General features: G+C 50.5%; 5 protein-coding genes across 8 annotated transcripts; all 5 read right to left on the bottom strand.

Moving 5' to 3' along the window:
• Window positions 1-1,273: 1,273 nt before the first annotated feature.
• On the bottom strand, window positions 1,274-2,613 carry HOXD1 (homeobox D1). The gene is made up of 2 exons (XM_037848646.1): window positions 1,953-2,613; window positions 1,274-1,608 (listed from the first exon to the last, which is right to left on the bottom strand). Exons 1-2 carry the CDS (start codon window positions 2,611-2,613, stop codon window positions 1,274-1,276), a joined length of 996 nt encoding a protein of 331 aa, XP_037704574.1.
• A 13,554-nt stretch (window positions 2,614-16,167) lies between these two features.
• On the bottom strand, window positions 16,168-20,735 carry HOXD3 (homeobox D3). Its single transcript, XM_037849443.1, has 2 exons — window positions 20,126-20,735; window positions 16,168-18,259 (listed from the first exon to the last, which is right to left on the bottom strand). The coding sequence occupies exons 1-2, from the start codon at window positions 20,664-20,666 to the stop codon at window positions 17,502-17,504; spliced, it is 1,299 nt and encodes a 432-aa protein (XP_037705371.1). The 5' UTR covers window positions 20,667-20,735; the 3' UTR covers window positions 16,168-17,501.
• Window positions 20,729-38,361, bottom strand: HOXD4 (homeobox D4). Of its 3 annotated transcripts, XR_005218787.1 has the most exons (4): window positions 36,818-38,361; window positions 35,826-36,268; window positions 21,353-21,472; window positions 20,729-20,752 (listed from the first exon to the last, which is right to left on the bottom strand). XR_005218787.1 is itself a non-coding variant. In XM_037849450.1 (2 exons), exons 1-2 carry the CDS (start codon window positions 37,251-37,253, stop codon window positions 35,919-35,921), a joined length of 786 nt encoding a protein of 261 aa, XP_037705378.1. In that variant the 5' UTR covers window positions 37,254-38,361; the 3' UTR covers window positions 32,808-35,918. The 3 variants fall into 3 exon arrangements, 1 of the variants encoding a protein (XP_037705378.1); XR_005218788.1 differs by lacking the exons at window positions 20,729-20,752; window positions 21,353-21,472 and adding an exon at window positions 24,896-24,981; XM_037849450.1 differs by lacking the exons at window positions 20,729-20,752; window positions 21,353-21,472 and having other exon boundaries at window positions 32,808-36,268.
• Window positions 38,362-55,640: 17,279 nt separating this feature from the next.
• HOXD8 (homeobox D8) lies at window positions 55,641-58,440 on the bottom strand. 2 transcript variants are annotated; one of them, XM_037849448.1, is made up of 2 exons: window positions 57,432-58,440; window positions 55,641-57,073 (listed from the first exon to the last, which is right to left on the bottom strand). In XM_037849448.1, exons 1-2 carry the CDS (start codon window positions 57,997-57,999, stop codon window positions 56,778-56,780), a joined length of 864 nt encoding a protein of 287 aa, XP_037705376.1. In that variant the 5' UTR covers window positions 58,000-58,440; the 3' UTR covers window positions 55,641-56,777. The 2 variants fall into 2 exon arrangements, with proteins under 2 accessions (XP_037705376.1, XP_037705377.1); XM_037849449.1 differs by having other exon boundaries at window positions 55,641-57,070.
• A 5,046-nt stretch (window positions 58,441-63,486) lies between these two features.
• Window positions 63,487-65,634, bottom strand: HOXD9 (homeobox D9). Its single transcript, XM_037849446.1, has 2 exons — window positions 64,801-65,634; window positions 63,487-64,451 (listed from the first exon to the last, which is right to left on the bottom strand). Exons 1-2 carry the CDS (start codon window positions 65,531-65,533, stop codon window positions 64,210-64,212), a joined length of 975 nt encoding a protein of 324 aa, XP_037705374.1. The 5' UTR covers window positions 65,534-65,634; the 3' UTR covers window positions 63,487-64,209.
• Between the last annotated feature and the right edge of the window lie 3,211 nt (window positions 65,635-68,845).

Below are 68,845 nucleotides of genomic sequence, written 5' to 3'. Positions count from 1 at the left end.
GCCTCCTTGGTAATTCTTGACTTTGGAGATGGGAATTTAGCAATCGAGAATGTTTTGATGTACTGTTGCCTTTCTCAGAGAAAGAGCACTAACCAAGTAACAAAGTCTTCAAGTCACCTTTCTCCTTTTTTTGTGTGAAGACAAGAGACAGGAAAACAAAGAGGCCTCCTGTAGTGTCTCCTTGGCTCTACAACATTCCCATGGTGGGTACCAGCATACACCCACTATAAAACTAGGGCACTTAAGGTAGGAAAAATTACTTGGATATTTAGCAGAGTGGTTTTTCCCCCCTCCTTAAAGTGCTCAGATAACTGTCCATAATTTGATGTTTATACAGCAAGCTGTAAAAGATTTTTAAGTTATTTTAAAGGTTATCAGCATAAACAAATTCCCAGAGTAGAATGAAAAATTCCAAATAGGGGAAACTGAATCAGCTTTAAGGAAGAGAATCAAGATGAAAGGAATGTAATGAAAAGCAGAAAGTAACAGGTTCTGTAATTTTTATTACAAAACAAAAGCTCAAACCCTTTACATGCAATGACATTACATGTCATATATAAGTTCATTGCAAGCAAATCTTTTTAAAAATATACATACTGTATATATTTACATTCAAGTTTGGATAACTGATGTCAAGGTATAGTTCGGGTTCTAATCTTTACCCAACCTGTGGATTTGTTCAAATACTAATTAAATAATGATTGTATCTTCTTCACTCAGGCACATGGAGAGGTAGAAATTGCTTTTTTTAAAAAAAAAAAAGCAACAAAACTGGAGTGCAAATGTGAAGATCATCACGAAGCAGCTTAGCTACATCAAGAAGGCCCTAATTAGCTTTGGTCATCTCAAGAAGCTGAATACATGTAGCCTTGTCCTTTAAATTAAAAACAGAAGAACTCTGGACAGGTGCTTTTCTGAGCACATCAGGGTGTTGGCAGAGTTCAGAAATTAATGCTGTGCCACTCTGCACCCAAAGAATTGCATATAACTAAGGCAAGGTAGCAGCAAGGCTAGCCTGGCAGCTGGGCACCTTTTCCCTGATAAGATACGAATACAGAAACAAGCGGCTTAAAAAGCATCCAATAATATTTTTAGGCAACACAGCCCGGAACTCAGAAGCCAAACTAAGATACTTCATTCCCAAGGGAAGCCCCCTATTCATCTCTGCCTAAGCCCAACCCCATCCCAAACTGTGCTTGTAAATCTAGAGACTAGATAGGGAGGGGTGGCCTGTGACTTCTGCAGACTGATGTCCATTAGCCTCAAGACAACCTCATAAAGGTTCTTGGGCCTGGGAAGGACTCTCTGGGTTCTTGCCAGACTTGGGAGGGCTCCTTCCTGAGAGGGGAAGTTGGAGAGAGAGCACAGGGGTGGTCATGGCCAGAAGACCTTCTCGTTCCCTTTTCTTCTGTTTCATCCTGCGGTTCTGAAACCAGATTTTGACTTGGGTGTCATTGAGCTGCAAGGAATTGGCTATTTCGACGCGTCGGGCTCGAGTTAAGTACTTATTGAAATGAAACTCTTTCTCCAGTTCTGTCAGTTGCTTGGTGCTGAAATTCGTGCGGATCGCGCTGGAGGGGCTAGCGGCTCCATACTCGGCGGGTTTCCCTGCAACGTAAAGATAGGGTGAGAGGACGAGGAAATAGAACGAGGACAGGAATGAGGTTACACTAGGAATCAGAGTCACAGCACAGCCCTCCTGGTCCCTATGAACTAACAGTGGGCCAGAAGAAACTCCAGCGAGAGCTCCTTCCTGCAATTTTCTCAGTGCCTGACACCTTTTCAGTCTTTACTCGGGCACGCTCAAAAGAACCATAAATCCTTGGAACGCATTTCCTCCATAAAACCCAAAGCATTGCCAAGAGGGGCAGGTGCAACGCGCTTCCAGCGCAATTCCTCGCGGGAGGCTTGTCCCCAACCCAGATGCTTCCGTCTAAGGCACAAGTACTTACTTTTCTTAGGGGCGCTCCTCTTCACTTTCATCCACTCGAATGTGCTGAAGGCGGCGGAGAGGCCGAAAGCCGGAGAGGCAGGCTTGGGGCAGGCGCCGGGGGCCGGAGACGTGGTCTGGAAGGCCCCGGGGTGGCCATCGGCTGGCTCCCTGAGACACGCTGGGAATGGTCGGGACTCGCCGAAGGCCCCGTAATCCACCTGGCCGCTGAGGAAGAAAGAGCCGCCGCCTGAGAAGACCGCCGAGGCGGCGTAGTGGACGTGCACCTCACCTTCGTCTGCCGGCCGCCGGAGCGCGCGCGGGAAGTCATACGCGGGCCCGGGCCCCAAGAAATGGTAGTCCGAGTCCCCAGCCGCCGCAGCAGCAGCAGGTGCGACGCTCTGCTCATAGGCGCTCTCCAGGGTGCACGGCGCGTACCGGGGTGCAGCCAGGGGCGGCGCAGGAGGCTGGGCGGGCGCCGCCAGGGATGAAGACGCAGGTCGTGACCCGGCGGCGGCCAGGGGCAGGCAACTGACAAAGGTGCCCTCGCCACCGCCCAGGGGGAAGGAGGGTTGCAGGGCCACGGGCCGGGCGTCGGCACGGCAGAACTTGGGCGCGAAGCTGAGCACGTCGCCGCCACCCCCGCTGCCGCCGGAGGAGACATGCTCTAGGTAGGAGCTCATGGTTCCAGCGCACCCTCGGGGGAGGAGGACGCAGGCAAAGGCCGGGGATGCGGGGCTGGGCTGGAACCGCTGCCGTCTGTGCCGCACCGCCTTGCTCCCTAACCGAGCTGCCCTCGCCGAGCCATGGCTAGCGAGCGGGAGGTAAATAGTGGCTTAATATAGAGGCGGGGATGGCCACGTGGCGCTGAGCGGCCAATAGGTACCTTCGCCGCACGGCCCGGGCCCGCACTAGAGCGCGGCTTCTCGCGCCTTCACCACCGCCAACTTTGCCAAGCCAGCCGAGGGCCGCCGCCCAGCGCCCCCCAGTCCGGGGCGAGAGCTCAGGACGCCTGCTCCGGGACAGGTATTTGAAGAGGTGGGGGGGTGGGGGGCGGGGGGAGACAGGACTGGCCGCTCCGGTGAGGGCGAGGGGTGAAGGGGGCAGGGCTTGGCTCATCCGGATCATGGGTGGCCAGGCCCGCTGGTGCAGATTGTGGGCGCTGCAGTGTGAAAGGGGTTAAAAGACAGCGGGGAGCTCGGCCTGTGGGAAACGCTCAAGTCCTTCCTTCTCCAGGGAATTCTCCAGGGAAGTTAAAGTTATTCTTCTTCCCTAAGCGCTTTCGGTTTCCTTGGCACTGGTGTCATCCCTCTCCTAAACCAAAAGCAGATGTTTGATTTTGATTTTCAATGCCACCCCCCCCCCCCCGCCATGGGACTAAATTTGATGCTGTGTACCTGGAGCGGCGCGAAACCTTGGCACGTTTCTAAGTTTTCACTTTGCCTCACAGCATTCGCTTCAGCTTCTTCCACCCCTTCCAATTGTGGCAGCTTGATGAGGGCTAGTGTTGGAGTGCCAGGTTTTTATTTGGACAAAAGATAAAGTTTCTGTCTTGTGGGGGAGTTTAGCACATTTCCCCCCTTGGACTAGGTTATCAAAATAAAGAATCCGCCCGTGGGGTGGAAAGCTCGTTGTGCCCCCTATGCCCTCCTATCTGGGAGGCTGGCACAGGCATTGGCGCTGCACACGCTTTATTTTCTCCGAGGCGCTTGGCTCGAGGGCGCAAAGGCTTCTCAGGGACCGGTCAGATCTCAGAGGTTTGGACCGGCTTGTACCTCAAAGCAATTAAAGCTTCTGTTCCATCAGATAAGTGCTGCGTCGTCTCTTGCGAGTGAAATCTAAGGGCTCACGATGTTAATGGGCTCACGTCTTTCCCTTGATAATATGGTTTTGTTTACTGAGTGTAGAGAGACGGGAAGTAAAGGTGCAATTGGCACAGGAAATGAAGAGTAGAAGGGCTACAAAGACAGGCTTACATTGACAAACTTTTCAACTTCCTTGAATATTTCCTTTAATGTTTCCTTCTTTGAGGCTGTAAGAAAATAACAGAATAAAGAAATAAAGCAAGTAAAATTAATGTAAAAGGGTGTTTTCCTAAAACCCTGTGAATAAAGAGCTAGAGTCTACTCTTAGCTTATTCCAGTATCCTTGAAAACTTAACACGTTACAGCCTTTGATTAGGGTGATTAGGTTTTATTATTGTTTTTCTGATCCACTTGTTACAGAAGAGCTTTTGGAGCTTTTAGGGGCTTTGGAGCCATTTCCTAAAATTCCATTCTGAGGAAGTCTGGAAAACACAATCTATCACAGTCCAGGGAGCCAATTTCTTGTACGGATTTGGACTTGTGAATAACCAAACCACACCAAAATTGTAGGGTGCTGAGAGATGGAACTTGAGTCAAGATGGGGAAGGTGAATGTGCCAAGATGGGGGCTGCAGGGGAACACTGGGGAATGAGTACACAACTAAAGGGGTTCAGGGTTCCTGTGATGCTAGCTGTTAGATTGGATTGAGCAATGGAATCCAATACTGAAAATAGCTTTTCAACCCTGATTTTGCTACTTCAGTTTTGTTTTGTAGCCAATCTGATGATAAACGTCCTAAAGTAGTGTTTCAAAGAAAGAAAAATAAGTGTTCTTCTTTAGCACCTAGGTCAGAAAATGATAGAGAAGAGTCTCTTCAGAGCTAGCTCAGGCTTAAAATGTAAATAATTTTCATCACCGTCTTCACTTCTGTGCCTTTAATGCAAAAGTATCAGCAAATCAGATGCAGCTGGGTTCCCAATGCCTCCTCACCCATCCCTGCTGATTTTTACAGGCGGGATGTCCTAGCTCTCATTATCCTATCCCAATACTATAAGAGCCCTCTCACAACTCCTTGGCCCAGAGGTTCCAAGGGATCAAGAAGGAAGGTTGGCCTTGTAAACCTCTCCTTTTGGGGAAGATGTACAGCCAGCTGTAAACCAGAGTTTAGGACAGAAACCCAGACTGATTGTCTGACAATTCAAACCAAAACTCATCAGACTAAAGGCCTTTTCTCTAAGATTTCAGGAAAATCAGGCAGCCTAGGTGCCTTGGGAATCTTGGTAGCAACAACGACCAGGTTTTTGCTGCTAAGCAGCAGGGTCAAAGACTGGATCCCTCTTTCACAATTAAGCCTCAACTTTGATTATCCATTAGCTCTCCACACTATTTCCTCAAAGCAAAAATTTGGAGATTTAGCCTTTGCTGAGGGAAAAACTGTCCAAAGAAAAAATGAGATAGGAGTTAAAAAAAAAGTCTTTGTTTTGTTTGTGTAACTGTGGTTGGGAGTTTGGGGGAAGGGGAGTTTCAGTCTTTCTTTAGACCTAGAAACAGTTTCCTGATAGCTGCACACAGAGCTACTTTCCATTCATTCTTCTGTCTACTGCCTTTAATTTCCAAGTCCTTGGCATGTCCCACACCTGGAAGCTCAGGGTTACCTTCCCCACTCCTGAGCCAGTTTCTCTTTCTTTCTTCCTTCCTTCCTTCCTTCCTTTCCTTTCCTGTTTTGTACAGTTCAATGAGATTTTTGCTAATGTGTTTTAACAACAAAAATAAAACATAAAATTTCCCATTTTAACAACTTTCAAGTAATTGTTGAACCAGTTCTTGACTTGCTCAGGTTTGAAGTCAGATCTCTGATCATCTCAGATTCGGATTCAGCAAACCTTGGTCAAGGACCTACTTGTATAAGGATACTTTGTTGGGGTGGGGTGGGGGGGCTAGACTGAGGAAAAAGAAATTCTTTAAACCAAAGGAACAAGGGGGTCAATTCTGACACAGATCTCAGCTCCATTATATATCTACTCTAGAAGGATCTGAATCTGTAATTCCCTAAGGAGAGATTGGAAGATTTATTAGGGGAAATGTGTGTAGAAAGATGTGAATATGAGATATTCCAAGTAACTCTAAAGTTGGTCTCTTAGATTTTCATGGGGTCTGGGAGACACTTCTTACTAATTTTTTCTCTTGTTCAAGCCATGAATTCCCGAGGGTCCACTTGCCCTGCTGGGTCCTGATGCCAGTGAGCTCTCTCTCAGTAGGAGGTGACAGCAGAAGGGCCTAATTGCCAGGTTGTGTTTGATGTCGGAATGCTTTGAAGTCTCTCCGATCCTGCTCTCACCACAGCAGCCACCCCCCTTCTCACTCCCCACACCTCATGACTATCTTCCTCTCCCATTCTAATAGCAAGCTTCTTTTCTGCAGGGAGAAGTGATGGAGCATGGCAGTCTGGTCTCCTACATGTTTAAAGGTGTTTCTAAGAAGTCTTTTGTGCCGCCCTTCCACAAGCCCCACCTGCTACTCCTTGGACGCTCTTGAGCACAAGCAAACTCTTGGCTCCAAGCTCCCAAAGAATAGAAAGTCTTACTTATGGAAACAAAAAGTGGGGAGTCTTTCTACTGCAGTCAGATGTGTACATTTCTGCAGCATCCTCACCACCCTTGATGAAAGTAGGGATGAAAGGGATCCTCATGATAGGAATTCTAAATCTGTATGATGACATCAACCTGCCTGAGAAAAAATAGTTTGAGTGCTGTGCCTTTCCCTGACTGCTTTGTGAAGGAAAGGATCATGGGTTAAGCCCATGCCTTGCACAGCAGGCATTCAATAAATGTGTGTCGCATGGAATTAAAGAATGGTCAGAGTGGAGTGTCTTCACCATGTCATATTGGCTAAAGGATTTTTATCCTTAGATATCACTTAGATAATCACTTAGATATACTTAGACAATCATTATAGTAGCTTGTTTTAAAATGCAGGTTCTCTAGCCTACTCCCAGAGATTTAATCCAATGGGTCGCACAGAGGAATCTTTCTTTTTGGGTGATTCTTGGGTGATTCTAAAGTAAGGTTCTTTGGAACCACACTTTGAGAATTTTTGCTTTAGGAGCTCCAGCAGAGGCAGTGTGGGAAGAGAAGGATGGCCATGACGTGGTGGGAGGGGCCCTTGAACCAGCACAATGAGAGATCATGGCTAGCTGGAGTATGAGTGTACCTGAAAAGTGTCCATAAACCTACTGGGTGGTGGGGCCATAGAGGTCAATATCAAGATCAAACCTAAGTCCAGTTGGCATGAAATTCCAGAAACTCAGTAGGAGTTTCAATGTTTTGTTGACAAGATAGTGCTTTGCACAGTGCACTCACTTCTATTCCTTTCCACTTTCCTAGCTTGGCTTTGGATGATGCCTGCCGGGTAGGAAGTGAAAGGGACTTATCTCTTAAGACTCAAAGCATACATAGAGTGATTCTGAGGCAATAGAAAGAACAGAGGGGTGGGAATGGGAATCTCAAGAAGGAGGAGTCAATTCTCTTCCTTCTCTCTCTCCCAGCTCATCTGAAATGGGCATTTAAGCCCCAGGGATCCAGAGAGGAGGTAATGGCCCCTTGGTATAAGCTGGAACACTCTTCCTTAGGCTAAAGGGTGATCTTTCACAGCATAAGATGTCAAAGCAAGAAGACGCCTTAGATAGAGATAAGCTACATCAAACCCCTCGAGATTTTGGAGAGAAAGTTACTTTACTCAGAGGTTAAAAGGCAAAGCCATCCTGCAAAACAGCTAGGGAGTCAGTATTACAGCTGACTGAATCTCCTGACTCTCCATCTACTGCTTTTCCATGGTTTGCAAAGAGGAAGGAGCAAGGCAGCCACTCTTCATTGTGATGGGCCCCAACCCTGAACAAGCAGAGCAGTATTCCAGGAGGCCCCTTCATTTCTAGGAGACTGATAATGCAGTCATTGTGGCCCCTTTGATAATCTTTGGCATTTGTTTGCTAACCTGTGCCCCAGGCTTTTGTAGCCCCACCTTGAGCTACTCCTGCATAAGAGGATAGAGCTGAACCTGGGTTCCCACCCCATACCCCACCAAACCAGGGTAAAGGATCCCCTCATTTCTTGTTGGCTGCATTTGAAATTAGAAATAGAATCTCTGGAGGTCTACCCACAAAACAAGAGGTGCCCTTGCATTAATTTAACTGGATAGAGCAAGTGCAAATAAGGGCATGACTGAACACACACACAGCACACTCAAGCATACCCAGGCCAGTTACACTTGTACCAACTATATTTTTTTTTTTGCTTATTTGTCTTTTTAACTTTTTAATTGTAATAACAATATATATATATATATATATATATATATATCATCAAATTTTCCATTATTAACATGTGCTCCTTTATTTTTTGAATAGGTAGCAAATTTAACCTTACATGAGTCAAGATTTAAAAAGTACAGAATGGTGTGCAGTGAAAAGTCTTTCTCTCCTTTCCACCCAATACCCAGCCATCCAGTTCTCCTTTATAGGCAATCACTTTTATTAGGTTCCTGTATGTCTTTCCCCAAATACTTTATACCAGTAGCATACATATGTATATATATATATGTATGTATATATGTATGTATATATATATATCCCCACAGTTTTTATACAAATGATAGCATACCAGACAGAGTTTTGCAACATGCTTTTTCCCCTATTGTACCTTGAAGATGATTTTATATAAATTCTTTAAAAATACATGTGCAAGTTTTTACCTATTAGAAAATTCCTAGAAGTAAAATTACTGAGTCAAAGGACATGTGCCCTGGTAATCTTGATACTTGTTTCCAAATTGCTCTCCAAAGAATTGAATCATTTTACACTTCCAGCAGCAATATATGAGCGAGCCTGTTTCCTCACTCTTTGCCAGCTCTTTTGATTTTTGCCAATCTGATAAGCGAAAAATAATACCTTTTAATTAATCTTATAGCATCATGAGGAATGTCAGATTCTTCCATATCTTACTTGATCCTTTCATAATTCTATTTTACAAATGATAATTCTGACACAGAAAAGCTAAACAACTTGTAGTCACACCCAATGTAAGTGGCCAAGGTCAAATGTTCAACACTCATTACTACACTGTGCCCCATGGGAGCTTAAGGAGGTTCAAAGAGAAAGGGTGGCCCCGCACAAGCATTCCCTAAAAGGTATATGATATAAAAAAGAGTACAGATGCTTTTTGACATCTGCTAAGAGGCCCCCTCTTTAGTGGTCTGATACCAAGACCACATTTCTGCATGAATGCCATAGAGAGTACCCCTGGGGGAGCACAGGGGCTCTTATTAGCAATCTGATCTGACCTAGTCCTAAGCATTAGCTTGGATTCACTATCTAGGAAGAAGTAGGATGTTTCTGTGGTGTTTTTAATTCCCTGAGACTTATTTCTTGCTGGCCACCCAGCATCTAAGTAGCAGCAAGGGAGCAGGGGGTTTGGGGGTGGGGGTCCCCAGGTTTTAGCTTTATATTGGACACTCATTTGGACCTGGTAAAAATAACAGTACCAAACACACACACACACACACACACACACACACACACACACACTTCTCTAATAATATCTAGATATCTAATTAACGATTTCACCAATGAAGAAACCAAGGCTCAGAAAAAGTAAGTGAACTGCTTAAGATCATGTAATTTTTCAATAACAGAGCAGAAACTAAAAGCTGGACCTAAAACTGAACTCATTAGTGATTCCTCTGCGTAGTTTTCTCTTCCCCCTCTTATATTCATTTTGGTGAATGGCCTTACCACCCACTCAGGCCCACAAAATTGAAACCTTCTAATTAACATCCACAATTCCGCTTTCATTTACCCAGTTGGTCACCAAGTCCTATGACTTCCACCTCCTAAATGTCTCTCCTCTTTGACCTTATCACTTTAGTTCCTCTCTATGCTGGATCACTACAGCAGCCTCCTTTGTTGCTCTTGTCTCCTTTTCTCCTTTCTCTATCAGACACAGTACCCCCAAGAGTTTGCTTTCAAAATAGATAACTGCATGCCCACAGAAAGTCCAAACTCTTCAGTGTGGGTCTTGTATCACCATTCTTTTCAGCCACAGATTCACAAATGACTCTCTTTATTCCAAGGTGAGACCTTGCTCTGGCTTCCCTTCCTGATTTTGCATGTGCAGCTCCCTGGTAGGCCCTCCCTCATCGTCCTGAAAAACTCCTATAGTTCAGGGACCCAAATTCACCTCCACTGGGAAGCCTTTTTTGATACTGCAGTACTGTCAGTGGCTCCTTCTCTTTGTCCCAAGAATATGTTGGCCACACCTCTAACATGTCACATTTTTGGGGATTATTTTCTCCCCCACTAGACTAAAGGACACAAACCACTAGTGACTCATCTTTATATCCCAGGGCCCGGCACGGTGCTCACAGGTGGTGTTCAGTAAGTGCTGAAGTGGTGGAAGGAAACGAGGGAGGAACAGACTCTGAATCAAGGACAGCAGGACAAGTATTTTAATTGCTCAGTGAGTTCAGAGCAGAGAGGCTTAATGCTTCAGCTTACATGTATCTGAAGCAAAATGACAGTAGGACATTTCTCCAAAGCAACTTAATTTCCACCCAAGAGGATGAGGAGAGAAGAGGGCAAGGACAAGGGGAGAACAAAGCTGACACTTTGTCCTTTAGGACCTCCTTCCTGAGGCAACGCATTTAACTTCAGAAACCTCTCAGCTGGTGTTGTCCAGCAAAAAAAGGTAAAAGGACGAACTAGGCTGGAGCTTTCTTAGAATTTACAAAGAGGACAGCATGTACCACTCAAGAGGGGATATTAGAATGCTTTGCCACCCACTCCACCCACCTAAACCCTCTTGTTGGAGCTCTAATGCTAATGACTGCCACCTGAAACTTGCAGTATATCCCATTATGGTGTGTCTAAATTGAAAAAACAAAACACAAACAAACAACACACACAAAAATATATATAAAAAAAAACTGAAGTAAAAATATTCAAGAGTCTTGCCCCACACCAGAAGAGAGAGGAGAGGCACATCCTTGTGGCTGGAGTTTTAAGTGTATTTTTCTTGTTATTTTAAATAGCATTCAAGTTTACTTCCAAGTTCAACAGAGGTCTTTTCCTGCTTCCTCCCACACAAATAAGGGAACTAAACAGCTTTACACTTTCCCCTGAATTCTTAGCCCCATGAGACATCTATTAAAAACTTAAAATAAAACAATCTCTGCAAGAACCTTCTGACCTATCGAGATTTTTCTTGCTCTCCCTTCGGAGATGAATTCGTCCCTCTCTGGGGGTGGCGCAGCGTTTATGGTGTCACTTGCGCAGCCAGGAGGTCTGTAGTGGGCGGAAGAGGGGTGATGAACGGTCGCCGGGGGGCCAGGGGCGGGCGTGAGTGCAGGCGGGTTGGGAGGGCCCCGGAAACCCGGAGTAGTCCGAGGAAGGCGCTGGGGCGGCCGTGTTGGCCGCGGGTGCGAAGAGGTGACCCGCTGGCCCTTCTCTCTGGCCTCGCGCCGCAGGGTGCTGGCCTGGCTGTTCTGCTCCGGGCGGGGCGCGGGGCGACGCGGCGCTCACCCCGCGCGCCTGCGTCTCCTCTTGCGGTTTCTGGTCGGATCCCAGCTGGCCCAGACTTGCTCCGAGGTAGGAGGAACCACTGTCAAGCGAAAAGTGCACACGGGGTGATTGATGAACTCTTAATAGGACCAACCTCTCCCGTCCCCCCACCCTAGACACACACACAGAGAAATCCTCCACCCCAGCCCCCCTCCCCAGTCCTCCGTGCAGGCGAGAAGGGACGCGGCCGCCAGCCGGTAGGGTGATTAACTCACCGTTTGTCTTTCAGAAAGTGTTTCAGGTCGATTCAGGAACACCCACTCACCCGCCACCCGCAGCCTCGCGGCTCCTGCGGTCTACAGACTGCGCCCTGTCGCGGGCTTGGAGGGAGCGGAGCGAGCGCCCGTGTCATATGGTGGCCTTTGTGTGGCGCGCCCGCCCGCCCGTGGGAAGCAGCCCCTATTGTTTCCCGCGGAGGTGGGGGGGGCCCTCAGACTCAAGGTCCACGCCAGTCCCCTCCCCAGAGCGTCCCAAGGTCCTTAGACGGGTGAGGGGCGCTTCCTTTGTGTGTTCTCTGTTGGCGGCAGGCATCTTCGCTGCCGGGGGTGGGGTGGGCGTGGGAGGCTGGCCCAGCTCCGCTGCAGCATGGAGCTCAGTCACCCGACCCAGTTTCCCGCTAGGCCCTTCCAGAAGAGGTGGGGGGAGGGGGTATTTGTAAGGCAGTGCTTTAAACAATAGAGCCATCAAAAGACCTTTTCCCTGTCTCCCCACAAGTCAGAGGCACCATACCTCCTTCCCAAAGTCCCTGGCCCAACAGGTCCTCCAGGCCTGGTTTTAGCCCTGCTTACATGGGTAAAACCACTTTTACCCATGATTTAAATTGGGATCCCCCTTTCTTGGGCCCTTACTAATACTAAAATCCCACTTCTTTTGTGATTTTCCAGATATTATTGTCCCATTAAAATGACCCAGGCTAGCTGTAGGAACCACTCAAGATATTGTGCCACAGGATTGAGAACAAGGAGACTCAGTAACTCCTACCTTGCAGATCTCCTGGGGACCCTTTATCTGCCTCTGCTACTGCAAATGATTGGACATCTACCTTGGCTCTTCCTTCATGTATCTACTGTGCTTCAGTCTGAACCTGGCCTGCAAGTGGGCCTTTGGTTTGTCTTCGTACTCTTCCAAATTGCCAAGGTGAGTGTCAGACCTGAAGGACGTGTTTATGAATGGGCTTCAGGCCAGGTATATAAATCCATTTGACACACAATGTGGGGTCCCAAAGATAAGAACATTTGTAGCTGGAACAGAAGACAAGGGAACAATGACAACTAAGATTTCATCCTCTGTGATGATCGTCTCAGGTCACCTTCCACCACCACCACCAATGCAGTTACTGCAAAGGGTTCATCTGCCCAATTTTTCTTCTATCTAGACCTTCTGCAAAAAAAAGATGTGCATGAGCTAGTGTAGGAATAGGGTATGCTCACCCAGGCCCTAGCCAGAGTCTCTTCTGGGAAGTTGCAGTGTGCTGAAGTGATCCGGCTATAGGCCTGTGGGGCCCGGAACCTTCTGCATCTTTTGAATCTTATATTCAATAGATTCACAAACTTCTGTTCTTCCTATTCTGTTCTTACAGTTTCTGAAAGAAGGACCAAAGTAATGCCAAGAATTCCCAGATGAAGAGGACCCTCCTAGACCTGTAACTGGGATTAACCAATTCTTGACTTCAGAAGAAAGTTTTAATGAATTCTCAAGATGAAAGTCAAAACAGTTCCGTGAGTGTCCATTGAATACTGAAGGTGCAGACAAGCTTCTGGTTAACCCAGGTCAAACAGAGGAACACTTTTTATTAGAACGCAGGGTTACTTCTTTATCATTCGCACATACACCCACACACATCCTCTTCGGCCTCCCTAATGAAAAACCTCAGATAACCTAGGCTGTGAAGCCTGCTGGCTGAGAAGATACACTTCATTCAGGGGTCATTTGGCTGGTACAGACCACAGGAGGGAAAAGGGACAAGTAGCTGGTATAGGTAATCACTATCTTTTAACACTCCTTACTGATAGAAATTGGAAAAATCTTGTTCAGCAAGGTTAACAGCCTCTGGGGCCTCAGAAACCAAATCAGCTAATGTGTCTCTGATAGGGACTAGGCTTGGGGCTGCGCCCAGGGGAAAGTCCTGACTCTATATTCTCTCCCTCTCTCATTTGAAAGCCTGTGCAAAGAAATGGTACAAATGGATGGTTAACTTAATGATTCCATCAGAGGCAGATTTTTGTCTGTCACATCTCTGAATGAGGGTGAGTCCTGAAAGCCAAGAGACAGAATCTGTACTTAACCATCCTTTCTTACCTCCTTCCAGTGACCAGGACTGCTCTTCAGGCTTCTCCTCTGTAACATCCCCTGACCTCTCTGGCTAGCCCAACTGGGTGCTCCACTGGAGGCTGGGTCCTGGCTTTCTCCAGGTTGCAAAGTCAAGTTCTCTCTGCCTAAGTCTCCTTCCCCATTCCCACTTCCCATTTTGCTGCCAAATGGTGAATAAGCCATTCCCACTGCATCACCACTACCCTGCCTTAATTCACATTTAATTGCCTGGACAGAACAACTAGGGATACCCAAATTGCCACTGCCATCCCTATTCATGGGTTCCTCGAGACCCTAACCCCTTTTCCAGGCCTCAGGAGGCTCCACAACCTCTCTGACCCCTACCCTCCCCCAAAGCGGTCTCTCTGGGGAAAAAGCAGAGCAGGACATGACCTGAGCCAGAGAGCCCTTTCCTCTGCTTGGGCAAATGAGATAGACCTCCCAGAGACTAATGCCTGGGGTTGGGCCCGGCCCTTCCTCACCCTCTGGCAAGGCCCATAGCTGCCTTTGTCTGGCCTCCTGGCGAGCAGAGCTGCCAGGGAAGCTTCGCACACAATGGCCTGGCCTCTCCCGGAAGGACCCGCTGCAGTGGCGCCCTCAGTTTAGAGCCTGGCGGGAAGGGCCAGCAGGCTCGATGGCTTGGTGCGTTCCCCCTCAACCCCCGCCTCCTGGCCCGGGGCAGAGACGCGGGCTAGGATGGAGGTTTCTTTCCGCTGCTGCCCCCTCCTCTCCCTTCCTGCTACGGGTCCTCTCGGAGAAGAGAGACCTAGGCCCAGGGCGCCATTGCGGGGCTGGGCTCCCCTCCCCCACTCTCTTCTTTCTCTGCTGCTCCAAGACCCCAGCGGGAGGAGGCGGGCGCCTCCGCTGATAGAGCAGCTATTGTGACCTTCCCTCGCCAAGCTGGAACCCAGCCGAGTATCGCCGGCGGTGGCGGGGGAGGAGGCGGCTGTGTGTGCAAACCTCGGGGTGCGGAGGGGGTGGCACTGGGAAATAAATAAAGGTTTGCCACCTCGGGCAGTTGGGCCCTTCGAAGGGCGTTTGGTTGTGCTTAGACTCTGGTGCTTCCTAACACTAATTGCAGGCTCAAAAGGAACGGAATTTACGGCGAAGGCCAAGGCGGCTTGTTTATAATTTATGAAGTTTTAAATGGTTGTGCTGCGAGACTCCGCTTTCGCCCGCGCTCGCTGCCTTTGTGCGGCCGCTTCCGCCCTCCTGGGCGGGCGGACGCGCGAAAACGCACCCTTCTTGGACTCGCCGCCGCCCCCAACCGTGACGGGAGCGACCGACTGTGCACATCACATGACCCTCATGCAAACGGCAAGAACGGATCTGAGATATTTTCTCAAGCCTCGGGGAAACTCTGGACTTGGGAGAAGGCCCCAGATGTGGCCCGGGCGAACCCCATCCATACACCCCACTCGAGAAGGGTGCCTCGGAGCGGCTGCCTGGAGCTTGAGTGTGATAGGGAGCTAATGTCAGCCGGGCTACACACCGTTTGAAGTCTAGTCCTTGAAACCCCAAGCCGCAGAAGACACTTGGGGCTTTACAAACACCCGCAGACTCAGCAGATACGCCTGCGGTAACACATCGCACTGGAAAACGCCTGGAGCCATGATGCGTTATGTATTTTTATTATTATTTATGGTAGGAAAGGAGATGAGGGAAAACCGGGCTGAATCTAAACAACCTGACATTTCATCTATTTAATATTTAGCCAGTTAAGAAAGGTGGTAATCCCTGCAAGGGAGAGAGCTCTTCTTTGACTTCCCTAGTAGCTTAAAAAATAATTTCTTACAAGACAATTAGAAATTCTGCCTATGGATGCAAATTTCATAGAAAACAATTTTAAGCCTTGAAAGTAGGTAAAATATGCATATTCATGAATATGAAATCATTTATTCTTGATACACTTCTACAACATGTATACTTTAAACCTGCTCAGATAATGAAATTTAGCAAAAGGATATTCCCCTCCCGCCCCCAATCTAACATGCCATTTTTAAAACAGCACAAAGGAACAAGGAAACTAAATATTATTTTGAGCCACCAATTATTTAGCCATACACAAGCATCCAAATAGAAACGATTGTTGATCCACCAAAAGATTAGGAGTTAAATTATTTCCACACAATAAGAATTTCACCTCGTGTCACCGGCAGATGTAGTAGGAGTTACATTATTTGTCAAACCAAATAGAGATGCGTGGGCCAATTTTGCTGAAATACAAAAGAACTGAACTTAATCTGAAGGCATTTTCCAAGTGCCCCCTCCCAGAGAAGTGGGTGTAAGTTGTCCACCCCTAGCTAAAGCCACACTAATATTTACAAAATGGTTATAAATCCTTGAAGACATTTTTGCCAGTTTTGTACAAAGAAACAGTAGTAAACAAGGTGTTTATACTTGGTATGTTCCATTAATGAAACTTTTATTACTTTACATAGCGGGGAACGTTTGTTTTTTTTTAGAAATGAGCCACCGACCACTACAAAGGAAAAAGTCATGACAGCACTTCCTACGGAAAAAGCCTAGGTGCCCTCTCCAGATATCTTTTCTTTTTTTGCACCTCAGCTTTTTCATAGCTGGATCCTTCTTACGACTTCTCTGGTGTCTTTTCTTTGATTGTCAATTTTCTTCCAAAGTTTTATTATTATTATTATTAACGCAGAAAAGTGCCCTCTGTCCTCCCCAATGTAAATGGATACTTAAAAAGTCAGTTTATGATTAGAAAGAGGGTGGTAGAAACAGCAAAAGCAGGCGCTGCGCAAAGCTCTACCAAAATCACCCCGCCCAGAACGATTTCTAGTTTTGCATCAGATTTCCCCCCCTAATGTCAATAGTTGGAATGTAATCAAGTGTTCCCAGAAAAGAATTGTGCACTAGATTTCAAATTAAAAAAAAAAAAATTGTTTAAGGGTCAGCCTCTTTCAGGTCCTTGTCTACTGCGATTGTGCAAAAGATAAAGGTAGACTAATCTGTTTGCAGGTGTGCGTGATCATCACAAATACACTTCCGACTGCGAAATTTTTTTATTCTAAATATTTGTTCAAATAGTATCAGACAATTTGGAATCAATAAACTATGTCGAGTGGCGAGGGCTGCGGCTGTTGAGAAATGAGTAACGGTTGTCGTGCCTCGCCGCTGAGCTGCCTGACTCTACCCATGAAGGACAATTTGCGGTCTTAATCCTTTACATCAAATACAAACACCAGCCACGGTTACAACTGTTCAAAACTACTCTCTCAACTAGTTCAGACCAAGGGGACTAAAGAGGTGAAATGTGGCCCCCGCGGCCTGGGAGCGCGTTCCTAAGGTCAGCTGGAGGAATTCTACAAATATACACATAAATACATTAAGAGGAGGATAAATAATCAGGGAAACGAAATGACTCGCTTCAAATAATAAATACAGATCGTTGAGTCCGCGGCAATCCTTACCGGACCGGAAGGAGCATATAAATTAAGGTCTTGGAAACTAAACTAGACGCGGATCAGGCCTGGGGCTCTCCGGGCTCTGGCCACTCTGCAGGGAGCACCGCCGATGGGTCTTAGACTTACCTTCGGGACACCATTATCAGATTGGAGTCCCTCGGTCCGCAGTATATGGCACTGTCGGGCTTACAGAGGAGGATCCTTGCGGCTGATTTATGGCGAGTTACCCAAAGGAGGGCGTGCCTGGAGGGGAGGCCTGGTCGCCCGCGCCTCGGCCGCTGGAGGCCCAAGAGCCGGGAGGCGGCGGCCAGGCCAGAACCGGGGACCGGCTCACGAGCCTCCCTGCGGGCCCCGCCCGCCACCCCCACCACCAAAGCAAGAGAGGTAATTGCGCCGCTAGTTCGGACCGCCGGCGACTGCTACAGATGTGTCAGTTTGGGGGCCTCGGGCAGGCGTCCCTGAGACGAGTGGTGAGCGGAGAGATCTGTGTAGGTGGGATGAGGGTCGCATGGTCCGTGGTGGTGGTTGCCGGGGATCTGCGCGGCACAACTGTAGTCCACGCTGGCTGAGGACGGGTGCGAGAGATGGCCCAGGTTGAAGACCGGCCCTGACGCGGGCGCCATGGAGTCGACGAAGTTGCCACCCACGTACACCGGGCTGCCCTGCAGGTTGGCGCTGGCGAAACCGCCGCCGTTGCTCGCCATGGGGTGGGGCTCGAACTCGGGCGCCGCGTAACGCTTCTGTTGCGGAAGGCAGCTGCTGAGCGGCGCCGTGTAGGCGGCCAGGCCGTACATGTTGGGCTGCGATTTGGCGAAGGCTGGCGGCGAGGGCGCGTCGTAAGCCAGGCCCGGCACGGGAGGCAGCTGGCCAGAGTAGGCCACGTGGCCGGCGGCGCCGCCGAGCGGCGGGCTTCGCTCTGGGGACTGGCCGGCCGGCGAGTGCAGGATGCCCTTGGCCTTCTGGTCCTTCTTGTACTTCATGCGCCGGTTCTGGAACCAGATCTTGATTTGGCGCTCAGTGAGGTTCAGCAGGTTGGCCATCTCCACGCGACGCGGGCGGCACAAGTAGCGGTTGAAGTGGAATTCTTTCTCCAATTCCACCAGCTGCGCGCTGGTATATGCGGTTCGCACCCGCTTGGACGCCGGACCCGGTGGGCTCTTGTCCTCGCAGCTCTCTCCTGGGCAGGGAGGGAGAAAAAGGGGGCGCTGAGCGGGAGGGCTGGGGACACCCAGAGCAGGAGAGGGGGTCTTCCCTGGCTCTCTCCTCCTCCACTCCTCCCTCGCCTCCAATCCTGGCCGAGGTGGGGGAGGGGCGTCTGAGGTGCGATTACAAGGGGGAACTCGCGACCGCCCCCACCGCACCTCCACCCCACCACCACCACCCCGCGCCCTAGGCCTACCTATTAGTCGCACCTGAAAGCCCCATCTGGCTCTGCGGCCCGATTCACTCTACGCACCCCTTCCTCTCCAGCCTAGCCCACCATCCCGACCCAAAGGCCGTGAGGACGTTAATGAGAGACCAGGAGCAGCTGGTAAGGCTTTCCCCGTGTCTGATCTGGGCCAGACTTCACTGAACACCCATCCTAGCCTCTGTTGCTGCCAGAGAGGCAGCCCCAGCCTGCCTTGCTCAGGGGCTGGCTCCTGGGCAAAGCACCCCAGAGAACAAGGAACCGGGATAGGGATCCTGGCACCCCACTCCAGTCCACTTGCACCCAAGGTCTTTGCTCCAAAGGCAGAAGTGATAAACCATGAAAATACTGCCCTGGAATTTTAGGGGGCTCAGGGTTAGGCTGGGAGCATTTTGAGTCTTGCAGTGCTAGAAGCAGCAGCCTCAGCACTGTCTTCCACCACCCCTGCCACCTCTTGGTGGCTTGTCCACTCCCTCCCTGGGAAGACAAATGGATTTTGCCTGGGAGAGCAGGCTTGGGCCTGCAGCTGAGGAAGGAAGGGCAGAAGTTTGCTGGCTGGAAAACACTTTTCCCCTAGGAGCAGCAACTCCAGAGAGCATCAGGCAAATTAAAAAGCTGATAACAAGCCACATCTGAAACCTCAAACTATCTCTGGACCTGGAAGCAGATTCATCTACCTGAAGATAAACTACATCAGAGAACCCAAGGACTCCAGAAAAGTCCAGGAACCAATCAGGCTGAGCAGAGAGAATGAGCAAGCCTCAGAGCTCCTGGCCCTACCCATTCTCTTCCATATATCCTGAGTGGGCCTAGAAAAGAGCTTCTCAACTCTAGGGTCTCCCCCTTCAGGGAGAGAGACCTAAGGCTGCTCCTGTTTCAGAGCACATTCTTTTCCCTCTGGACATGCCCCCTCCCCATTCTGGATTTGCTGAGGTGGAGAAGATAGGACTGGGGTATGCTAAAAAAGAGTTCCACAGTCATGCCTTGGAGGCCCTGGAGCCTGCTTGGATTCAAATCCAACACTTTATAGTTTTGTGATCTTGGGTAAGTCACTTATCTTCTCAAATACTAAGTTTTCTAATCTGTAAAATGGGGTTATTACCATATATCCACTTCAAAGGGTTGTTTGGAAAATTAAACGAGATAATGCTTATAAAACAGTATGGTTGCTAATATAGTCAACTCTCAATAGACATTGGGTCTTATTCATTTAAGAGGGTGGAATTCATGTGATATGGGCTATACAGCTACCTGGGATTTGGGGTCATAATACCTGTCTTCAAATTTTGAAGGGCTGTTGGGTGGAAAAGGGAGCTGAATTTTGACCAGCAGTGCAGGAAAACAGGTATTAGGTCAATATAAGGAAGAACTCTCTATCAATAACTATGAGGCTTGTCTAGCAATGGCACCAGTTGCTTGGAATTGCAGTGAGCATCCTGTCACTGCAGGGTTATGACTCCCATCAGGGACCCAAAGAAGGACACTTCTGCGTGAGTGACAGCTTAGATAATATCACCTCCAAGGTTGCACTTCCAGCCCTGAATCTCTTGGTTTCTAGGTAAACTGGACTTCCTTAGGGTCAGACTGGAAGGAATTTGGCTAGTGTCCCAGGGATGAACCCCCTAAGAGAGCTACCTGCAGTGGCACAGCTGTTCTTCTGCTTGGAGTTCTGTCGGGACTCTTTCATCCAAGGGAAGATCTGCTTGCTGATGGTGGCCGAGGAGCCAGAAGCATTGGGCCCACCCTTGGTCTTCTTGGCAGGCACCCCACCTCCAGGATTGGTGGGCGAGGATGGGGGCAGGGTCGGTGGTGGAGGTGGGGGTTGTGGTGGCTGCTGCTCTGAGTTCAGATTAGGAGGCTGGCTGCCACCCCCACTACCCTGGATGTTCCCTGGGCCAGGCCGCATGCAGCTACCACTGAGTTCAGCTCCCTTGTGGGCTGGGGCTCGCAGAGGTGCAGAGCTTTGGATGGAGCAGGCAGAACCCGGGTAATCGGTGTCCAGGGAGCTGGCAGCAGCAGGGGGTGGGTAGGGCTGATGAGGGGCACTGTAGCCATAAGTGTCAGTGGCTTTGCTGTAGCCATAGCCTCCAAAGAGTCCTGGGTTTTCATAGTAAGCAGCCTTCTGCATCTTGCACTCAGGAAGCTCTGGGGCCTGTTGACCCTGCTCAAATAACATTGACTGTCACTGTCTCCTTCACCACCACCTCCAATGTCTACTGAATCCTGGGAGAGAAGCTGGGCCAGCCCCAGGCCCCAGGTGACCTGCCAAGAAGAAAAGTGAGAGGCCCCAGAGGGACTGTCATTGGCAAGATCAGTCAATTTAGAAGGATAAGCCCCAGGCTCTCTGCTACCCACCTGTTTCATGGTGGGGCAAGGGGAAAAGTGCTGGATCTGGAATTTTGTGAAGTTCAACTTAATTGAAACTTTGGAAAAGTCAGAAAGAATTTCTCCTTAACAGAAGAAAAAACCCTTCCTTCTCTTTAGCTCAACTCCAGCTTAGGGAATTGGCTTTTTCTTTTTCCAGACAGGATTTTCTTTCTCCAAGATTACCAATTTAGCCCTGGGACCTGTGTGGAAAAGCACTCATGGCCTCATAAGTTTTAATGGCTGATACCCCCACTAGACTGTGAGCTCCTTGCAGACAGGGATTGTGTCTTATTTATCTATATATTCCTAACATCCAGCCCAGTGCCTGGCATGTCATAAGTGTGCAATAAATTTTTGTAGAATGGGTGAATAAATGGATGGATCAATCAGCCAATTGCTGGGTCATCTCAGGGTACTGAGGGGCAAAATAAAGCTCTATAACACATTCAGAATAGCCAGAGCTCTTAAAAAAAAAAAAAAAAGTTATCTCCCCACCTGGTTTCAAAATCACAGCATCTTTCATGGAGACCCAGATACTCCACTTTTCGGTGACAAGGTGAGAAGCAGCCCAATTAGCTCTGTGGGTCAGCACTGTGGGATCTACAGTGTCGAAAACTAGAAGATAAAAACCGAGAAGAGGATTTAAGAATGCCCAGACTTATTTTGAGGATAGAAAGTGTAATTTCTCTTTCATCTATATTTTTCTGGATCCTTAACTTTGTCCTCCCAGTACTTTTAATTGTTTACAATTTGAAATGCATGGTTTAAATAAGCATGGTTGAAGGGGGGATTCTTTATATTATAATTGTATTCCTTTACCCGCCATCTATTGTATAAATAGATACTATTATTGACCTCTGCTCTGGACTGTCCATTCTACCCCACCTCCCACCCAACCCACAACCAATGAGAGAACCTCTCATGACATGATGAATGGATCCAGAATTAGAAAGAAAGAAAACTAAGGAAATTTCTACCCCTTTTGTATCCCCTGACTCTTGATGGGGGTTTCTCTTCTCATCACCACCACCCCCTCCTCCTAAAAGGCTCCAAGAAGTTAAAGTATAACTAATACCATTCAACCACCTCTGTCTATTTGATAAAGAAAACTCATAGGTCAGCTCCTTGGTCTTAATTCTTCATCTCATCTTTCAGGCAACTTTCCTTCCCAGACATTCTCCTTGGCTTCCATCATAGTCCTCACCATGGACCACATTATGTAGACAGCTTATGTGACCTAATGAATTTGACCACTGGTACCAAAACTACTCCATTCACTCATTTTCCTTCCAGTTTCACCAAAAAGCCTAACCCAATAACATTTTTCTTCAGATTAGCCTTTGGTAAAATTGTTGCCGATTTTGTTTTAGAATATAAGTGAATATGCCATTTATCTTAATGAGAAACACATCCTCCCCAATGGAATACAGGACATTAGTTATGTTTTAGGAATTGTTTGTATAAAGTTTGGATATCTACCTAACAAAGCTGAACTTAATCTTTCTTTCAATTCATTTTCTTTATCATTCTCTGAATATTAAAGTTACTGAATATCAAACGGACAGCTGAATCCTCATCCTGTCACTAATATTTATTTGTGTTTGCTCCAGGCCAAAAGACTAGGCAGGCATTTTGGGTTTAGTTATGTTCGTGGGCTTTTTTAGGATCCTGCTTCCAATCTTAAACCTTGGGCCCTCCCGATGTCACATGTGACACTCAGACCACCAGAACTCAAGCTGCTCCTTCTGTCATTCCATTCACAACTGTGGAAGCAAAACATCCTTCCTATACCCCCTCCCCCATTTGACCAAGTTTATTTAGGTGGACAAGTCACATTAAGATTGCTTCTTTAGGAAGTGATCACGTCTTTGGGACAGATGCCTTTACATTTATATTTATTTTTATGGCATATTCCTAGAAAAAGCTCATGTACAGACCTCAAAAGTGCAAATACTGGGCATCTTCCTGAGTAACCATAGAATCTCTTCTCCCACCTCTTGTTTTCATTGTCTTGAAGAATTTCGAGGCCCACTCAATGATAGCCCACCACCCCAAAGTCCCTTTCCCCAGAAACATGGGCAGCAATGCTCTCCTCACTGGGTAGGGCTTTGCAGCCCCGGGAAAAAATACAGTGCACCAAAAAAAGCTACCTCTCCTAAAACAAAACCCAAGAATACTGTTGCAAAACTGGTTTAAAAAAAAAAAAAAAAAAGCCTTATTTCTTTCCAGAAATCTCTACTCCTTGTGAACTCTGCTTGAACCTAAAAAGCAGGAACGGTCATAAATCACTTGGACAATGGTCAACTGTTCAGTGGCTCATCTTTTCGATCACCACCACCACCACCACCCCCCCCCTTTTTTTAAAAGCTTTCTTTTTTCGCCCTTTGGTACCTTAGCTCATTTGGGCTCCGGGCCCAAATGCCTTGGGGTGAAGACATGGGGGTGGGGGGCGGTCGAGCGGGGCCATTTCGAAGTCCTCGGTTACCCTTTCCTCTCCCTCCTCCTCCCATCCATCCCCCAGCCCCGGGAACCGGCCGGTGCTGCCTCCCCAAAACCACGCCGGCGCCGTCTCCGGGCCCCTCCTGGGAAAGGGGAACCCAATGGGTCTGGTTCGTCCTATCTCCTGGTCCGGGGAAGTTACCCAACTCAGCTCCGAGGCCCAACCGCAGGCTGGGAATTCAGGGCCAAAAGGTTCCCAGCCGGAAGGAAGGAAGGCGGCCTCGAAGCGACCACCGCCCGCTCCCTCCGCGGCGCTGGCCCGCCGCGCCCGCTGGGCCTCCGGAGCAGCCGAGCCCTGAAACTTTCTCACTGCACTTAATTCTGCCCAGGATCAATACCTAATATGATACCGAATAAATAAAAGGCGCTCACAGCGGCCAGGGGACGGGGTTATTAAGCAGCTGGAGCTCTCACGGTGCATATCAATGCACCTGTCATTGTGGTTTGTAAGAAAATTTATGACTGCGAGCGCGGCGGCAGTAAATGCTTCAGTAAGGAATGAAAAGAAAAACACTTCCTAAGGCCCGGCACTTTTCAGAAGTGGAAAACAGGTTCCGCGTAGGAGGAAGCGCAGCAAAAGAATTCCCTACTCCGCACTTTTCCCAGCCCCGCGCCGGGCGAGTAAGGGGATTATATAAAGTGGCCGGCGCAGGCCTCTGCTGGCAGCTTTGCACCGAGGCGGGACCGGACGCACGCAGCCTGGCCGGAGACCGAAGACCTGCTGCCCGCCGCGGCCTCGGAACGCCGAGAGGCTTGTGGGACACACGGAGGCCGGCTGTCGCTCGCTCACTCGCTTGCGGTGGCCGTGGAAAGAGCCGGGGGCTTGGGGAGGGCGGGGGGAGACAATTGTCTTGCTATGTCTAGAGCCGCAACCCTAGTAAATCACCGACCGGTCAGTCTGCGGCAGTTGAGAGAGAAGAGGGAGGCGATGGAGTGTGCTGATTGCTTTGGTTTCTCTACAGATTTTCCAAGGTTCTAGCCGATTTCCGCTCTTCTCCCTGTTTTGACTAAACCAGGGCCTCGGAAGCCCACAAGTATCTTTCTGGTGGACTCGACTCTTGCCTGGGCGTCTCTTTCAATTCACTGCCACGGAGTGTTTCTCTCTTCCGTTTTGCTTTGCTACTAGGGCTCTTAAAACCACTCTTTTTCGGGTTTATGCAGAAGGGGATTTATTCACCGAAGCACTGGGGCAACTTTCTGCCCAAGTTCTCCGGGTCTCTCAGCCCGAAAATCTTCTGCCCTATGGGAAGCCCTGGACGCGTCTTTTAAATCATTCTTACTTAGCCCAAATAACCTAATACGGTAATACACCTTGCATTTAAGGCACTGGGCTCACTCCCATTAAAGCGCCATAAATTTGAAGGCCGATGATGGGTTATCATGTAACCCGCGGCAGTTCACACCGAGGTGATCCACTTCAAAGCCGCCTTTTGTTTTGTCTTGATGTATGACTCCTGAGATGCTACCTTGAGTTGCAGGACAGATGGAAATGTAGTAGAAATTATTTGTTTAAAGTATGCCCACTCACCACAATTACGTGTGGGGGTGTTTTGGTTTTTTCCCTTGAATTTTGTCTCTCTTTTTGTAGACTCTTCTGTTTCCTTTGATATTCTGTGGAGGCGGATCTGGAACAAAAGGGAAAATTCTCAGTGGCAGCCGGTTCTTTCTAATGAACACTACATGCCCAGAGGCTTTACCTCCTTTTTGGGTATCATAATCAATGTGGCTATTGTATATGGTGCGCACAGCCATTCCCAGCACCTTCTCACCGGCAGAAAGGGCACTCGGTTGGCTTCTGGGGAGCCAGAGGCCTTTGACACAGAAATCCTTGGCTGGATGGGAGAGGGGAGAGCTTGGAGCTGAGGGAAGCCCCAGCCAGGGGGCTGGCCAAGTGGGTCAGGGGTGCTGGGAAACCAGTTTGTTCTTCTCCTGTCCCCACCAAACTCGAAGTGCTCCAGCTGTCCCAATCCCAGGGGCCAAGCCCATTCTCCTAGGGGCAGAGGAGGGGCTGTGCATAGTTTTGGGGGGAAAGGCTACATCTTGGAACACCAGGAAAGGAAGGTGTATATGTGGATGGGCCGAGGTGAGACCTAGTCAGGAGCTGTCCCAAGGAGGCCCAGTAAAGAGGAAGCTGAACTCATTTTCCTGGCTGGTACATTCTATCTCGCTGTGGTTTTCTTGGGTGTAGTTCCAGTAAGTACCCACCACACTCCAAGCCCTGAGTACCCACGCCTGGATTGAGATCAAGCTACAAACAGCCAGAGAAACAAACATCCCTTCCGCCCCCACCCAAATACACAGACATGGCTTCCCCTCCAGCCCCCACCGTCGTTCAGAGGGTGTCCGCCCCCCTCAGGTGAAAGGAGAGAGACACAGTCCCCCTCTTGCATCTGCCCTGTGCAATTTGTCGACTCAGTAGTTTGCAAACACTAAACCGCGCCGGGGAAAGCGCCACACAAAGCATACCCGGCCCTTCTAAAGACCAGAGCGCGCAGTCATAAGCCTTTGAAGTGACCTTTGGCTCGCGCGGCAATAACTCACCCCTTAATGAACACCCAACGGAAGCGCTTCGGAGAGATCCCGGCCCGGTAGGGCTCCTAACTTCGCGTCCCGACCTCAGCTTCCCAGCCGGCCCTGGCCCAGGGGGCCACGCCACTCGCCGCCGCCCTCCAGCCGGCTCAGCTTGGCTGGGCCCAGAGGGCCGCGCGACCGAGGCGCGAAGTACCCGGGCTCTCGGGCGGGTGGGTCCGGAAGCAGCTTTATATAATACATCCACGTGGGCGGACGTCAACTTTCGCCGCTTGATTATTTATTTATTTTAAAAAACGGGGTACTTTAAAAGTAGGAGAGTCCCCTCAGAAGAAAGGCGAAATTGGGAGGCCACCCAAGGATGCGATCCCCTGGCGCCTGTAGCTAGATTTGTTTTCCCAGCCGCCGAGGAACAGAGTAAGTTAGCCTCCGGGGTGCGCAATGCTCTCTGCGCTGCAAGCTCCCAGACTTGGGAAGGGGAAGGGAAATGAAACCCCAAGTTGGCCAAATTTGGACGGGCCAGAGCCCCGCAGCCTCCTCCCGCGCTCTTTCCCCTGCCCACCCACCATCAAGCACTTCAGTCTCTTGCTTGCCCAGAATTACAGGCTTAACTCGCTGGCTGTGGGCCACCAGCTCAAGTGCCCCTTCTGCAGTCAGAAACTGGGGGAGCAGGAGAGAATCGGGTCCATGAGCTGTCAGCCAAGAGCTGGTCCTAGGCAGCTTCAGCCCTGTGCCCCACCCCCCACCAGCACCCCGGGAAATCTCTTTAGGATAGAGTCGGCATGAAGCCGAGGTGGGGATTATTGAAATTTTCGGGGAAGTTATGAGAGAGTGCTCCATGGGGCCAAATGAAATGCCGCTTGCAGTAATTGGATTCAGCTGACTAAGTTGGCAGGCGCGCAGCTTCAAGGCAGCAAGTAAAGAAAAATGTCCGGCGACTTCTAAGTTCTGATGGAGCCAACCGCGGGCGACTGACAAAACAACTTTACTGCTCTTCTTTGATGGCGATGCTCCTGGAAGTCGGTCCCTCTCCCACTGTGGTCCGTCCCAACCGATGATCAGGGAGTGTTCCTTGCTTCGCGGTCCTTTCCCCCACGGAGGCCCAGTCTGGTCTGTGAGCATGGAGCCACTCACTCTGGCCTTGGCCCCGGAAACCCTAATGGGTTGTCCCCGAGCCAGGGGGACAGGTTGTCCCCCAGCCAGAACCGCAGGGAGCAAGTAAACAAAAGGATGAATGGGGTGTGGAAACCAAAATATGATTTAGCTTTCCCCCCAGGTTCTTTGGGAAGAAAGACCCAGAAGCCCTAAAACACTTTCTCTGCTACCATCGCAGCCAAAATCCTAGATTATTGACAGGGAGTTCAGAGGAGCCTCTCAAGCTCTTCTGGGGAGTTTGGGGGTTCTCTTGAATTTGGAGGGAGAAGTTTCAGTAGCATTTTAACCTCCCCCAAAACGCAAGCCAACAGCAAAAGGTAAAGGCGTGCATGTGGGAGCTCACTCCAAGAACAATGCAGGGAGCTGGCTGGCCACCGAGTTTATTTTAAATACGTATAAATCAACCCACCGCGCCCAGTCGGGCAGCCCAAGACAAGGAATTAATATGACGCTCCATCTTACTCTGGCAGTGACAGTGTAAAAAAAAAAGTTTATTTTTATTCATTTCATTTTTCAGCCCATTCTCATAACTGCACATTGATCCCTAAAATACTTCCTCCGGTTCCCAACCGCCTCACCGGACGCGCTCCTCCAACTGCCATCACACCCGCCCTCCCCCCACCCTCCCAATGCAGCCGGCCACCCTCCAAGCCTGGAAAGCTAGTGTGTCCTCCTAACCTTTGGGTAGGCGGGGAGCGTCCCCACAAAGCGAACCTCGTTACGATTAATCACCGTCCTCGATGTATATGTAGAAGTGTATCTTGAGCTACGCGGGCTGCCTCACCAATTGGCAATAATCAAGATCACAGATTACACAAAATAAATCATATTTAGTATCCCGCTCAGGGCAGCGAACAGCCCTGCTCCCAAAGATTTCCATTTTGTCATGCAATTGCTTACCTGGATCCCAATTTATCATAAACCTGGTGTCCTCAGCCTCAGAGTGGGTGCCAGTGCGGGGCAGAGCTAGCCTTTCCCCTTTGTCTGCAGTCAACACTGTCCCAACCCTGGTCTTGCGCGCTCGCAGACGCGGCCATATACCCGAGCACTCGGAATTCCCGGTAGAACGGTACCAGGCTGAGGTTCAACTACCAATAAACGCAGGAGGAACGAGTTCGTAGTCCCCGAGCTGGCTTCGCCTGCGCTGCGCGCTTGTCGGTCCACCCGCCCGCCCGTCGGCTTCCAGGCCCACAGCCGCGACCACTGACGCCCCCACCTACTCCTGGGTTCCAGCCCAGCCCTCCCCAACCCCCTAGAGCCGAGGGTTTGTTTTGCTTTCGGAACGTGGCCCTTACTGGATTTGGAGAGAGCCCCGGAAACCCCCTCATAGTCGGGAAATACAGGCGCTGTCTTCAACTGCGAGCATATTTGTTCACGTGACCCCGAGGGACGATTGTACTGATTGAGGCTGAAACTTTCACGCCATCCAGCCCCAGAGCGCAGCCAGGCCTGTGGGCTGGGAGGAGGGGAGATGGAGGCGTGGGACCCCAGCCACTTCCCCGGGGCCAACGCGGATGGGTGTGGGGCATAAGGAAAGCCCCATCTAGCAGCTCCAGACCCCGTCAGACCCAGCGTGGCGGCCGTCAGTGGGGTGAGGGCACTCAGAGTCTCTCCTCCCCAAGACCCCTGACCCTGGCCCAGCCGGCCTAGTGCCGGACAGGTCCCGGAATTGGAATTTTTAGAGGTCGCCTCTCTCAGAGGCGTCTCCGGAGGTGGCTGCGGAGCAACAGGGCACCCGCAGTTCACTGGTCGCACCCCGCATCCTCACGCCGGCAAGACGCCTTCCCCTCCGCCTGGACGGACGCCCCACTTTTCCTCTCCCAGGACAAGGCAGTTACATTATGGCCTAGCTCAGACTCCGGCCCTAAAGTGGGGAGCCTCCGGCCCTCAGCCCAAGCCAGGTCAGGCCCGAGGACACCACTACCATCACCACTGAGAGTCAGAGAAGGCGCCGAGCAGCCAGCTGAGACCTAGAAACCGCCTCTGCTCCTTGCACCCTGCGCTCCCGGCTCTGGCTCTGCGAGGTCCCGAGCCGCCGAGGCGCAGTGCCGCTGCATGCCAGAAGCTGTGCGCCTCCGGACCTAGGCAGAGACAGCGGATGCCGCAAACCCCGCGACCGCCAGGCCGCGGCTTCCCGCTACCTGCAGAGCCTCCAGGAAGGCGAGAGGGAATAGGCTTATCTGTCGGCCGGGCGAGCTCTATTTTAGAAAAATAAAATCAGAACAGGTTCCCAGCACTCTGAGTGGTCAGCTGGGATTTACAGTAACAATTCTGCATATGGGGAAAAAAAGAGCTAAGCGCGCAGCCAGGCCAGCCGGCGGCCGGTGGTCCTCCATTTTCGGACTTGCGGCGAGCCCCGCATGGCCCTCCCCCGGCCCAGCCCTCCCCCTGGCATCCTGCACCACGCGGGGTTCTCCACCCCATCCCTGAAGTCTCTCTTTCAGGTTCAGCTCTGCTTCTCAGCGACATCGGCCGATACCCTGCCGCCGCCTGCAGGGTTTCCAACGGGCAAAAGCGCCCAGCAGCCGCAGACAGAGGAGCCAGGGAGAAGGGGATCGGGTCCCCTACATCCCCACTCCAGAAGCGTGAGAAGATCTCGGAGGTCGGGCCACAGACCCGAGCTCCCAAACCTGCCAGCGAGCCCCTCTTTTTGTTCTACCGGCCGGGTCTGGCCCGAGGCCCACTCGGGGCGTCTCTCGGAGCCCGGCCGTGGGTGCCCCTAGTACACTCCCACGCGGCGGACTCCGCCCCCCAGCCTCCCGCCAGGGGTTGAGCGGACGGCCCGCAGCATGTGTTAATCCTTAGCCAAAGAGGGGGGCCGCTTTGCGGGAATTTGTCTCCAGGAAAGGATCTAAGACTTCTTCAATCGGAGCATATGTTCATAGAGCAATAAACCGGAAAGATTTACAGTCCTCGCCCGGCCCCCAACAGCCTCGCACCCTTTCAGGAATTACTTACGATGATTTATCACACCAACCCGGGCAATTGTCACACTGATAAAATAGCCCGGATCCGTGCCCGCCAAGCCTGGGCCTTGGGAGGCTGTTGGCTGCCGGGCTGCCAGCAGGGCTGGGAAGATTTTTTGTGGCTTTCCTCTCTGGGCTTAGGAGGGGATATAAGGATGGGCTGGGATGGATGGAGTAAGGGTGGGAGGGGAGCCGATTCTCATTGAGAAAAACGCGAGCAGCTCAAAGAAGGCGCCCAGAATCTGCACCTGAGATTCACTTGCAAAACACATAAACATTTGTCATCTTTGAATAATTGAATTAATGTGTTATTGTTTGAATGTATAATTCATAACGGAGAAAAATTTGTCTCTGTCCTGTCGGGGAAATATACACACACCGAAAAAGAAATCAAAAGACACACATACAATCCCAAAACAACCACCATAAGCAGCCAGCCCAAGCTCCCCGAAATCGTTCTTAAAGCCAATCGAGCTTTCTCACAAGGAAAAAAGGAAAGGAGGAGAATAAAGAGGCTCTCCTCTCGGGCACCCTGGTCTCAGCTGCGAGCTGGAGGAGTACAATGCCCGCTGCCCCCGGCCCAGTCCCCCATCAGGCTGCGGATGGGATGGGGCAGGAGCGGAGTGGCTCATGGGACACCGAATCTCTTCGGAGTGCGGAAGAAAGGCTGAAATCGGAGCAAGCAGCAGAGACAGCGGCTCGCCCTGGACTCCCTCCCCACCCACCACCCCTTCCCCGCGCCCCGGGGTCTCCCACACGGGCGGCAGGGACTTCTCTCCCCTTCTTTTATTTTAGTTCTTCCCCCAAAATAAAAAAAAAATACGAAAGTAAAGGTGAAAAGGGGGTAACTCCTCGCTAGGGTGACAGAAGCAGCAAAGCCTGGATGGGGAGGGAGGGGAATGGGAGAAGCAACTCGGAAATCATTATCTGTTGGTTAAACCCTGCCTGGGGTAAAATTTCAACTCGATTTTATAGCCTTCTATTATGACGCAAAGAAAAATTTACGACCCTCGCTTGAAAAGAGGGCCGGGGCCTTTTCTCACCGGTTTAAGAATAGGCGGCAGATGCCGTGACAGCGACCATTGTTCCGGGTAGACACTGGCGACCGGGCAACCTCGGCCCGCGTGCGCCAGGCGCGTCCCCCAGCCGGGCGGGTTTTTTACAACTCCTGTTGTCTCGGAGCAGCCCGCGCGCCCCCGCGCCCCTCACCCCTCGCACCCTCGCCCCTCGCACCCTCACCCCCCCCAACACACACACACACTCGGCCGTGCTCAGTAATTTTTCATAAGTGCAAAGCTTTGCTGAACCAAAGGTCACCATGCAAGCCACTAACAACTTCTCGCCGGCGCGCGGTTCCAAATCAGGAAGCAAAGGGAACTATTTGTCAGCGGTCCTGACAGCTAAGTTCATTAAGGATTTAAATCTGAAGAAATAAAAGTCGTCAAAATATTTACCTGCCGGCCGCGCTCCCGCGCCCGCCGCCCGGGGGCTGGGGTGGAGGGCCGGGGGCGCCGCGCAGCCCCCCTCGGCGGGTGATATTCTTGGGATCCCTGCACTTTCCAAGTCGGAGAGAGCCCTTTGCGTGGCAGATTAATGACGACTCCGTGTTTCTTAAGGGACGTGCTGAATTAATTATTTCACCAATCACGTGGTCGGGACTTGTAGAAATCTATTCTTATCATCTTCCTCGCACTTTGAAAATTCTCCCCGTTATGAAAGGCCCTCCCCCGGCAGCCGGCGAGCCCCGGCAGCCCAGCCCGGTGCGGGGGGCAGGGAGGGCTCCCCAACATGGCGGGCGGGAAGCGCTGCCTGCCGAGGGTCCCGATTTACTGCACTGTACTCTAGAGGGCTCGGCTATGGACTCGCTTCCTCCTCATCCCTGCCGGTGATTCAGTACACACAACGGTATTGATGTATTGGTGAGTACAGGAGGAGCCATTAACCAGAAGACCGGCAGAGGACAATCATAAAATGTGTCCGAATATTTAAACTTCTTTCTGCGCACTTATAAATACACATGTCCACGCGTCTGGGGCGAGCCCTTCCATATATTAAGGACACATGTCTGATTTTATGCTTTCTGCTCATTTCCTGTAGCGAACAAGCCCCCCATCTATTTTGAGACTCCTGTCTTGGCCCCTTTTCAAGGCAAGGCTAGTCAGAAGTGAAAAAGCCCTCGCGATAAATACACTGCATGCCACTTTTTATAGGGGGGAGTGTTTACTGTTGCCTGAGGGGCGGGGGAGAGAGGGGCAGGTGCTGGAGGCAGCCCCAGAAAAGTGGAAGGAGCCCAAGATTGGAGGCCAGTGGGGTCAGGTCAGAGCAGCCACCTGGCCAGCCCCAGCTCGGCCCAGAACCCAGCACCCGTCACTCTGTGCTTGAGTTGGGAGGGGAGGTCTTCATAAAGAGCTCCTCTGAGGAGTCCAAGACTACAGGGGTGGGGTGCAGAGTAGGGACCAAGTAGGGAGCTAGCATGGAGCTTCCCTTTAGCCTGGCCAGTTACTTACTCAGAACATAATGCCCACTGTCCTGCAGCCTGTATACAACCCCAAGATTCCCAGTGGTCATAAAATATAGCAGTCAAATTGGAAGTGGGTGTCAGTGGGGAGGTTGATGACAGAATTGCTAAGCCTTATATGGTTCTACCTTCACACCTTAAGCAATACTGCAGAAAATAAACTGTCCATACTGAATGTTAGCTTTTAGAAGACTTATCAAGATTGCTTCTGTGGAGGCACCAAACAGAGGAGGAAGGTTTTGCTACACTTTTTATTATTTCAAATATAGATCCATGAATTACATCAAAACTACAGGCAACAATTAGTATAAATATTTTAATCAGTGGCAGCAAAACATTGGTCAATTCCATTTAAAAAGCATCTCTTGTGAACAGACACCATGAGGCTGACTGACAATGTCATTTCACAACAAAAGGCTGCAAAGGACAAAGTGGAATGGGAGTCTGAGGAGCAGTGTCTTCAGCAAACACTTCACTCCCTCCCTCCAAGTCAGGAACCCAATGCAGGTTTTTTTTTTTTTTTTTAACACCAAAACAAACACTTCTGGCTCATATTTGGGAGAACAAACTGGAAACAAATAATAGAAAATGGGCACTGGAGCCTTTCCACATCTAATTTTCTCCAGAGCATGTTCCCAGATGGAAACCCATTTCCTTCCTAGTCCTGGGTGATTGGGGGCCCTGCCCCTTCTCAGCCCCCACTCCTGTGGGCCCAAATGGACGCTGGGGTCCGAGTGGGACCTCAGAGTTGGAGGCTGCTCTCTGGGCCATCCAAGCTACATTAACATTTCAAAAGGCAATCCCTCGCATCTGAGAAGGAGAGCTGACTCTTATAAACAAAGAAGCTGTTTCTCTGATTAAGTTAACTTTCCAAAGTAGTGGGGCTATGTTTGAGAAGGAGCTTGGTTTTTCTTCATGAAAACATGCCTCTTGGCTTTCCTCTGGGGCGGGGGAGAAGGCAGTTAAGGAGTTGTGGCATTTGTTCTGAAGCTGGGGTGAGTAAACTGAGGCAGAAATCTATATGATAATTTCTATAATATATATGTGGTCAGATGTTGAGAAAATATATACTTTTTTCCCCCTCCCAAGGAGAAGGTTCAATGTCTTCACAAATTCGAATGTTAGGAACGAATCTTACCAACTTTCCAACTTGCCTAAGGATGGCAGCTCTTTTCAAATGCTACAAGCAAAGACTGCTCTCCATGTTAGAGGGGGAAAAAAGGAGAAGGGTAGTCAGAGTCCAAAAGGTTAAGGGTTTAGGGGTCAGAGCTCCTGGCTGAAATACAGCTAATCGAATAGAAAATTTGTCCTCTGGATGAACCTGATTCTGTAATTTAGCCGAACTTCAGTAAAATACCTTTTCAGCTTCTCAACGTGAGGGCGTCAGAAGAAAGACATCTTGACTATGTATGAACTCTGTGCTTTTTGTCATAGAAACAATGATACGAATAATGCAGGAATATCCATCTTTAATATCCCGACGTGGCGATATTCAAGTATTGCCATGTGCAAGTCTGAGAGCCAGGCTCACCCCCAGGAGGAACAAAGAGCTGTCCCCAGGGTCTGATACAAAAGACTGAGGCTTGGAAGATACTTTAGAGAAATGGAATTTCAGCCTAGGGACTCCAGTGAATACCTGCCCACAGCTCTCAGGAGACATGGAACCAAAGAACATGCCTTCAGAGAAAACCTTTTTTTTTTTCCTCCTCTTAAATACATATTTTAAATTACCTCTGCAACCTTCTAAAGTGTTCTGAAGCACTGAAAAAATAACTCCATTCAGGATCTCCCTTTCAAGTGCACCCCTTCTCCCTCCCCCCTTTTGTCACTTCTCGGGAGATACAACCAGGGGTTTCAATTTTGGAGCCCAAGGCTTTGGAGCTTAAACTGCAAAAGCCTTGTTTCATTTGAGTACATGGACTGTGGTCATTACCTTTGACTCTTTTCCCCTTATCCTTAAGGGTCAGCATTTTAGAAAAAGAAGTTTTGAACCCTTCCCAGGCAAGGCATAAGAAAAATAGCTAAAAAATAGCTTCTGTTGTTTTGACAGTGATTGTTTTTAAACCACTATTCTGAAGGCAAGGAAGAGGGCATGAAAACTCTTACACTTTTACAATTTCTGCTTCGAATTAATGAGTTGAGAAAAACTTCCTTAGATTTGTATTGAAAAATTAAAACTTCAGGGAAAAACCCTCAGACCAACTTTGTGAATTTCTAGATTCAAATGGTTTTTTTCTTTCTTTCTCAAAACGAGACTTCCTCACCTTCCCACTTTCTCCCCACTGCACAGCCCCTCCCCCATATAGGTCATATACAAATTCCTACAAAATACTGCTTTGTAGGGTATTTGGGGGGCATTTGGAATCCTCTTGGAACAGAAAATTCAGCCATTATCTAATGATCCAGAACACAAAGGTTTTGTTTTCTTTCCCCAGAAGGAAAATGTTGAACCATTTGTGTGTGTGTGTGTCTCTCTCTCATTTTTTTTTACCCTTCCTTTAATTACCTAGAACTGCTTGTAAGCACAGAGCTGAAAAAAGCACCAATGAAAATATATTTTCAAGAAATCAACTTTGAGTGGATCCTTTGCTTCTCTCTAGAAGGTTTAAGGGCCCCCTTACACACATTTCCAGGGAGAGGGAAGGGGAGGTGTTCAAAATGCCGATTAAAGCCAGAAGTCCACTCATCTCTGATTCTGTTCCTGAATCTCTGCCCCTTTCACCATCGTAAGAATTTTTGGCATGAAAGTGTCAGTTATCTCTGTACTCCATCCCCCAACAAATAAATATTTAAGCAAATACAATCTAAACATAAAATAACCCGTTTCCACTCCCTTCTTAGACTCGTTTCCTTGGGCACGGGACCACTGAGCGCGAAACATTTTTTATCACACTGGGAAATATACAAACAACCCAGAAAGTTCAGAAATCTTGGCTCAGCTTTCCTGCTTCCACTGAAAGCAACTAGCACAGGGTGACCAACCTTCTGCTTTGACTCTCCCATATTTATTAAACCATAAAACTCCCTGGAGGGGTGGGGTAGGAGAGAATGTCCAAATTCACACTGGGATAAAGCATCCAACCTTCATTTGCAAATTCAAAATCCAACAGAGGAGATTTTCATGAATTTAATGACTTGCCAAGGTTTTATGTTTTCAGTAGCTCCTGCCACATAATAATATGCTTAGAGAATCCCGGCCCCCTCCCACCCCTATCTCTGCTCCAGGGAGAGGGCAGCCCTCCGGCAGGATGCTAACCTAGTCCGAGGGCGGCCTGCGTGTCCCAGGTCCACCCCACAGTACCTTAGAGCCCAGAGAGGTGACAGCAGGCCCGGCTGCCCCGCAGCTTCGGCTTGGCCGGGAGCGCAAGGAAGGATGGGCCCAGGGTCCCCACTTCTACAAGGTCGTCAGATCCGTGTGGTGGTCCTTGGCCAGCGGCTGCAAATGCTGGCCTGCAGCGGCTGAGGAGGAGCAGGAGGAGGAGGAGGACGAGGACGACGACGACGACGACGAGGACCTGCCTTTGGTGTTGGGCAGCTTGTGGTCTTTTTTCCACTTCATCCTCCGGTTCTGGAACCAGATCTTGATCTGGCGCTCGGACAGACAGAGGGTGTGAGCGATTTCAATCCGACGGCGCCGCGTTAGATACCTGTTAAAATGGAATTCCTTTTCCAGTTCTAGAACTTGCTGTCGGGTGTAGGCCGTCCGGGACCTCTTGGGCTCCCCACCGGTGTAGTTGGGGTTCACTGCGAGACAAAACAGACAGCACAGCCAGGTCAGCGCCCCGCCACTGATGAGGCCACCCCGCTCACTTCCTGGCGCGCCCGGAGGCCCGCGGCCCACCCCGCGCGCTCCCAAGCTCGCTCTCTTCCTCCCTCCCGCCCTCCCTCTCTGGCGCACACGCTCACTCACACCCACCCCCTCACACCCACCCACTCCTCCTGGCTCTCATCGTGGGGAATCCCCAAATCTCTCCCATCTCCCTGGCCCACCTCGAGCTCTGGAAGCCCTAAGCATTTTGGAAACCCCCCTCTACTCCACCGTGTTCCTCCGCTTTGAAAATGGAATCCTCCCCCACCCCACCCCCATCTCCACCCCTTTTGCGCCCACAGCCAAGCAGCCAGCCACATGGTCCCGGCCTGTTCCCTCAGCTATAAAAATTTATGGAGGGAGTAATCGTGGCGCCCACTGAAGCCCCGCATACTCCCATCCACTCGCAGCCCCCTCTGGGGGCCCAGGCCGCAGTTCCGGTGGCCTGGGATAGGTACGCAGAGGTCGCTGGGCCCGCGCCTTACCCGAATTCACGTGCACCTTCTTCATCCAGGGATAGACCACTGCCGGCTGCTTGAGTGCCGTCCCGGGGGAAGGCTGCTTGGGGCCGCCGGGCTGACTGCAGGCCCGGGCACCGGGTAGGGGTGCGGGCGGGGGCACGGGGGGTGCCGGGCACGGCTCTCCCGGGGCGCCGTAGTGGCCGCCGGGGCCGCTCGATTCCTGCCCGTGACCCCGCGCAGACAGCGCCGAACCCGGCCCCGGGCCGCCTCCTCCAAAGGGCTGCTCACCGAACTCCGGCCGCGAGTAGAGCCCCGGGGGCTGGAAGTCGGCGCCCTGCGCGCCTCCGCCGTAGTAGTCGGCGCCCTGCTCGCCTAGGTAGCCGCCCTGCAAATATTCCTCGCACGGAGGGAACTTGGGGTCCACATACTTGGAGTTCACCATGTACGAACTCATGGCCATTAATTTCAGAGGGTAGAAAATACTAATTTTTCTCGTGTTGTCTTTTTTTCTCCTTCCATAGGGCCCTCCTACTTGCTGTCAACTGAATAAAGTTGGGCGGCCATGTGACCAGGCCAGCCAATGGCGAGGGAGCGAGTTTATCACCGGGTTGGTGAGCATCTCGCAATTTTCACAAATTTAACTAAATAACATACGTGTAATCAAGTGACTCGCCAAGGCACATTTGAGGGCCCCCCGCCAGATGTTAATGTTGTTCCAATTCCCAGCACCCCCTTTGTCCCCAAGTAATCCCAGCTTTTGTCTGCCACTGACTTTGCTAACCTCCTGTGCCCTCTCCACTCGCCCTCGCCTGAAAGCAGCCCCCCAAAGCCGGCATAGTTCAAGAGGGAATGAACCTACACGCGGGATGCTGAGGGAAGGGTGGACCGGCGAGGGGGCCTCTGAGTTGGGCAGAGGGCCCCAGGCGGGCAAGACTCCTGCCCACCCAGCCAGGAAGAGCAGGGACTCTGTCATACAAAGGCCGCGTCCTGGCTTTGTCCTCGTCAGGGTCACCCAAAAGTTACCAGAATCCGGCCAGCCTGAATCAAATTAGGCAATAAGTAACCGCTGCGGGTGCCCAGCCGCGGGTATTCCCAGCAAAAGCCTGGCCTCGCCGCTGTGTCAAGAGGCCCCCACTGCCCTGGACCATGCAGCCACTGAGGGGTGAGCCCGAGTAGTGGTGAAGGCACCCCCACCTCACCCAAATGCGCCCTATGGGTCCCACATGCCGTCTTCCCATGCTTGGCCCTAAACGCCAGACAGCAATGAGCAGCCTCCGACCTCTCGCCCCTAGGGGTAGAGCTGGGGCTGGGATTAGCTAGCTTCCTACCTCGGTCCTCAGTCCCCCAAAACCTAGCCCTTTGGTCCTGCCTCCATTCAGTCTTTGCAGCGCCCACAGGAGCCTCTGTTTAAAGGTGAGAAGTTTCTCCAGGAAACGGCTGCTGTATGTCACCAGGCACAAGTCGCTCCTCCTGGAGTCCAAGGTAATCAAACAGAAAGAGGCGGCTGACCCGTGCCGGCAGCGACTCTCCTGTAACTCGGTCTCAGGTTATTTCGGAAAGACGTGAAGTTTTTGCATCGACCATATATTCCCCTAGAATCGAATCTGTGACTATGTGAATACCACACAAATTCGGTTCTACAGGGTATATATAGACAACGTTACAACCTCTGGGTCCCACTCAGATGAGGTGCCCTGGCCTCTTCTTCAGAGCCACCACTGGCAGAGGCAGCCACCCGCGCTTTCAGAGGAGGTCCAGGTAGCCTGAGGGTATGGTGACAATTTGCAGCAACGAGCTTCCCCATCCTTGTGTCAGGGCCGGGGTTACCGAGCAGCCAGGACTTTCTTAAGAAAGAAAAGAGAAGAAGAAAAAACTAATCCATCCCAGAGATGGCGGCTTTATTAACCCCCTCTTGGGATTCAAATACCCAACACCACCCCCTTTATGAAGCTGTACTTTCCAGTAAGGAACAAATGCCATCAAGTAAATGCCGGCATGAGGGGAAAATATCCTTTGCCCGTTTCCTCCTTCCATTACCTCTGGCTCAGCCAAGCCAAGTTGGCTGCTGCCAAAGCTAGTTCTTCAAGAATTCGTGCCTTTACCTTCCTGGGCCCTGCGCCGGGCTGGCCACGCTGTCCCTTCTGCTGCTGCGGACCCCGAGGCAGGCTCTGCTCGCAGGCACCGAGGCGCCCTGGGCTGGGCCAGCGCGCTAATGGTGAAGGGCAGGGCTAGGGGTCATTCGAAATCATTTACAAACATATCACAAAGTTTCATTATTTTTGTTTTGCCGACAGCAGCACACAAGAGTACGAAAGTTCACGAATTGCGCCCGCCCCAGCGCCTCGGCGCTGTCCGGAGCTCTCCACTCGGTTCAGGCACCAAGGCCGCAGACGCACTCAGGGCCGGGACGGATTTCAGCGGCAGAGGGATGCCCTGGTTCCAGTGGGTTTTTGGATCCCTGACCGTGAGCCGAAGGTTTTATTTTTGTTTTTGTTTTTCTTTTCTTTTCTTTTTTTAAATCTGGGTTGCTTTTATTTGTTTTGTTTTGTTTTTTTTTTCCCATGATTAAAAAAAAAAATAGTTTCAAGCTCGGCCTGGTCCTGGAAGGGTGGGGCAGGAGAACCCCCGCTCCCCCAGCATGGCCAGAATCGGTTACCCGCTCCTATTCTACTGTCTGCACCACCACCACCATCGCCACCACCATCACCCTGCCCCAATTCTTTCGTTTCGCTGTTTTGGCTGTTTCCCAGGAATTTTCTGGGTCCGATTTTAACAAGAGCTCGAGCCTGCCCCATGCCCAATCCTCTTGTCCCTGGAGGGTCTCCCCCAAATTGTCCCTAATGCCAAGCGCTCCCACGAATCCGCCTTTCTGGGGACAAGGGGCCTGGACTTTATCTAGACAAATCCGGGGAGCCTGCTGGGCTGGGTGTGCACCGGGTGAGGGTGCACATTTTCATATTTGTTAGACGCTGTGACCTGCATTTCACCTTATTGCTCGGCTTGTTCAGACAGGTCAAAGCCAACGAGTTATTGATGAACAAAAGCGTTAAATATTCACCTCCCGCTCAACTGCCCATACAAATGCTTTTGATCTTTCGGGCTTTTTGTGCCGTGTTCAGCTACAGGGCGCTCATGTGGTTTTGCAAACGAGGAACCTCGGCAGAGATAAGCACCCAGAGCCCAGGACAGTGGGGGTGTGGATGGGGAGAGGCAAGGTCAGGGGGTCCTGGGGACGCCAGATTTTCTAGCCTGGAGCCCGGAACCCGTTTCACTTGAGACAGCCTGGCTCACAGAGGGGAATTACACGCCGGGCAGGATCTCCAGTTCTCTGGGTGAGCCCGGCCCTCAGGGAGTCGACGGGGTTGCCCAGCCCCGCAGGGCAGTGAAACCTGGCCCCCAGCCAAGCCCCAGTTTCTCCGACCATAGAGAGAGGGCTTCTCACCAGAGAGAGAAGGGTGCCTGGTTCCTACCGCCCTGGCATATTCCAGCTCTCTTTAAGACAAAATCACTTCCAGTACGCAGCGAGGGAGGGACCACTGTTGCTGTTTTTCTTGACTCTCCACGCCCATTTATTTTTAAATTACTACCATCACCTTAATTGGGTGGTTCTTCCGGGGACTTCAGAAATATACCTGTCTCCCGTGACACATGCAATCTGGAAAGATCCAAACTTCGGAGCCTAGGACTCTAGGAATCTCTGCCCCCACCACACTCCCAACCAACTCCCTCTGTTTCTCGAGCTGCAGTTAGAGAAGCAGAGATGAATGAAAAAGATCGTACCCCCTACTCTCTCCGCCTGTGCACCCAGCTCAGAGCCAACACCGCTGCGGCTGGGGCCGGGGGAGGGGCAAGGAATTCGCAGTCATTCCCCGAAGCGGGTCAACTCCTCACACCCTCACCCACAGAAAGTTAAGTCTTTTTGATTAAAAACAACAACAACAACAACAAAACAGGAAATGGTTGAGCCGGGATGGACCTGGTTGGGCTGCGGAGGGGGTTCGCGTTGCCTCGGCGTTCACTGGGTTGGTTGGAGCAGGAAGCAATGCTCGCCGCAACCCTTTAATAGGGCGGGCTGCTAATTAACTGCAAGCTCTTAACACAAGGGAGAGCTGCGGCAGAGCTGCACCTGTGCGAGCTCGAGAGGTCTGGGAAGACCCCGGAAGGTCCCCGGAGGCACAAGAAGGTACTGGCGAGACCCAGGGCGTGTTCCCTTGGGCAGGTGACTGCGAACTAGGCTTCTGAAAAGCTTCCCAGGAGCTGAACTTAGAGTTTCCACCTCCTGGAGCGAGCTTTCCTTGCATCCCCAGGTCTGGGGAGGCAGGTCCGTACTTCCACCAGCCTGCTCTGCTGGAGCGGCCTTTTACCCACTACCTCCCCAGCTATCAGTACCTCCTCTTCGCGATTCGGAAAAAACGGGAAGGTACTTACAGAGGCCGTCTCTCATGGTCCCGAACCTGTTACAATAAAAACGGGGGTCACTTAAATTCCACAGGATAATAAAGCAGAGATGGATGATACACAGAAAAATGACAAGGCCCAGACATCCCACCCAATACCCAGACCTCCCTGCTTCGGGGTGCCCGCCCCCAGGAACTGGGCAAAGTTCTCTGCAGAGCCGCAGCCCGCAGTCCTGAAGGGCAGACACACAGAGTTCGAAAGTGTGGGCCCCATCACCCTCCCCCCACCTCCACGCACCCTTGAACAAAACCTTACTGGTTGCTTGGCGGACTCAGTCTGCATGTAACCGGGTCTCCCCAGTGGGAAAACGGGAAGCGAGGCGAAAATGGGCCTTTGTGTGTTTCCTTCTGTGCAATCGGCCGGGTGGACGCAGGTTCTACTGGAGAGGGGACAGCCGCTTCATCTGCCTTCCCCCAGTCCCCGAACCTCTGGCGCTGGGAGCAATTCAGTCCCCTTTCCCAGTTTCAGATTGGTTTCAAATTCCGAACCCCAACCAGCACCCCCCAAACCTCTCTTCTCCCAAAAGAAAGACCAGGCATGGCTGGGACTTGCCTTCCACTTCTGCTCCAATTCAAAACAAAGAGCAATTTCCAAAGGAAATAAGGGGCCAAATGATAATCACGGAGGAGGAAAATCAATGGGTTTAAAGGTAAATTGTAATGCTTTAGATTGTTATCCAGCTCTAAGAGTATAACATCAATTTTTCAGCTTTGCTGCTGGAGGACCCACAAAACAATCTTACAAAGCAGTGGTCTTCACAGAGGCTTTAAGCCCCACCTTTAAGTTTTCAGTTTTATTCCAGGATGGCAGACTTCTCTGAGAAATCTCAGGGGCAAAGCCATCTCCACCCTCATCCCTTCTCTCTCTCTCCCCACCCAGACTGCCAATGCTTTTTTCCACTTCTAAAGCAGATGCTCCATTATGGGGAGGAGAGAGACAGTAGGTTCATCTTATGGGGTGGGAGCCCTGGATTCCTAACATTCTGTGTTCAGAAACAAGGGAGAAAACTTGGATTTCTCTTCTGTTTTCTAATTTAGGTTTTAGGCTAAATTTAGAATTAACTTCGTTTGGATTCCTCCCACCCCAGGCAGAAAAAAACAATAGGGAAGAGAAATCCCCTGCCTCTGAAGTTGTCTCGCAAAAAGTAATAAGTGACTTACTGTTTTTCTCTCCCAGTGGGCAGGGACGCTGGGAGTAGAACTGTCTCCTTCTGAGCTGGGCACTGGCTGGAGTCTCTCACTTTCCTATCGCTGCTCCAGGAACCAAGCATCTGCACTTGTATGCTCTTAACCTAATTTATGGTGGGAATTATATTTTGGCTTGTCAACTGTCAAGCCATAAAACAAAGTTTATTGGAATCACGTGCTTGTAAATAGCCACTCAGGTCCCATTGCTGCAGAACCATAAATAACCTTCTGCTTTAAACTTTTATTCACTAAATAAAGGTTCACTGCAACTGTTTCTTCAGATTCAAATAGTTCCAAATATCCAAGATGCAAGGGAGGTCATATTCATATCAATACCCTGGGCTTTTCAAACAGCATCTTTTCAGAGAAGGCTGTTTAAGTTGGGAGATAGAGCTATTTGGAAAGGCTGGTTGGTGGGCATGTCTTATGATTCTTTGGCTGCAATCACTGTGAGTACCATCAACTCCTTTATTTCAATTGTTTTCTAGCTCTAGATGTGGTAAATAAATAAAGAGGAAAATCGAAGTTCAATTCTTGCTTGCTTATATCAGAAATTGGAACTTATTAGAGGTTTTCTTTAAGCTTCCATAGAGCACTGAGTGGTTAGGGAGAGGCTGGGTGGGCCTGGGGGTGGGGGTGGCAGTTGGAGTTACCACTTGGCTGCATATTGTTGTGGACGGGCTTAGGGAAAGCTGAAGATAGCCACATGCCTACGGGTTTCTATGATTTGCTTGGATCTGAAAGGGAAGCCTTTGCAAGTGACCAAACTGCTTAAAACAGCAAGGCTAGGGGTTTGGTAAAGTGAGAAAGTGGAGAATAGCCCCATCAAAATCTATGGCAACTGAGGCTCTAAAGAAGGTTATAAAACAATAAAACAGCCCTGGTGTGAAGGAGACAGGGTGTGAGGAAGCAAATGAGGCTCTCAAGGAACCCAAGCCCAGGAAGTTACATGTCCCTGCTCCCACAGTGTCCCCAATCACAAGTCTCAGGGCTTATGGATCCCTGGGGGCCCGAACCCAGGTGGGACCCTTAGTTCCCCGGCACTGCCACTCCCACTGGAGGGAGAACCCAAGAAAAAGGGCTTGGGCCAGAGCACTTCTCTACAGGGGAATGCAGCATTCCCTGCTTGGGGGAGGCAGGGTGGAAAAGATGTCCACAGCTTCCACCAAGGGACACAAATGAAAAGAGAATTGACTCCCAGCACCCTTCAATAGCCAGCTAGCACTGCCACCAAGCAGTGTGAAAACGTGTGATTTCTACTATTTGATTTAAATAACGGCTGTTTTATGTAGGTTTGTAGAGCACACACACACATACGATTTCTAAATCAAATTCTGTTGCAACAATTTCCATTAGCAAGTCCCATCAAGCCCAGAAAAGAGATCCTCTGTACAAAGATCTCTTTGCATCCTAATTTCCACCCATTACCCCTGCATTTCTAAACTCATTTCCTGAGTTGACTTTCATTAGCTAAGAAGACAGGGGCTGTTATCCCTGACAATACGGCCTCCATTTCTCCTTTTTTATTCCATTAGTCACTTAAGGAGACTTTTTTCTTTTCTACCTGGTAGCATTTGTTTTGTTTTGTTTTCTTTGTTTTGTTTTGTTTTAATGGGTAAAAATCAACCCTTTAAGAACAGTTTCTGATTCTGTGAGCACCAGGTCAGTAGCTTCAAAATTAATTCCAGTTAATACACTGTAAAAAAAAAAAATAATTCAAGGAGTGAGAGGTTGAGAAAACTTTTCTTTATTTTTCCTGAAATTAACCAAAAAAAAAAAAAATGATGTATGACTTTGTAGGCAAATGTGATGAGTTCTTTATGGGGGGGGGGGAGGAGAAAACAAGGGCCAGGAGGAGTGTTTGGAACAGTTCCTGGCACCTAGTGGGGGTCAATAGATTTTTTTTTTTTTTTTTGATGAAAAGATGGTGACTGGGACTCACTTGCAGACTTCACTGTGACTTGAATAAAAAGGTGACTAAAATTACACAGCCTACTCTGTATATTCAGATAATAACAAGAAAGTGACTAGCTATGACTACGGAAAGGGAAGAAAGAAAAGTAATACACTGAGGCAGACATCTTTGATGATTTTCTAATCCTAGGATAGACAGGCAAAATGATTAAGGAGAGTAAGGGTTCACCTTCCTACAATCTTCCCTTGGCCCTTGTACCACCATGTCCTGGGCTTCTGTGGGTGAAAGAAAGTGGGCATGGGGAACAGAAAACTCATTCTACTAAAAAGACTGAGCACAAGAGGAAGAACAGAGCTGACATGGGCCAATTTGTTGGGGGGATGGTGGAATTGTTTCCAAAGGCTGATCTAAGGACTTTCAATGGTGGTGGTGGTAATGGAAGAGAAGGGGAGGAAGGAGAAGTTGAAGCCTTCCTAAAAACCTGTAAGGAATAGGTTTCTGGTTAAAGTGAGACTCTAGGCACTGTCCTCTGTTTGGTTGGAAAGTACCAGTCTCAGAAATTTGTGCCCAGCAAGCTCTCCAATTAGGACCCCTCATAGGATTTCTCTAAACCAAAAGCCAGAGCATCCCACAGGAAAAGGGGGGAGTGAAGAGCCCTAGGAGGCAGCAGCTCCACTCAAATGGACACTGCAAATGAACCAGTGCTCTGCCCACAATCAGGGCCTTGCTAAGTGGCCCCAGGAAAGAAAGTTCTGATTTTGACCACTGAGGCCTCTTTCTTGGAGGTAATATTGAGCTCTCTTCACAAACTGCTTGCAAGGCCAGAAGGGATGGGTGGGGATGAGGTTTTAGATGAATTCTCTAGGCCAGGGGTAGAGGAGGAAGGAGACTGCCTAGAGCCAGCACTTAGAGACACAGGTTGGGGATAGAGTTGGAGAAGGGCTGAGCAGGGAGACCCAAGAGGGAGAAAATTGTGATCATATATTCCTGGCACTACATTCTATCACTGAAAGAGGAACATTTCTCATCCCCTACCCCCACAATGGAGTCCGCTTGCTGGAGCTCTGGCTTGGGGTCTTCTGGGAAGAAGGGATGACCCTAAAGAGAAGAAGTGCCAATAATGAGAGATGGGCCCTAGAGCGGGATTGCCACTGGCAGGGCCAGGAGCTGGAAAAGTTTCCAGTTGTCCTGAGAAGGGCAGGGACTAGGTTTGCCATCCAAGTCCTGAAAGAACTGAGGTCAGATGTGGGGAATATCTGGGGGCCGTGCCACCACACTAGGCCAGGCAGAACCTAGGCTGACAAAGTCATAGCTGAAGAGATTATATGCATTTTTAATGAAAATCTGACCCAGGTGGACTCCTGGTTAAGTCAAGAGAAGCAATTCAGCCAAGGTCTGTGAGGGTCCTCTTGGGAAAAGTCTATAGACAGACGTCTCAGAAACCAGATTAAGGGGATGGAAACTGGTTGTAGGAGTTGTGTCCATGTGTGTGCATTGTAGCCTGAAGCAGTATTTGCATAACTCTTTGTAAAAGATGGACCAATCTCAAAGAATAGTCTCTTGAAATCTGCCCTAGATTCCAGGAGACTGAAGTGAGGGTCCTTGCCCTGGGGCTCTAGAAGGCTGCAAGAGATACAACTAGCATGATGGATGTAAACTTATAGGAGGATGGAGAGGTGGAGAAGTAATTGCAGGAGGTGGACAGCGGGATCTCTCCTGTGAAAAGCCTGAAGCCCTCTGAAGGAGATGCAGATGTGCTTGTGAGAGTGTGATGCCCTTACCCTGAGATCTGCCCACTCAGGTACTAGGACACCTCCCTCCTAGGTATGGCCCTGAAGTCCACATGGGAGCAGGTGCCGGACACTGAGCTCCAAGGGGGTAGGGCCTAGGAATTCCACCACAGCAATAGGAAGATTCCCATAACCATGTTCTCTTAGGTGTCGCTTCCTATGTGACCAAGTGTAGGCTCTGTTTTTTCCTCTGTAGAATTCGAGAAACAGATATTAATAACCAGGGCTCTTTCAGCTCTAAAAGTCTAGGCCTGATTACCAAGCAGAAAAGGGATAATAATGGTAATAAGGAACATATACTGAATGCTTCTTATGTGCCAAAACACCGTTTTAAGTACTTAAGTGGGTTAACGTATTTAAAGCAATAAGAATAGTGCCTGGCACACAGTCCAATGTAAGTAAAAATCTTCTTAACAACCTTTGAGGTAGGTACTATTATTATCCCTACTCTTCAAATGAAGAAACAAGCCCAGAGAGTCTGTCTTACTTGACTAAGTTCACACAGCAACTAAGTAGTGGAGTCAGGATGTGAACCCAAGTAGTCTGAACCCAGAATCTGTGCTCCTCTTTGAAATCTCCAAGCCCAAATCAAGTGAACCTGCGTCCTTTCCCTAAAGTGGGAGCAATTATTCAGCCTATGGGACAGTTTTTTATGTTCAAAAACCCAACCAGGGAGGAGCTCCAGGAGCTGGTGGGGGGAGATATCTGAGTTGTAGAGGCACACAGAGAACTTGGCCTCTGGAGGACCATTGACCAGGGGTTCTCAAACATAAGTGTGCATCCCAATTGTCCTGGGGAAGTGTGCTTTGAAAATGCAGGCTCCTGGGTACCATACCTGGACACTTTGATTCAGAACTCTGGGGTGGGACCCTAAAACCTGCACTATAAACAAGTGATTTTGATGCAATGATTAAGAATCACCGCCTTAGAGTAGAGAGAAGAGGTGGGGCAAAACACTGTGTTTCCAAGAGACAATGGGATCAGTGGGATTGGATCAGAGCCAGTCATTGAAGTTGGGTGTCACCGCTGGTGCAAGAAACACAGCCGTGGAGCCCACCCAAGCCTGAAACGGGGCGAGATGGTGAGAGAAGGGTGGTGAGAGAAGGGTGTGTGCGTGGTGTGGAGAAGGGTGGAGATGAGCATCTGTGGGGTTCTCAAGCCCCAGAGCCAAACAGGTTCACCCAGACTCTCAGAATTTCGAGGGAACCCCAAGGGAGCGCCTGGACGAGTCTGGTCAGCCTGAGCAGAAGGCGCTGAACGCTGTGCTTTCCAAGGCTGTCCATTCTGTGTACCAGGGGTTGGGGACAGGAAAAGTGGCAGGAACAGCAGCCAGGCAGGAGGGGGCTGGTTGGGACCCGGTGGATAAGCTCCGCATAATCCATAGCAGCAACTTTAGCTTCCTGCTCGCAGGAGCGCAGCGCGCGCAAATCGCGCCCCCTCGGGGAGGGCGGAGGAAACGAGATAGCCCGTCTCCCCGGAATCGGCCTTCAGGCTCCAGGGCCTCGGGGCTGCCGGGGTCGCCAGTTCAGAGAGGTAGACCCCTGGGTGCGGGTTCCGCCAACCCTCGCCCGCCGCGACACGCACTTTGCTCGCGGTGTGGAGGGAAGGGAGGGAGAGGGGCGGGATCACGTGCCCTCCCCCTCCCGGTCGGTTCGCACCCGGGGCATCTCCTGCGCCTTTGCAGCCGGCGAGACGCTTGTCCTACAGCGCCTCCTCCTGGACAAGATGTCAGCCAACAGAGCAGGGGGTACCAAATAGCCCGGGGAACCTGAGGCCCCGGGCTTTCTCAGGCGGACGGGGGTCCTGCCGCACCAAATGCTGTAAATTGGTCCTGGAATGTCCAGTGGGCCCTGATGCCGCCCCCCCATCCCCCGCCGCCGCCCACGCACCCACCCAGTACTGACGCCAGGCTCGCGGCCCAGAAGTGTGCAATCCCTCATTAGTTAGGCGAGTCCAGCCGGAAAATCCCTCCAGTTTGTCCGTTTATTTATTTGTTTGTTTATTTAACTGCTCTCCTCTGGGCCGCGGCCCCTCGAACGTGCTGCGTTTGCGTAATAAGATCCGGGAATGATCGGGCTGAAGGATTGACCTGAAATTTGGCGGTTTGAATGGGCGCCAGGAGGAAAAGGCATTTTTCCAAAGCGAAGCACCAAGCTGAAGAAATCTATACATTTCCTCGGGGGTCAAATATATATATCTTAAACACCTGGAAAGAACATTCGGTTTCTTTTGGTCACTGGCTCGTATTGCTGCCTGTTTCTGAAGTACAGAGTTAAATTTAAATCATCTGGTGAGTCCCGATGATTGAAAATAACGAAGTCAAGGGCAGTTGATGTTTGCTATATTTAGATGGAAGTCTAGAATAAAGGGAAGATGAGTAGCGAATCCTGGAGGAGGAGGGAGTGGCGAAATCGGGCTATATCTTCCTGTTCTGAGCCCACTCGTCCCCTCCCCCCAACCGTGCTTCGCTGGTTGAATCCCGGGACTGAGCTATTTCACTGCACATGCGCCGGACCGTGGGCGAGCGTGGGTGGCAGGCGCTGAGGGGCTCTGAGCTCTGCGGCTGTAGCTGCACAGCTCTGTACGGTGGGTGGCACCGCGCGCTGCCCCTCTGCCTAGCTGCTGAGGAGCTTGGACGGCCCTTCTCGGATAGGCAGGAAAAATACTTTTCTTTTCCAGGAAAACCTATATTAAAAGCTTCAGCTGTCTTTTCTGATTTGCAACCCGATTGCCGAATCAAAATCGCCATGTTGCTAACGAAAACACTCTCCACCACACTGTCATTTGGATCAGCAGTTTCACATCTAGTGCACAGCTTCCTCTGAGTCGCTAATCAAGGCGGGGGAAACACCCTACGTTCAGAGAGCACAACTTCTCCCTCATTCTGCAAAATTAAAACGTCGAAACTTCTAGTTCCTTGAAAGAGGGTATCTATTAATACCATTGCTGGTGAAGTGGCCCTAAATTAGACTTAAATCGGAATTCCGAGTTCTTGGTGGCTTTTCCCTAACTTCCGGTGCCCCTTCACGCCCTGCCTGGCCGCCAGGCCTCCGCACTGCGGCAAGGCCGTAAATACCTCTAACAGCTGCCTGCCAGCCCAGGGTGAAATACGGTCTTTGTTTCGATTTCCCCTGCTTCTTGGGCTCAGAAAACAGAACTCTGCCGAAATATACTTATTTGGAGGAGCATCTGATGGGAAAATACGCTTGGTTTTCAGTCCTGGTGCTTGGTTACATTTATATTAGCGAGTTTATCTCCTTTTCCTGGTCCTCGAGGCGAACGTATACCCAACCCACAGCCTGACTCCCAGACACCGAGGCCGGACACGCCACTGGCCCGTGATCTATAAACGCACAGGCGTGTATGCCCTTAGGCTCCAAGAGTTTTATTATTATTTTTTTTCCGTTTCTTTTTGTTACTGAGTTTTCAGAAACAATGGGGACATTTCCGGCAGTGGTAAATGCATTAACTAGTCTCATGGACTAAGATGCCTGAGTTCAAATGTGATTTGCGGATTACTTATTCTCTTAGATGTAATCGACCATTTCGTTCCAATAAGCTCTTAATGCTACCATGGGCTTACAAAGAGCCCCTCAGTCCTTCATATCTACCCATGACATCACCCTCTGCGGCTACCCCGGACCCGAAGCACGCCCAGGTTCTCAGCCACTCGGGAGCGCTGGACCACTGAACACAGGGCAAAGCGTCACAAATACCAAACCTTAGAACCTGGTTTTCAGGGCCACAATTCTTCTCACCCCACCTCGTCCCAGCTGACCTGGGGGCTTCTCCCGCTCCGGAGCTGCCCGGGGAGGGCCTAGGAGCCCCTGATCAGGGGCCTGGTTTTCACTAGAGAAGCTTTTTCCCAATTTCAAAGAATGATCTCAAGACCATCGTACCACGGTAGAGAAATAGTTACTAAATATAGACACCCCAAATTAAGAATGTCACTCAGTATCTTATTTGTGAATGATGAGTTAGTGATTCACGACAATTCCGCAGAAGTCAACTGGCTACGAATAGTGGCCCTCCATGCTGAAACGAGCGTGCTTCCATCGTTAATGACCAAAAATATCTTTCTACAAAGAGTTGCTTATTGTTCAGAAACACTTTTATGGCCAACGCTGTTACACTGGGATATTTCGCGGAATAAAAAGGTCGGAGACGTTAGATTTGCAGCTGGGTGCTTTGGGAACCAGACCGCGCCATGCGCAGGTCAGCTCCATGCGCAATGCGGCAGATTGTCCAAAGGTTTTAATATTTCACGACGTGTTCACGAGGGAATTGGCAATACGATTTGTGAATTGCACCTCAAGTGCAGTTAAAAATCGGTGGGAGAAAAACAGCATTCTTTTTTTTTTTCCTGCAAAGGGTTTTCTTAACTCATAGATAATGTTTCCGTTCAGTGATTTTGAAGTAGAGGAGAAAATGCTGCTATATAATATTTATTTGTAGACAAAAAAGAAAACCGACAGTACATTTACAGTGCAAAAATATCTACTCTTTTCCTACTCTGGCAAATAAAAAACAAGCGATGTTTGAATATAGAGATGCTTCGCGTTTCTGAAATATCTATTGGGTTTTCCCCAAGACCTGCATCAGATTTTCTGATACTATTTCCTCTCAAAACATGGGACATAAAATCATCTAAAATCATCTGACAAAATGTCAGATGCAGGAGGAAACTTTCTTAAGTTCTTATAAAAATTATCTAAGAACTAGAGAAACAGTTTTAAAATATTTGAAAGCCCATCTCATATGCAAGGCCCCATAAACCCTAAATCCTAGAAAACAGCCAGTACCACTCACCGAAGCCTAGACTCAAAAACCAAGCACATCCTTGGTCCACAGAACCCGCCCCACCCCCCACCAAGCCCTAACCCTCAGAAAACACCTGTTAGCCTCCCAGGTACCTCCGACCACAGACGAACCGCGAAATCACTGCTGTCTACTACAAGGATGCCTTTGTGACCCCCAGCAAAGCCAAGACATCCAGGAACCGTCCGCACACTCTTCCCAGGGTGGCTCTCAATCCAGGCGGTGGGGGCTTGGCTGCCGCCACACACATCTGGGAATCTCGGGAGAAAATGGGGCTCTCCCCCAACCCCGGACTTCTGAGGCCAGCCAGATTCCACCCTGGGCCCCGGGGGAAGACCGCTCCGGCATGGAGAGATCAGGAGGCAGGGGGTGCAGGCAGCGGCTCCCCAACTCCCGGGGAAGTTGTAGGGGACGGGCCTGGCTCACCAAGCTGCCCATGGGGTGGGCGCCCGGATGGGGCGGGGGTCGACTCTTACCCGGAGGCTGCCGAGCCCGAGGCGGCGGTCGGCCGGAGCGGCTGCTGTAATCCATTAGGCGCTGCCCGGCTGCGCGCAATCTCCGCAGCAGGGACCGGTTCATGTCGGAGAAGGAACCGCGTCGGAACCGTGCTGCTGCGGGCACCCGGGAGCAGGCCGGCTGCTCTGGCCAGGCGATGTCGGCGCCGGCGGGGGGCTCGGCGCTCCGGGCTCCTTCCGGGCCCTCCCGGGCTCCCCACCGGCTCTGGAGGCTGCAGCCGTGCGGCCCAAGCGAGAGGCGGCGGGGCCAGGCCGGGCGCCGGGCGGGAGCCCAGGCCGCCGTGGACCCCGCAATCCTGCAGCCGGCGACTGGAGCCCACCTCTGCAGAGACAAAGGTTAGAAAAAGAGGGGGTGAGGCTCTGGGAAGGCAGAATGCGGGGGGAAATTCGCCTGGGAAATCAGGAAAAAGGCCGTGAAGGCGAACGGCGCCTGCACATGACCAGCCGCAGCCAATGACGACCGCAAATAGGTCATAAAAAGGTCTATTACCAAGTTGTAAATTTTCTTCAAACAAAAAGGAATTTACTGCAATTCCTTGCGGATTTTGCACATACAGCTCGCAAGCGCCATGTTTCTTTCTTTCTTTCCCTTTCTCTCTCTCTCCCCCTTTCCTCTCCCTTTCCCTCCTGCTCTCCCCCTCATCCTCTCCCCTTTCCTTTTCCATTCCGATCCTCTCATCCTTTGCTTTCTCTTGCCTTCCTCGTTTCTCTCTCTCACCTTTTCTAGAAAAAAAATTTTGCTTTTAGTTTGGTTCAAAACCTCTGCGCAGTTGGGCTCTGTGTCGGAGGGAAAATGAACGCGGTGTATACTGCCGAGGCACTCAGGCGGGCGATCTTGGCAGCCCACCGATCGCACCCCCCACATCTCCCTTACGCTGGTCACTCTGTTTCCCCTCCCCTCCCCTCACAAAAAAGGCCCGCTCCGGAAGGGCAGCAGAGCGCTTTCAGGTTTTGCCCCTCTCAGCTGTGGACAAGCCCCCCCCACCTACCCAAGTGATCTTATCTGGGAACCTGGGCTCTGCAGGCCAAGAAAGCTCGTTCCCCCCCCACTCCTCCCCAACATAAATTGGGGGCCCTCCCATTTCCTGGGGTTTCTGTGGTGGGAGACTCACCAACGAGCTCAAAGACCGGAAAGGGTTTTTGGTACCTGTCAATGCCTCCAGATTACCAGTTTGAGGGCCCACTACCTGGCATTTATCTCCACAGAAACATCCTCTCAGACAGTCCCGAGTTAGAGGAGAAGAAGTCTTTCTGGATCCCCTCCAAATGCCCTCATTTTAAGTCCCCACTAAGGGCAGTTCTCATTTGTATGGAATTAAATTCCCCAAAATGTTTTGTCCATTGAAAAGCCCCATCAATGCAATTTGGAAGAGGAGAGGGATCCGTATGTTCAGGAAAAGTGTGACTCCCGAAAATCAGCCTAGTAAAAAAAAATTTTTTCCTCAAAAGGCAGGAGTCATATTCCCGTTGGGTTTCTGATAGGAGCTTCTCTGGGTGAACCCCTCTGGGAGTGAATGCCCTTGCTGGCCTTCAGCCTTCTCCTCATCATTAATGCATGTACATAGCCACCAGGCTTCAGAACCCACCTGACAGAGGTAATCCCCGCCCCCCATACTTTCAAGGACATTCGCTGTCTTTGGGCTTCTAGTAATATGTTTTTCAGTGGATATCTATGTGTTCCCTGCTATTAATGTCCTCATACCCAGGACCTAAGTGGATGTGGGCTTATGCAGGAAGCTGCACAGCACCCTCTGGAGCAGGTCATTTATATCTCTTGAAAAAGTTCAAATGACCTTGGATGTTTTTGATTAAAGGACTTCTGTTGCCATCTGTCAGCAAAAGTCATGTTCTTTCTGGAAGAAGCCAGTGGGCCCTAACTTTGCAAGAGAGAACTGCAGCAGCAGCCAGTTTCCATTAAAATGTTCACCCTCCTTCCCTGCCCACCCCCAGATGTCCAAGGATTCAGCAAATGCCCGGGAGCAGAGAAAACAAACTAGAAGGTGAAATAGCAACACCTTCTGCATTGAAGGAAAACAATTAATATTTTTAATACACAAGAAATGGGACAAGTTGTTGGGTCCTCCCAAGCACAGAACACTTTGCACTGGTCTGTACATGTGGAATTGAGCAAAGAGATGGTCCAATTCTAAGATTTTCTAAGAAATAATCCCAACTGTCATTTCCCCCATTTATCCTCTTCCCCTTCTCCCAAATAAAAGCAGAACTTTATGACCCTTCTTTTCTGCTTTGGGAAGGATGACTGGGGAGAGACCCTTTCCGCTGAAAAGGCAGCCATATTTGCACGTTTTCCCTATGCCGAAGTATGTGATGTGCTGGGCTTTGTGGGACCTCACAAAATGGCAGTCCCTGAACTGATTTTTCTGTAGGGACCATTGAGACCCACACCTTCCTTTGTGCTGATCCTTGCAGAGAGCCGAAATTACTCCAAAGTCTTGTTTTTTTCAAGTGATGTTAACCTTGGAGGATTCTGGTTTTCTCTAAACGTTTTACACACTTTTCTAAGCAGGCTGCATCAGTTCAGGGTGGGAAAGCGCTGCCTGGGTTTGCAAAGGGTTCTCTGAAGGTTTATGCAAGTTTCTGCGGCAAAAATGTTTGCTTGCTTGTTGCTGCAAGGCTCTGATTTTTACAAATTTGAGCCAATTAGAAAGGCTTCTTGTGGGCCCGTCACTCGAGTCTGTCGGCATGAAACACCATGTTGAGGGGTGGGGATGTCTAGCCATTGTAAGAAGGTAGTGAGTGAGTGTGTGTGTGTGTGTGTGTGTGTGTATGATGTGTAAAACTCCCATGTTCTCTTTATTTGGAGACAGATCTGTGCTCTTTCTCCAGCTACAAAAGGAAACATATACTTACATTTATTTAGTATCTACACATTCTGCACATGTGTAATCTATGTATTTGAACACATTCATACCCTCAAATACATCAGTTATTACAACAGAGTCATTTTCTCTCTGAACTACCATTTGCCCTTGGTGGGGGTCCTCAGGCTGGAGGGTACAACACCTCCAGAGCAACACAGAATATTAAGAAAATTAGGACATTTTTACAAGTTCTTGCTAAAAATCAGTGGTTCTAAAAATGACATTCCAGGAGCATCCTTGAGTGGGAGATAGCAGTAGTTTTGCTAATAGAAGAGTCTCCTAAATCAGGGGCAGTGAGAATTTAGCCAGCACCGGTCTATGGACAGTTTGCCTCTGAGGCTGTTCCCCTTACAGGCTCTGGGCGTTTGGCATCATGTTCTGTACTAGGCTACAGCAATGTCTCAGGCAGCGCACAGAGCAAAACGTTCCCAAATCCAGCATGCGCTTTCACAGCTGTCTCCTCTAGTGCAAATGTTCGTAAGCCCCGGGCCACCCATGACTGTAACTGAAAACTGTCTTTCCTGGCTCAGATCAGCGAATGCCACAGCCACGGCCTTGTCCCTGAATGGAAGGCTGAGAGGTGGTGCTTTGACACTGGCCCGACAGTGCCAATGTTTCCTGGATTGGTTAAACAGCAGACACACAGTCAACCCGGGGCTGGGGGCAACTCAGGCTCAAGCCATAGGATTCCATTTTCTTACCTGTGTAATAAAAGCCACTCTGGAGATAAAGATGGACTCTTTAAAAATAAATGCATCTAGAAAAAGTAGTGAGTTCTTCAATGTATACCAAATAGAGATGCTTTCTCTTTTGTGAGGAAAAGTGTTAGTACTTGAATTTCTCCTCTTCACTCCCTCCCTTCCCCCCTCCTCCCCTTGCCCGGTAAAATGGCAGCTGCAGGAGCAGCCTCCGGTGGAAAACGGATATCTTGTTAATAACACACCCCAAACCCCAGCATCAGTTCGGGCTCAGGAGAATAAGCTTTGGTGTAAATTGGACTCTGGATCGTCCCCCACTGGGCCTACAACTCTAGTCTTTTGCGAAGTTCAAAGCTTTCACAATTTCTTAGCAGGGTTATTCATAGCAAGGAGCAGCAAAGATAGCCCCGCGGTTTTTTTCTTCCACGGTGCAGGATGCGTGTAACTCCCACCCCTTTCTTATCGAATGGAAGACCTAAGTGAGCCTGCTTTCCTATGAGCCCAAGCGATTGTTCAGGACTTAGGAAAAGGGGTAGTTGGCGGCGCTCAAAGACACTGGCTCTAGAAAGAGATTCATTTCTTTATTAAGGAGCTAGATATGTTCTGGAGCGGTTGTTTACACTCGAATTTTTCTGCGTTTGCTCTCAGCGCTTGTTTCAAATAGAGGAGGCTATTGCTTTCCTGGAGAACAACAGAGGACGTACCAATCGACATCTGAGATGCGCACAGCAAGCTGGCTCAAAATGGGAGTGTGAACCGGGCGCAGGGAATACAAATAAATATGGCACCTACTCAAAACACCGAATCACAGCGGCGGCCGCGCCGTAAAGACCTAGCAGTTTCAGGCGATTACAAGCGCGGTTCAAAACGAAAGTAGGAGAGGCATTTCACAAGGCGACTTGCAGGAGTGAAAAGTTGAGTGAAAATGTTATAATTGCTTTCAAGTATTCATTCACTCTAGACCATTTAATTGCCATAATTTGTATGGACTATAGAAAAATGATTAAATATCAACTTTGCCATTGTCCTGAAACTTTTGTCACCGGCCCAACACAGTTTCCCGAAGTTTAAGGAAGCTGAAAAGCCAGAATTGTACACTCTTCAGCTAAAATGTGCTTTTTGGATATTTGGCCCAGACTTTTCCCCGAGATATTACATTTACAAAATACTCAAAGGAACCCTTTAGGAGTAAACAAAAGGCACCCAAACCATTAAGCAAAAAGGGAAAAAAAACATAAATAATACATTTTAATCAAATAATATAATGTAAATATTCTGCAGGCATAATTTTTAAAAATTAATAGACTTCTTTTAATTTAATTCCATAAAGAAAAGATTTTAAAAGTTCAAGTGCACTTGTTTGATTAATAAAGCATTTTATATTCAACTATTTAGTGCTAATTATTAGGAAGTTTAGGTTGTTGAGGCAAATCACCAGCTCAGACATTAAAAACTATCATTATAAAAATATAGCTACAAGGTCAGTATCAAATTACCCTTACACAGGACAGCTCAAGGGCTGCTTCTATGCGGTACTGGAAACTTTTTTTTTTAATCACCCAAATCCCTCTCGAAGCACAGAAACCTCAAGAGCAGTGAGTGCCATAAAGGTAGCTTGAAACACAGGTAAGGTCTTTTCCAACAAAGAAAACAGGTGGTGTCCACCAGCATATGTTGAACATTAGCTTTAATAGTCTGTGGTAACATTTTAAAGGTGGAAGTTAATTTGACGGGCCTTCGGCTCTGTCTTCCTCTAGTTCTTGGGCTTCCTTTTTGGTTTCCCCGTCCTTCGCCTCATGCCGGGAAACAGGGAATTTGTCCTTGTTGTTCTCCTTTTTCCATTTCATTCTCCTGTTCTGGAACCAGATTTTTACTTGCCTCTCCGTGAGGGCTAGAGCGTGGGAAACCTCGATTCTCCTCTTCCTGGTCAGGTAAGGGTTAAAAAGGAATTCCTTTTCCAGCTCTAGGGTTTGGAAACGACTGTAGGTCTGTCTTCCTCTTCGTCTACCAGGAGCTGCTGATTAAAACAAACAAAAGGGGGAAATGAACGTTTTTTAAATAAAATGCTGCCTCTTCAAGTTGGTAGAGATTTCTAAAACAGGTCTAAGGGGTGAAATACTCCCTTTAGATCCGATATATATATATACAGGGTGTGCAAGCAAGAGGGTCAGAGAGAAGGTCCACAATTATTCTGTCCCCACCATCTTTACTTAAAAAAAAAAAAAGTCTATTACTTTATGAATAAGAGCCAGTGGCTACACAAGAAGGAAAAGGAGGGGGAGACGGAGAGGAAAAGGGAGTTTTAAAACTAGAACGTGAGATGAAAGCAGATTTCTTCCCCTCTCCCCGCTTAAAAAAAAAAATTGCATCCCAACCTTGTGGTCTCATCCAGGGAAACATTTGAGAAGGAGACGAGCTCTGATTTAAATGGTCTGGGTCCTCGCCAATATTACCACTGGACGATTTACAGTCAGGATATTGTACCAGCTCGGCCTCTTGCTGGGTCGTAAAAATCGGCTGTCTCTGTAAGTTATCGTATCCGTAAAACTTCGTGGGCTCCCCGTGACAGGCAATCCCGCCGCAGGGGGGAGGCGGCGGCGGAGGCGGAGGCTGCGGAGGAGGAGGGGGGGCGGCCCGGTAGGCAGCGGCCGGGCTGCCCCCGCCCGGGTGGAAGTAGTCCTGGCCTGGGCCCCGGTCTCCCCCGCCGCCGCACCCGGGCCTCGCGGGCGGCGGGTGCGCGTGCGCCTGCGGGGACGCGTGCGGGAAGCCAGCGGTGCTGTTGCCATAGAGCTGTAGGGCGGCGGCGGCGGCGGCGTGGCGGCCGCCGACCTCGGGCGCGAAGTGACAGTCGTAGTAAGTGGGATTGATGGCCTCGCCCGCCGCCGCGGCCGCGGCTGCCGCCTTGTACTTGGAGTACAGCGGGTTCACGAAGTACGAGCTCATCCGGGCGGCGGCCGCGGCGACGGCGGCGGCTAAGGACCGAGAGAGGGCGGCCCCGGGCGGGAGGGCGGCCCCGGGCGGGCGGACGGCGCGGAGCAGGCAGGGAGCGCTCCGACGCGACCGCACTGCCGCGAGGGCCTCTGGGGCGGCTGCTCCCGCTGCTGGGGCCGCCAGGCTACGTCGCTGCTGTCGCCCGCGCGCGCCGCCTCTGAAGCCCTGCAGCCGCGGGCGCTCAACTACTGGGCACTCATGCCCGGTTCCAGCGTCCGCCGCCTCGGCCTTGCGCCGCCTCCCCCGCGGGTTGCGGGCCCTCGCCCAGCCCCCGCCCGCCGCCGCCCGCCCGGTCTCTCCCGGCGCGAGCCGGTTCCGCCGCAGTATAATCGCCGACGCCCCAGTTGACCTGCCCCGCTGCCTCCAGTTTCCTCTGAGGCACCAGGCGGCCCTGAGCGCACCCGGACCAGAAAAAAAAAAAAAAAAAAAAAAAAAAAAACCTGCGCCCGGCCCACGGGGACAATCTTTGGCTTCGGTTTACAAACCCCCGCTCTGGAGGGAAAAGAAAAAAAACACCCTCTTCCCGCCGCCACCTTTCACCTCGCCCCCCTTCTCCGTCCCCTCCCACCGTTCCCGCCGCAGCCAAGGCTGCCGTCCCGGTGCGCCCCGGCGAGGCATTTTCGCACCACGCCACTGCGCGGAGAGGCAGAGAGATGAGAGAGAGATAACCGCGCGGAAGGATCCGCGCGGGGGCGAGGCTACTGCGGTCGACGGAACGCTTCACCCCCACCGAGAGATGCCTCCGCCAGCCTTAAAGGGGGCCCATAAAGCCGCACTGCCAAGGGCTTGCGGTGCGTCCCGGGTCGTGGGAATGCCGGCCGCGGATAGCGGGAAGGGGGCGCGGCAGAACCTTAGACTTGGAGAGGCAGGGAGGCCACTCCCAGGAGACTGCAGAGTGAATCCCTCCTTCCCAGAACCCCTGGAGCAGCCCCGCAGGGGTCAGCCGTGGTTTTTGTACCCCTGGACGCGGGCGCAGCCCAGGGAACGTGGGCAAGCGTTGTAGTCGTGCAGTGCATTTGAGCTTTGGCCTTTCTAAGTGGTTAGATTAAAAGCCGCAAGCGTGGCTCCAGATCCTGGCGTTATCAATGCCAATCAAAACTCTACTTTTCCGGCCGAGCGGGCCTTGTGGAAATGAGATGTACATTTACCCTTGACGCACTGCACGCCTGGCTGGGGCTCCCAGGTTAATTGATATTTAATGGAAACCATGCCCATGAATATAGTTTCCATCATTTCACCCCTGATAGACGTCAGCACCAGGCGCTGGGGGGGAGGCCAAAGAATGTGGAGCGAGCCTTGGCATTGCTGAGGGAGTAAATAGAAGAGCGGACAGAAATGTTCGAAAGCGGGAAGGAGGACTCACACTGGGGTGGGTGGCATTTCCTCGGGCAGGACGCACGGCTCCCGGTTCTCAGCCCCGGCGCGGAGCGGACTAGAGCAGGCTGTGGCCCGTGGCGGAGCGCGGGGGTCCGACAGCCGCGAGTCCCCCCGTGGAGCCCTCGGGGCCGCCGTTCGGATCGCGCCGGTTCCAGGCGGCTGCAGGCGGTGCCCGTCTTCTGCTAGCGGTTCTAGTTTATCCGCGAAGCGGACGCCAGGCCCAGCTTAGTTACTAATTTTTTCGAAAGAGAAGAAAGGGCAGGCTCGGCCTAGTTTGTGAGCCAGGAGTAAAGGAAGCCACTCGAGCCCTGTGGGCAAGTCGGGTGTGAATCCACAAAATAGTCGTGATTCTAGAAACTCTCCGAAGCCGCCTGGCGTTACACCTCCACCGCCCACCTAGCCCCACATCTCAATTTTCTTTTTCTCTCTTTCCCTGTTTTTATCTCCAATAAATATAACGGGGTCTCTGTTTGTATGTGTTTTTCTTCGCCCGCTTGGCCTTCTTCGCGAGCTCGTTGGGTAACTGAGTCCTTGTTTCTGCGAGATAATCCACTGTGGCCAGGGTGCCCTGCACCCACCGAGGATGGTCCCGCTTACTTAAAGCACAGCACGCCAACTTTCCACGCCAAATGCGAATGTCCTAAAAGACTCAGGCAGCCCCAAAGGCGCAGCGTGCGAGTGATAGCAACTACTCCTCACTCTTCGTAGATTGGCCCAGCCTGCAAGCGCGACCCTGAGATCGGTCCGGATGGACTGAATATCATATTTTGCAAATAGAGAATATATGGTCGAGAAGGAAAGGCATAGCAAGATAAAAATTTTTAAGACTATTTTAATTATTTCTGCTGGGAATGGTTGGAAATGGTTAAGGTAAATGAATTGCTAATGAAGCTTTATTTAAATTTAAATGAAGTTTTATTTAATTTTAAAATTAGTAGAAAGTGCAGGAGATTTTTGTTGTATTGGGGGTGGGGGGTAGGTTTCACCCACCCCCACCCCCTGCGGGCTATCCCCAGGTAAAACTTTCTTTAAATCCGAAGGCGATCTAACCAATTCTGACACTTAACGATTTCGGACTTAAATCTTGCAAATACTCAATTAAAAGATTATTATTTTCAACAAAGACTTGGAGCTGACTTTGTAACTGTACTTTCAATCTCACTGTTTGGCGTGGGGGCGTGTGCGTGTTTAAACAACCTTCTATAAGTGAGTGGAATTTTGGAGTGGAATGGGGGAAAAATAGAGCGAGCCCTTATTTTGATAATACAAGGAACCTTCTAGAACGATGTGATTCATGGGGAGTGGGAGGGTGGACGTGAACACTACAAAATTCATTTGGGCCTAATTTAGAAAATATTACAACGCAACATTTTCCTCTTGGGACAAAACACCTAGTTTTTTCTTTAACCATTCTGTTTATAATCTGAATAGAAAAAAAAAGCGCATCCACTTCGTAAATAAAGACCCATGCTTTTACACGTTACTGTTTTAATAGAATGCACTAATATACCATAACGTTATATAGTTAGGGACAATGTGCCATAGTACAAATTTTCTGAAATTCCGACTGAGCCAAAATTTTATACCTCACAATTACAGCTGAAGAATTTAATAGTGCACATTGTTTATTTTCGGTTAAAATTATCCTAATTTGAGATTAAAAATAAGATTGTAAATCTTTTTAATCAAAGCCTTCTTCCTCTGCAACCCGTTTTACGGGATCAGAAAGTGGAGCAACAGCGCTCTCTAGTGGCCAAATGCCACTTCAAGCAGACCGAATTTAACTTCCCTTTCATTCATCTTAAACCACTTTCAATCTTAAACCACTTTGGTTTGAGTGGGGCTTGGACCGCTGACACCAATAATGCCTCATCCCTTTGACTGTCAACAAGTCAAGTGCAGCAAACAGGCGCTCCTGAATGCCGAGGATATTCTTATTTGTGTTCCCAAGAGTTTACAGTAGTGACTCTTCCAAAAGCTTCCAGCCTTTTTGCCAGACACAGTCGGTTCCCATTCTGTAATCACCCAGCTGTCTTTTAAATCAAATTATAGGACTGACTAGAGTAAACAAAAATCGCAACTTTCCAAATATCAAGTGCAAAAGAGGCTTTCTTTCAGAGGCACCACGCACTTCCAAAACTAGGAAATTATAGAAGTCAAAGATTATAAATTTTCCCTTTTAAAGCTGTTATTCTGAGCATTACATTACGAATATTTGCTATTTAAACTTTACTTGTAGTGCTCTAGACCCATTTAACCGGGTGATGTTGGGGTGATCTAAGCCAAATTAAAAGCTTTTTGCTTTATCTTAAGTAGTCGGCTAGACAGCTCCAGTTGGAGTTATGTTCATTTGAATTTCTATGCACAGTAAATGAGATTTTAAATTTATATCAAAAGTCACAGAATAAGATGAATTGACTAAATATTCCACTTGAATTTTAAAAAGCAAAGGCTTTAATCGGCTTAGGTGTTTTCTAAGAGGTTAATCTTTTTCTCATTTTTAAAAATATTGTCCTCCCGTTAGGGTGTAATTATTATATTTCCTATAAGCGAAATAGATATAATTTCCAACAATATTTTTGCTGCGAAGTTTGGAGTGAAGAGCCAGAAATTTTTGTGAAAGGGTTTCTGAATAAGTTTGTCTTTCCCCGCTGACCACGCGGTTGGGAGACCCTCTGCCAACTAAACGACCCCAAATCACTAACAACCCCCCCCCAAATAAAAGCAAGCCGATTTTTTTTTTTTTAAAGAAACAGGCTAGACTGCAGCGATCGCCAGAATATTATTAAAAAACCACCCACCATAGGATTCTTCTAATAGCCGGCTCGTTTTTAAAATCAGAAGTATATCTCCTCCTTCTTCCCACGCCCCTCATTTTTATTTCCTAGGTGCTCACACCTCACCCGGCGGCTCCCAAGCCCCTGCATTCTTGGTCCAATGCAGTCTTGTTTATATTTTATTGTCCAGATTTTAAGACCCATTTTTGTCTGCATTTTTCTTTCCTCACACAAACACAAACATCAAAATGAGATGGTTTCAAAGCGAAGCGCCGGGCCTGTTGTAAACTCATTACCTCCAGACGTCTCGCCGGTTCGATGGCTTTATGACACCTTGGCTCTTCCTGTTTTCAAAGAGTTCTAGGTATCGGGCTGGCCGCAGGGGCGCGGGCAACACAGCACCTTATGCCGGATCCGGGCCTTGGCTTTCCTTCCCAGCCCTCTCTGCTTTTTCTTCGACCTCCCCTCTTTCATCAGGATCCCCAAGATCTCTGCCACTGCCCCCACCTTTCGCCCAGCCCAGGACGCCTGGCGCCGCCGCCGCCTCTGGGGCCTGCAAAGGCTGCGCTGGGCCGGAACCCTCGCTCACAATGACCTTCATTTTAGCCTCTGAATGCGGCCCTCAGAGGGCTGAGTGGGGGGTAAACACACACAGAAACTGCAGGAGGTTGTGTGTGTGTGTGTGTGTGTGTGTGTGTGTGACTGTGGAGGGGGTGACTAGGAAGGAGAGCCTTGACCATTTTGATCTGCTAAGGTCAATTTGGGGCTCCCATGGGGAGAGGCGGAAGCTCACAGCCTGACCAGCTCGGCCCTCCCAGAGCAACCCAGCCTCGCAGAGTCCCCCGCAGAGCTGGGGAACTTGCTCCAGATTGCAGAGTTGGCCTCTCCCTTATTTGGAGAAAAGGGGTCGGTGGCTAGGGCTCCAGGAATTGGGGGAGGCTGCGATGCCCAGTCTCCAGGGTGAGGGTGCTGGGCTCCTGCGGCCCACTGGCTCCACTGGGCGTTGCTGCGAGGCTGACACTAGGCCGGGGCACAGAGTTTCCGGAGGCCCTGAAACCAGGCTGGGCGAGGGGACCAAGACGACCCCGCTCTCCCACAGTGGCTGCACTCTAGGCTGGGACTCTCCACACAAAAGGAAAGTTCCAGTCACTTGAGAGACCTTTCAGGTGGAAGGGCCCTGGATTTTTAGCCATGCGTCCCTCCCAGGGATGGAGGAGAATATAAGAGAAGGTGATATTTTGCACAGAAACAGAAAGGAGGCACACAGCGTCCAGGGTCAGCGACTGGTTCCATTTGATCAAAACAGCATTTATTGGTAGGAAGCGGTCACATTTACAACTGGTCCTCGGTCAGGAACCGGGAGGGCAACCACCCGCAGCCGCCCACGCTAGCCGGGCCCTCCCGGGGAGAGCGCAACTCCTCCAATGCACTGAGAACAACCCCCCCCCCCCAGACCCTGGGCTGCTGTCTCCGGCTGACCCAAGGTCTTGACCGAGGGCCCGCGGGCTCCCTGAGGAAAAGGGGCTTTCAGAAGGGGCTGAGTGGGTAACCTGGCTGGGCCTCAGCCTGGGCGGGCAGCAGGGCCGTTCGCACTGTTGTCGCTCTGCCTTCATTCTAAGAATTGGGGGGTGCTTGGCCCCTGCTTGGGCAGCACCGGGGGCTAAACGACAGCACTTTTCAGAAACATGGGGCACAATTTACACAGGGAGGGCTCCCCAAGCCAGCGTGCACTCACAAAAGATAGCATTTCCTAAGGAACCAGGGGGCAGGAAAGGGAGGAAGCGGGATAGGGCGAAACCCCAAAGTCACTTGGTTTCTCCAACACATAAAGCGAGCAAATACGGAGTCCCCCAAATACCTCACAGAGACCAACCACACAGTCACTTCTACCTAAAAAAGAAAGAGAGAAAAAGTCCAAATCGCTGGAGAGTTTTTGGAAATCAAGCACCCACAAAGAAAAACTCCCGCTGCTTTTGCAAAGAAGAACGGTCCCACTGGCAATGCCGGGTCAGTCTCCTTTGGGGCATTTCTCCTTGCTCATCTTTTTCATTTTCATCCTACGGTTCTGGAACCAGATTTTGACCTGTCTCTCTGTGAGGTTCAGAATCCTGGCCACCTCGTAGCGCCGGTCCCGGGTGAGGTACATATTGAAGAGGAATTCCTTCTCCAGCTCAAGCGTCTGGTATTTGGTGTAAGGACAGCGTTTTTTCCGGGTGGAGCGAGCGTGGATCCAGTTCGCTGCCGGGTTGTCTACAAAGAGGGGGGTTTAGAAAAGGGGAGCGAGGGGCGGAGGGGAGCAGGGAGAGATGACAGAGTGGGGGAGAGAGGTCGTTAAATTAATTTCACCAAGGATGGCCGCTTTTCACAACTTGGGGGGGGGGGTCATCATAAAAAGTCTTAATGCCCGTGCTCTGTTTACCGTACAAACCGGGCGCCCAGGATAGGTGGTTATGGGAAGCTTTTTTATGGATGCGTACTGCTCGCCTAGGCTAGGGTAGGCGTCTAGACGTTTTTATAGGTTAGTAAAACTATCAGTTTTGCACATTCGAGCCTTACAGGTTTCAGCAATAAATCAGGGGGCAATTTCTTTTGCACTTACTTGGGTCAAGTTGCTGCTGCGGCGGCTGCGGATGCTGCTTGTCCTCCTCCTTCAGCGGGCAGCCGGGGCTCGGGTGGTCGCTGCAAGCCGAGGGCTCGGACGAGCTGCCCGCCCCGGGCCCGGTTCCCGCCGCCGCTGCTGCCGCCTTGTCCCGCAGGAAGGAGTTGCACGAGAACTCGGGGCCGCCGCTCCCCTGGGACTCCCGGGCAGCGGAACATTCAGTCCGTTTGGAAGAGGAGGACGAGGAAGTGGAGGAGGAGGTGGCGGCGGCAGGGGCTGGGGCCGCTCCAGTTTCAGGCTTAATCCCGTAGTGGCGCCCGTTAGCTGGGCCGCCGGGGCCGGGGCTGGGACCAGGACCCGGGCCGCCACCTCCGCCGCCGGCGCCGCCCGCGAAGCCAGGCAGCGGCTCCATCCAGGAGCGCACGTAGCGGCCGGGCTCGGAGGCCGCGGCTGCCAGGGGCGGCGGGGGCACATACGGGTGGTAGAGGCCGCTCATCGCCGCCGGGGGCTGGGTGGGCACCGCGGACCACGAGGCGGAGAACACGGCCGATTTAGGGGCAAAACTACACGAGGCGAACTCAGCCGCAGCAGCGGCCGGGCTGTCGGCCACACCTGCGGGCCGGCCCTGCGTGCCCGGCCCCGGCGGCCCGAAGCGCGCCGCGAACACCTCGTCGCCCTCATGGCCTATGAGCGAGTCCACGTAGTAGTTGCTGAGGGTGCCACTGGAGGACATTTTGAGGCCTCGCGCGCTCCCACCCAAGGTTACTCTGCCGGCCGCCGCGCCGCAACCCGCCGGCGCCGGAGCCGCCGACTAGTTCGCAGGCTGCAGCCTCCACCATTGGTCGTGTGGCCCACGTGATCATATTTACCAATACCCGGAGTAAATCAGTCCGCTAAACTGGGGGCTGCCGTGATTTAAGAAAAAAAAAAATCTTCATCAACATAAGCTGCGCAATTAGGGCCCGCGGGCCCGGGCCTGTGCGCCTGGCTCGGCCCGGCCCGGCCCGCCTGGCGAAGGCTGGTGCAACAGGCCCAGCGCGGCTGGAGGAGGCGCTGGGGACTATTTGTTCGTCTCCTCATGCCGCTTTCGGTCTGGCAGTCAGGACCTGGGTGTGGGGGTCTCTGAGCCACGGGCCGCGCGTCCTGGGTGCAACGATCACCGCTAGAACCCAGAGCAGCCCGGGGCGCGCGGGGCCGGTGCGGCACAAGGTGGGTCGCGCTCCAGGGGCTGCCCCCTGGCGCCTGAGGGGAGTTCTTTTCCCCTCGCCTCTCTTCCTACCCAAACCTACCCCCTCCCTACACATACCCACACACACGCGCGCGCGCGCTCTCACAGCTTGTCGTGTTGTTTAAAACAGGTGGAGGACCTCTGTAATGATATTATGCCTTTCAATAAAAATTTTATGAGGTGTATTTGATTATAGATTAATGTGTCCCTAATAAAATGGACGGATGGAGAAGCTCGGAGGTCCCCCTCCCCCTGCCACACTCACACGCGCTCGCAACCACACACACCCCCGACGTGAGGCTGGGCACACGCCGCGGTCTGAGGGGTGAGCTGGGGCGGCCTGGCCCGCGGGCCGGGCCAGGCGGGGCTGGGGCTGTGGCCACAGCGCGGGCTTCTGTCCACCCTCGGAAAGGCCGGTGGGTGGGCGAGGCGGCGAGGACAGCGGCGGCCAGGATGCATCGTCTTCTCTGGGGTGGCTGGGAAGGTCCTGGAAGAGAACACGCTACAGGACAGAGCCCAAATGCCAGCGCACCGTCCGTGCTGGACCTCTCCTCAATGAGCCCAAAGGGAATCTCTTCTCTCCTGGCAGGGCCGCTTGAGCCGTTAGCGCTTAGAGGCCTCCAAGCTTATTCCGGAGATGTCTGAAAATTCCGGCCGAATGACCTGGACCTTGAGCCACTCTCTTCCGATTTCTTTTCTTTTCTCTCTTTTTTTTTCCTCTTCTTTCTTTTCTCTCTTCTCTTCTCTTCTCTCTCCTCTTCTCTCCTCTCCTCTTCCCTTCTCTTCTCTTCTCCCTGTAGAGGTAAGACTGGGCAGCCTTGAATCTGAGGGAAATACCCATTGTCACTCCCAAATCCATGGTACAAAGCCTCGGAAGCCCGGTTGGGAGCCGAGACAAAGGCGGCCCAGGCGCCGGTGGCGGGGGGCATCTTTGTGGCTCTACAAGTTGACTAGAGCACCCTCGGAGGGCTTCTGGCCCACCTCGAGCCCTGGAAAGGAAGGGAGGAAACGGGGACTTACTGCCTTTGCCCATGGGTTTCTGATTCTGTTCCAGAGGGGCTGCTCATGCCTGTATGGAACAGGTTTTTTTCTGAGACATGACCCCGTGTTAACTAATGGTGCCTCCTCACAACGCTGGGGGAAAGAGTGAGTTAAAATTACCCTCCTTTTCCTGCCCAACCAAAGAAAGTCTGGGGTAAATGAATTTCAGTGCTCCCAACCTGGCATTGATTCCAAGCCCTCTCCCTCCCATTCCCAGGAAATGTCCCCCTAAAGGGTTCTGTCTTGGAACTCGGGAAGGTTCTTGGTGTTCAGAAGGAAATTTAAAACTGAATAAATGCTGAGTGTTTCAAGATTAAGGTTGGGTTCCTAGGATCAGAGCACCTAAATGGATTCTTTTTTAGAATAAAAGGTGGGGGGGGGGCATGTTTTGTGAAATTGCTGAAAGCTGGCAGAGACCCTTTGAAATAGCAGCAGGACGTAGGGTGACAAATTCTGTTAGTTTTTCTCCCTAAGGCCTTTCTTGTCTTTTCCCCTGGCAGGACTGGACACTGCGGCGGAAGCCCCTGTAAGCTGGTCTGAATTTCCAGAGCCATGGCAGCCACTAAATATTGGACTTCATGAGAAGTCCTGTTCATTTGCAAATTCTCTTTCAGACCCCTTTCATGGGTTTCCTTGCCTCCAGATACAGTGGCTACAACCAGTATTTTGTAATTAAACAAGGAGAGGGTTGACTGAGGAGAATCTTTTCTTTCTTTTAAAACATGCCATGTGGGCCACTAAAAGGTAATGGTGGAAAATCAAATCCTTCCACAAGGAAACCAAGGCAAAGTGGGATGGGAAAACCCACTCATCCTGGGCTTCACTGGGGCCTGGCTGTCCTGCTCTTGGATGGGGGTGGGCATGAGGTTAAGGGGAGGACAGAATTAGACCCAATGTAACGTTAAGCTGCTGCTTGTCCTTGTGCCTGTAATGGAGGGCCGGTGGCTTCCAGGTGGGCAAGGCTGGTTTCAAACTGGCCCCTGACAATGGCACACCAGCTAGGGATTCCAAGACCCCAGTATCAAAACCAAAGAGACACACAGAACATGGGGAGATGTGAGGAAATAAAGTGGCATGGAGGCATGGGGTTACTTACCAGGCTCCATCTAGAGGGAAGCCCACATCCACTGAAAGCACAATTATGTGACTATCTTTGGGAGAGGGTAGGAGAGGATAGAGAGCTCCTTTTTCCCCAACTATCACTTTCTCCACCTCCAAATTCCAGTATCCTAAGGCCTCCTCCAGTTTCTCTCCCCCATCTCCCTCCCCCTGCTCTCTGTCACTTGCCCCAAACTGCCCCAAACAGGCAGTTTAACAGGAAGATAATCCTTCCAAAGGCTTTTATTTTTCCACCCTAACGTATTTGCATTTCAGAAAGCAGAGGGAGCAAACTGGTTTCCAGAGTTTATTGCATTATACATGCGACCAGAACATGCACAGAAAGGACAGGTTGCTGTTGTACTTCTACCAAACCACAGATGCACCACAAGGGAAAGGCTACAAGGCATAGGTCGTCAATATTCCATCTCACCAAAGACAATTGCTAAGTTCATTTGATAAAAGATACATTGTAATGTGCTTTTTCGTCCCCCTCCCCCCAAAGCTTGTGGGTTTTCTTAATCTTTTTTTTTCAATATAGATTTATATATTTAATTTTTAAAGTACTGGACGTATTCAAAGCGCCATGAGCTCATTGACTAGTCAGACACACAGACCTTTTGTGTTTGGAAAAACATGAAAAAGTCACATTGCAGGATGGATGGATGAATGGATGGA

This window comes from Choloepus didactylus, chromosome 9 (assembly GCF_015220235.1).
Source record: "Choloepus didactylus isolate mChoDid1 chromosome 9, mChoDid1.pri, whole genome shotgun sequence".
NCBI classification, from domain to species: domain Eukaryota; kingdom Metazoa; phylum Chordata; class Mammalia; order Pilosa; family Megalonychidae; genus Choloepus; species Choloepus didactylus.
Note: the sequence above shows the minus strand (reverse complement) of the source record. Positions and strands in the feature narration are given on the sequence as shown.

Coding starts and splice junctions, on each gene's coding strand:
- HOXD1 (XM_037848646.1), bottom strand. CDS start 2,613: ATGAGCTCCTACCTAGAGCATGTCTCCTCCGGCGGCAGCGGGGGTGGC. Junction 1,609..1,952: donor GAGGAGCGCCCCTAAGAAAA/GTAAGTACTTGT, acceptor TTTACGTTGCAG/GGAAACCCGCCGAGTATGGA.
- HOXD3 (XM_037849443.1), bottom strand. CDS start 20,666: ATGTTATTTGAGCAGGGTCAACAGGCCCCAGAGCTTCCTGAGTGCAAG. Junction 18,260..20,125: donor GAACAGCTGTGCCACTGCAG/GTAGCTCTCTTA, acceptor CTCCCTGCCCAG/GAGAGAGCTGCGAGGACAAG.
- HOXD4 (XM_037849450.1), bottom strand. CDS start 37,253: ATGGCCATGAGTTCGTACATGGTGAACTCCAAGTATGTGGACCCCAAG. Junction 36,269..36,817: donor GAAGGTGCACGTGAATTCGG/GTAAGGCGCGGG, acceptor TTTGTCTCGCAG/TGAACCCCAACTACACCGGT.
- HOXD8 (XM_037849448.1), bottom strand. CDS start 57,999: ATGAGCTCGTACTTCGTGAACCCGCTGTACTCCAAGTACAAGGCGGCA. Junction 57,074..57,431: donor TCCCTGGATGAGACCACAAG/GTTGGGATGCAA, acceptor TGTTTTAATCAG/CAGCTCCTGGTAGACGAAGA.
- HOXD9 (XM_037849446.1), bottom strand. CDS start 65,533: ATGTCCTCCAGTGGCACCCTCAGCAACTACTACGTGGACTCGCTCATA. Junction 64,452..64,800: donor GCAGCAGCAACTTGACCCAA/GTAAGTGCAAAA, acceptor CCCTCTTTGTAG/ACAACCCGGCAGCGAACTGG.